The sequence below is a fragment of the Haliotis asinina genome, chromosome 3, assembly GCF_037392515.1.
Source record: "Haliotis asinina isolate JCU_RB_2024 chromosome 3, JCU_Hal_asi_v2, whole genome shotgun sequence".
Taxonomy (NCBI): Eukaryota; Metazoa; Mollusca; class Gastropoda; order Lepetellida; family Haliotidae; genus Haliotis; species Haliotis asinina.
Window position 1 is genome coordinate 79,450,436 of NC_090282.1, and position 72,089 is coordinate 79,522,524.

General features: G+C 39.8%; 1 protein-coding gene across 30 annotated transcripts; it reads right to left on the reverse strand.

Moving 5' to 3' along the window:
• Positions 1–1,183: 1,183 nt before the first annotated feature.
• Positions 1,184–46,703, reverse strand: LOC137278536 (transcription factor GATA-4-like). 30 transcript variants are annotated; one of them, XM_067810934.1, is made up of 6 exons: positions 46,266–46,703; positions 17,573–18,620; positions 6,024–6,229; positions 4,427–4,552; positions 4,010–4,112; positions 1,184–2,837 (listed from the first exon to the last, which is right to left on the reverse strand). In XM_067810934.1, exons 2-6 carry the CDS (start codon positions 18,345–18,347, stop codon positions 2,497–2,499), a joined length of 1,551 nt encoding a protein of 516 aa, XP_067667035.1. In that variant the 5' UTR covers positions 18,348–18,620; positions 46,266–46,703; the 3' UTR covers positions 1,184–2,496. The 30 variants fall into 30 exon arrangements, with proteins under 30 accessions (XP_067667035.1, XP_067667056.1, XP_067667048.1 ...); XM_067810955.1 differs by having other exon boundaries at positions 6,039–6,211; positions 46,266–46,672; XM_067810947.1 differs by having other exon boundaries at positions 6,039–6,229; positions 46,266–46,645.
• Between the last annotated feature and the right edge of the window lie 25,386 nt (positions 46,704–72,089).

The following is a 72,089-nucleotide window of genomic DNA, read 5'->3' on the forward strand; positions in this document are numbered from 1 at the left end:
GAAGCACTGTTGAGGGTGGATGAGGAACTACTGACGATGGAGGACGAGGAAGTCCTCATGATGATGGATGAGGAAGTACTGACGAGCGTGTATGAGGAAGTACTGACGAGGGTGGATGAGGAGGTACTGACGAGGGTGAATGAGGAAGTACTGACGAGGGTGGACGAGGACGTCCTCATAAGAGTGGATGATCCAGTCCTCGTGAGGGTGGATGAGGAAGTCCTCATGATGGCGAATGAGGAACAACACAATATGTCCTCGCAAAAAGGTTGGAAGAGGTATTTATAGGGGTAATGAGGGTTCACTGGTGTGGTGTATACACAGCACCGATGGATGAGGTACTACTGCAGATAAGGCCAAACAGCCACCGGTATGTATGGCCTGTGGCTACATTGGCTTATACGTACGAGGACTAGGGGTGGGGTGAGGAGATTCTTCACACGTAAATATACCTCTAATACTCTTTACATACTTTATTTCGTTAAAACGCTAACAACTGTCCATATCAGGCTGACGTGATTGTACAACTGCAGTTAATGTGACATTAACTAACATCTCAGCCTCATACACACCGTCAATCTCAGTCTCCATAACGTCTGGGATAAACTCAACCAACCTGACAATTCCGATATGTCTCTCAGGCATGTTCTCGTATTGCCTATTATTGAATATTTCAACACTTACACAAAGCTTTCCCTAAAGCGCTACATACATGTACAAAAATGTTTGAACTAGTAAGACAAATATTGTTTGTATTCATTTGGCAGATCCAAGGGAGTCGGGGGTGAGAGTGGCGGTGTTTTCACATCCCCTTTCAAAATTCCTGGATCCGCCAATGCATACTTTATATTTCCCATCCCGAATTTATACAACATGCAAGCCATGTTTTCGTGTACGCCTGATAGGTTCCAAAATTGTTTTATATAGATAGTATACAGTTCTTGAGCAACAATTTTACCTTACAATGTGTAAGCTCGTACGTTTACAATGGTAGCTACGTCCCTGAAGAAGATTAAGCCAGGCGAAACATTGCTTGAGAGGCCTCAAGGAGATGTAAAACACCTTGTAGTGTAAACGGTAGGGGAATTGGACTGTGAAACATGCAATGCAGTGGCATAATGCGACGTATGTACATCTGCCATTTTGCTATAAATCAAAGGGCAACAATTGACTCAAACACAGATTTCGGAAACCACAACGGTTTATTTTATGGGTGAAATGTACATATATAGCAGATGTGTTACTCGTGAACTCAATAAATATATGATGACGATCGCAAAATATACATGATCGTTTGTCTGCTGCAACAACGGCCACGAGATGGAGGGATATGGCAGTAATACTGTCTCGCTTATACCAGTTTCCGCTGTCTGATGCTCCAAAGCACGTGCGAAACCCGGATGCAGTTTAAGAGTATTCGCAACAACGGCATGGAACTGTAGTTTACCGTCGCCATCTTTGTAGCATTATGCGATGGGTCAACAAAAACCCATATTTACGATAAACATGGCAATTCATGACTACAATGCACTGGATGATTAACATAGTTTACCCTTTTGAAAACGACACTGTGATGGCGGACGTATAAAAGCGTGTTTGTGGTATGGAAGCCCGTCTTGAATAATACAACGAAACAGGCACAAGTGGTTGACGTCTGAGAACATTGGTTTAACATATCTGTGAATATTTGATTGACACTCTGTTTCGTCACAACCAAGACCTACATGGCAAATAACACGTGGCGTAGTAAGGCACTGGTCAGGGCATAATTACACTGGATGATGATTGGCACATATTTTCAAATGATTGCAAACAAACAAATATCAAAAGAAGAGCACTAATAAATCAACTAACGATTAAAAGATAAAAGTCAGTGACAAAATAAGTTTGATTGGCACAAATGACCTATTGGATGTGGCTCGGAACAATCTATACAAATCACAGATGTACATATTTGGCCGTTGAGACCAGCAACACGATTCTATTTGCGACTAGAGGATTGACTAGACTAGATCCAATAACAAACAAAAGCACTAGCTACAAAATATGGCATAATATTCAACAATATTCTAAACTTATATTACAATATAGTGATCAGACATCGCCGGCTTGCTTCATAGCGGCGGTTTGAGGTAGTACAAGAAACACAAAATGCTTTCTTCTCATTGCTGGTAATGTCTTTGTGGTAGCCGTGGCAACCGATTCCGTTACCATGGTAACCACACATCAAATACTGATAACATGATACAAATCTTCGTTGAAAACGGTTTGGTATTATCAGTTGTAACAGCAGTAATACTGTATTTCATAGTTGGTGTTCGTGTCAGAATGGCTTGAATTCGGACCCATAAACAGTTGTCCTTCACGAATGAAAGAATGTTGATCGTCTATCGCAACACAGCAAGTAAACTGTTTGGTGGAGCAGCTTTGGGTCTGGCCTGCCGTCCTTTCATACAAACATCACTGGATTAAGGCAAAAACAGATCACCATAGTTTTTAGTTGGCACCGACGGACACAGTATTTAGAGATGCCTCGGACCCGTGTAGATTGAGGGTACTTCCGCCGTGAGGATGACTTGATTCGTTGTCAAGGGAGACGGGGACTGCTTTAGGGGGTGAAGGCGCTACCGTTCCGTAATGACCAGGTGACGTCAGCGAGACGGGGCTGCTGAGAGATGTGTTCGATTCTGACTGACTTGGACTGAGTGACGTGAGAGTACCGTTTGGTACAAGGAGATTTGACATCGATCCATTCATTCCGTTAGGTGGCGTTGGTGAGTGGGTGTTCTGGTTGCCATGCATAGACTGAGCAGAAGGTGAGCTGGCCGGTTTAACATCTGAAAGAAAATCAATAGATTTAGATATGGCAAAAGTCCCAGAATACAATATTGAAACGAAACAATCTTAACAAGGTGGATATTACCAAGTGATTAAACAATATCAGTATATATTTCCATCATTTCCACTTGACAAGCTTCTTCGACTATTATGGGTGTGAAAATTGGTAAACACAAACGTGGAGATATTTTAGGCGTCTCGTCAGTTGGTGATAAACACAGCTGAAGAAGAGACATGAGAATATCTAACTCCCCAGGGGCTTCAGCCAACGCTGGGGATTTTTGTCTTGAAACCAAGTGAACACATCGCTACGGGATCTCTAAATATTTACACCTAACCTTTCACGGCTGTTGCCTCATGATGCCAGGCAAAGATGGCCATCAAAAACGCCACTCGGAAAATCAATTGCAAAGACTTGCTATCCTTTCATAGACTTCAAGGGAGCGAGTACAGCTAAACTGAAACAGCTACTATGAATGTTGCTACTATGTTCTTGCCTTTTTTGTGAAAAAAATAACTTTGAATTTCGAAGTTTTGAAAATTATGAGGTTCTTTCGTCATCGATGCAGCGAATAACATCTTTTTCCATATTGATGTTCCTGTAGGACATCTTCAGAATTTGATTATAACATACAAAAACGTTCCAAAAGTGTGTATTCAAGTCTCAGAAATAAATCATCCTTAAGGAGCACGTGCCAAGTCGATTAACATTGTGATTAAGTAGACGAGTCAGAGTCAAGAAAAGTAAATACACAGAAACAAGAAAAAATGTCCTTTAAAAGAAAATAAATATCACATTCCTGTTCATAAAAAGATCTGTCTTTTCGATTCCGTTTCAGCCAGACACTTCAAAAAAAAGAATGAAAGTAGACGCCTCCCAAAAGCAGACTACAGGTCTCCTTCTCAGCGGGGTTAATGGGGTCAATTTACATGGAGTAACCCACACACAGAGGGTTAAATCCTGGTTTGCTGAGACAATTGCCTATCTCGGGTCACGGGGTAAGTCACTCGGTTGTTTTATTAGAAAGGGGAGGCGACCCTGGGATACATAGGGAGTGCTCATTTCCAACAATAGCATGTCACAACAATGTCAATCATTAGACCATATACAGAGGTGAACTCTAAACATGAAACGATATAGTACATGCATCGTTTTTGGAAGTGAATGTACCTGATGGTTCGGATTTGATGGGTGTTTTTGTCTTGGCAAGGTTCTTGGGTTTTCTTTTCCGGGTTTGAATCCCGTCTTTCTTCATAGCTAGAGGTCTGTTAACCTGGGAAACATATAAATATACATGTATTTAGTCTGTAGAGAGAATGTACAAGCATAGCTTCGGACAACGGGCCACGTACACAACGCGACCTGTATGGGAGTAGTGACTGTTGCGCTAATATCGTTTTTGTTCAAAAAATAAATATAAACGTTAATTATTTATTGTAGAAAAAAAAATATTTCATTTGCGTTCCTTTTAATATCGTTTGGAAACTTTGCTGCCCAAATTAAAAAGCAATGTCCGTCAACTGCAGTGTCAGCTTGCAATGATTACTTTGAAAGTGGAGAGATAAAGCCTAAAGCCGCACTACTTACCCCATGGAGTTTATAATAAAGCCCACAGGCGTTACAGACAGGTTCACCCTCGTTGTTCCGCCTCCACAGCGTTGTTGTAGTAGTGTGGCAATTGGCACATGAGAGGCCCACTCGTCTAGATGCCGACTGGAATGAGAAGGGTAGCTTTAGTGTCTGTTCAAGACTTCTGCATGGAAATCACACGTTTTCCTATCTCTATGTTAAGATATCATTGAATGCAGTTTGACTATTAACCTGGAAAACCCGTTCATTTGTGAGATACGCCATGATTAGATTTATGTATCTATTTGAAATATAAGACAGCTTGTTTAATGAATTTGATGTTTCTGGTGAGGGTGTAGGAGCTGTTCTCTTGACAACAACTTGGGACTCGGAATGGCATTCAATATTTCATTTCATGTTATTGTTTCAGGTTTGTTTCACATAAACATTACAAAAGTTAAGGCTGGTGGCTGTGGGGTTTTGTAACACTAATTGCCACACCCTCTGTCCCCTTTCCCCTGTGACGGAATGAGGAACGTGAACCTCACAAGGATGGAACGAAATACACCCCGCATACACTACACGCTGTGAGCACAAGAGGCGCCACACCAGGGGTCGGTCTGACCTCTGCGAGTGATCTCCCTTTATCATGCCATCTGGTTTATCTCAAAAGACGGATTCTTCTTCATTTAACAGTAATGTCTTCTTTTCGCCGATAGACCCGAGTCATGTTTTGACAATAACCGCTTTGGGATCGGTGTTTCAGGGTCGGACCAAGTGATAGAGAACATACGGAGGGTTGGAAGTGGAGGCTTGTTAGCAAAATATTGAGGATTCCATAGTGGAATTGCGGCTAAATATTTGTAAATGGACAGTTTGAGACGCGAGGCCCATGACGATAGCTTACAAAACCTAAACAAAACGCCGAATTATACCTTGCCATCTGAAAGTGCAAGTTGGCAAAAATAAACTTTGCAAAAGAGTTCTTTTTGTGTGTGCGCGTGAATGAATTTATTGCCTAATTCCACAGAATAAACGCCCAGTGTTTAGAGAGTCCCGCAGGTCCTAAGATGAATGAGCTTGCCAAATTGTGATTTAAATCTCAAGGGTAAAAATAGCCATTATAGATTCGCCTCATGCTGAGTTTACGAAATCTGATCCGAATATTGAAAGCCAAAAAACTAAGATGGCAATAAATAAATAAGACTGCTTCATTTTGTACACCTGTAGAAGGGATTAATTTCCACATCATTAACTTTAGCTATGTCAAAAAGAGGACTCGTGTGTCGGTTCCCACAGCCATCACATGTATGTACATGGCGATGCTTTCCAATCACAGAGTCATTGTTTCAGTTTCACTCTTATCTTAGTGAAATTATGCTTCGGCAACTGAAGAATATGGTAATTACACTAGAAGTTAATCGACTCATATCACTCTACCGCTGGTTACGAATTCCGGAAGAAGTCCACTACCGTTGAAAGTAATTTCATTTAACAAAACTACGCCTACAAAAAGTAGGTTTCCCAGTGATTCTGACATTGTCTTTATGTGATTCAGTTATGACTGTATCTAGGGAATAAGAATAGCGTAAAAACGGTATTTGATCCAACTCACTTCTAATTTACCTACCAGACGGCGCTGGGGTTTAATCAGAGGGCGGTTGATGCCGTTCATTTTATGGTACAGTCCGCATGCATTGCACAGGTAATGGCCTGTTCCATCCCGTCGCCAGAGGGGTGTTGAGATCGCTCCACAATTGACACATTCGCGACCCTCCAGGTCAGCAAAATAGTCCTGGCCATCTGCAAAGGGAAATTCACCTGTTTGAGAAGAAGGGGGTCCCCTTCTGTCATGAACATAGTTGCACACAACATTCAAAGAACGTGATATATAGATACCGACTCGAAAAAGTCAATTTTAATCAAATATCATCCAGGACAAAGAGATTATTATTCCTATATTTTCAGACAGTTTAAAACTTAAAATGGTGTTGATTTGTGTTGGGATTTACGTCACATGGGCATTATTCCAGCCATATTGAGACGAGATTAAGTCCGACTTCATCTAAACCAGCTTGTGAGATGGTAATTCTGCAAATGACGTTTTCAAGACACGGGACAACCACACAGTTGCTCAAGTGTATAATATTTCACACACTTCACATACATACATCTAATGACAAGAAAGCAATCAGGGTAAAACAGATTTGAAATGATGACATTGGAAGACCCGAGTAACCACAGATGCTCTCCCTTTGAGGAAGAGTGACCTTCCTTTTAGCTGACCACATCCTGTTTACGGATTCTTATGGCACACCAACCAATGATTTCTTTCATGTTTATCACGTGATGACAGACAGTGAGGGGTATCGGCAGTGACCTATTTGACCTACATCTTAAACGCCTCTGTCAACATACACTTCGGCCATACGGACAGTGTCCAAAGTAGGTCAGGGCTTTATCTAGGATATCTCAATAACACATTTATAATTGTCACTATCTCTGCCCTGGCATTTGTAGAGGGAGGTGTGTAGACATATCCGATATATTATGGTGAAAAACTTGTTATGCTTGACACTGAATACACAAGTGAGTGGGTTGTTGAGCAGTAAGTGTTCTTGGTCAACTCTCAGCCATGGGTTAGTGAGTGAACACGTTATACACGCCTTCTACAAAATCTCCAAATGCCACCAACAGTGTAAAGTACAGATTGTGCCTTTGTTGGACATTGAACACTGTCTTCGGCAGGACGAGTGAACGCTTTCGCTTAGTCAACTTAAACGTCATTTAGCTATTGAACAGACTCATATAAGCGGCACATACCACAGTTAAACAACGGGGAGCGTTGTCATTATATATGTAAATTAGTGTTTTTTCAGTTTATCCTTATCTGGGTAATTGTCCAAATGAAACTTTTTTCCAAATACGTGAAAGGTCAGTCAGTGCAATACGTATCATCCGTTTTGTACAAAAAACCCATATTTCAAGTCACACAAGAAGCACCTGTAATACTTAATTCTTTGAAGTCTCGATAATGATGATAACCAAAATACATGAATATTCGCGTCTAATATGAAAATATAAATATACTCGAATGAAACGGGAATTACTGATCTTATATGGTCTATCCCATCTTGCAAACGTATGAATTAAAGTGTTAGAACATTACTTGGAGAATTAGTCCTGTAACACCGAGGTACGGCGTACGGCGTGGTTCTCGGGCCTCGTGAAAGTGAGGAACACCAGACAGTGTAGCGGCTCGGAACCAACTGTATACACCAGTTTATTCACGCCCTCTCATTAAACAAGTAACAAAATTTAACGAACGGGCCGCTTAAAGACTTGTCGACAGATATGAAACATGCACATGAAAACTCCCCCTTAAAGAAAGAATGAACCGGAAGTGAACGAAGAGAAGCAGACGACACTTTGCGGTTCTGTGGACGTTCTGCATCTTCTGAAAGAGACGTATCTCCTGACATCAAAGTATTCCAAAATGATTGTTGTGACACAAACCTGCGATTCAGAAACATTCAGAGTCATGCCATAGGATTCGCTGTTTGCAAATGTCTTCTGATAGAAATGGTTACATTGAGATTGAGTTGACACTGGTTTGTATAAACTGTCAGACACTCTTCCAGCTGAGGCACGTTAGCAAACCTGGACGATGTCTAAAACCTATTTTCGCTCTCAACATGACAAGGGAACATTATACATGACACACATTAACGCAAACATACACCATCAGATGAACACCCTGGTCTTTTATTCAGTGGAGATATATGTTTCCGAAATAACCGTTGATTTGCTTCTCTTCAAAAACCTAGTTCTCTATGTTGTATGCTTTCGGACAGGTGTCAAATGACGTGTTTGTAGTGAACACATACTCTGTACCTAAGTGAAGATAATATGGCCGTTCTTGAAAGAACGATTTTTAACAACTTTGTATGCTCTTGAATCTTTGCCAAGGGGACTGTTCTGGTTTATTTAGATGCAGTATTAAAACCTGCAGTGGCTAATTGTAGACGTGTACAGCTAATGATGCAACCAAAATTGCTCGACATAATTTTAACCTATGACCCAAACTCTCTCGTGAACGTCCATCATTATACTCCCAATTAGCGCGTGATAAGCATGAACTCTCGCGATCTCTCGTGCGCGAGACGGCGCCAGAAAACGACATAGGGACACACAGGATTGCCCTCACCACTACAGTTTATGTTTCAAATAATAATTTTCGAGCTGTAGTCTCATTCACCACACATGTCCGTACATGTTGCGGAGGGAGGCATCAGCACTAATGGCGCAAATTACACGTTTATGGCAGGCCAGCCGGGACACAATTCACTCACACAGGCTAAAACCGTAAACTGGAAAGTGTCTGGTCGGGGGATATAATAAATAAGGTTTGTCAGGGTTTGAAGTATGAAAGTAGACGTTGAGCAACTGGCACCCCTACAGGAGGCGAGACCCGTACCCAGATAATGTGCCAGCATAGTGGGAATAATGTGTGAAATTTATAGGAAGTCTCGCGGCATCTCGTGAGAAACAAGAACACAGTGGGATGTGTCAGGTATTATTTATCGTCTCCTTGATGACGTCACACCAGGGTGCATTCTGGGAGGCGTAGTTTAATGTGCCGGGAGACGTAGACGTTTTAATACTTGTGTTTATACAACTGTGTAAATCCATCTCTCATAAGCTGGTGTTTACATAATATAACCGTTATAGTTTCCTGAAGTAATGCAAGTATTTACATAGTTCCATGTCATAATATTGTGGATTTACTTCTTGCTCTGACACATCTGCGATTGATGACCGTTCATGAGAAAATGTTTTACTTTGGAAAAACGTTAAACTCCAATTAAACTGCATTTAAAAGCGAAGTAAAAACTTGCAAGTTCTACAAATATCTAAAGAAAACCACGGTGAAACTTGATGGTTTAGTTCACTTGCTTACACAAATAATGATGACCGACCCCTATGCCTACCACAGAATCAAGCACTGCAACTGTCAAAAAGACATTTTACCCAGGAACTACATCTGTGACACGATTCTAACTTAGTAAGTGTGAGAATAGACCTCAATTCACCAACAGAAACATCCCATTTATACATGGGCACATCGAACCAGATTTTCTGTTCAAACGTGAACACTTATAAAAAGGGGTTACCCACTACATGGTTCTTATAATGAACTTGACACGTGGTTCTTTAAGCTGACTTTGAAATGGTGATCTATTGGTAACTCTGTTTAGGGTGGAGTAGGGTGGAGGGTGTTGTTGGTTATATCGGTCATCACAGATTGCACCGATGTGTTTGCTACAAGCTCGTGCGTGCATGTTCCACGTGTGAAACATGAATATTACAGCGATACAGTTAAAGGCAGTCCTATCCGGATCAATCAGATCGCCCAGGTGAATACATGCTTTATGTCTGCATTACAAACATGCAACTGGAATAGCCCCGTTTCGGGGCTCTGTCAGCACTCGTGAACCTGGATAAGAGATTTCTTGTTAGTTTATTTATCTTCTAAGTTTGTTTTAAATCCTGTGTAAACTCACTCTTTACGCAATCTGTCAGGGATATCGATATTCGATCCGCTGAAACTACAGCGCGTGACGAGAAAGGGTGGAGCAATTATACATAACAGTAAAGCATTTTGCTGTTGCCTATTCGAGAAATCCTTTTGAAAACATGTTAAACTACCGCTTCGTTTGCTTATGAATATGTTGGACTACACTATTCTACTAAAATGTCCAACATTATATGAAGACAACCCTTCCTCATATTGTAAGACGAGACCAGCTCATACCCTTCCCCGCCATGTATCCAAAACCATTTCCCATTATGTATAGCCTTACCCATATACAATACTAACCCACCCGTAAACACCTTCACCACTCGTGGAGATATGGGTTAGAACTGGTCCTCAGCAACCCTTGTACAAATGATATCGCATTCCATTTGCGCAGATGATTGTGGTCAGTTATTGGATTGTCTGTACCCGACTCCAGTATTTACAACCCAGCTTGAGTAGTGCGGCGTTAACCAACAAACATAAACCATTATAGATGCATGTATCTATCAGTATGTATGCCAGTCCACCCTTAGGTACACGATCAAACCATCCTTATATGACTTTGAAATGCAATATTATATTGAGTGTATTCATCGTATATAGTCTAAACAGAGATACCTGAATCTAAATAATATTCAGTATCACCTTGAATGCAGTCCCACTTCTTTCGAGCCAGGCGACCAGTTGTTTCAATAATGTGGATGTCTTTAACACGCGTAATCATTCTAATAATCTCTATCTGTTACACCGGTGCTTCATAAGATTCAAAGAGCCAAACTTTTCCAGTGTTACAGAATTTGTGTAAGACATCGACCCGGTTCTGTGAAGACGGTCTGCCAGAGGAGCCCCCACGCGGCGATCACGCTCAGACTACGCCCAATTAACCCCAATCAACACATGGTTCCCTGCAAAATTTGGAATCAAAATCATCCGTGAAATGAAACCGCAACAGACACCTTAACTTCTTAAATTGGCGCGGTATTTGATCCTGAACGCAACCCAAGTCATCTGTTGAAGCCGCCCCCTGTTGTAGAGGTGGATATGGTGTGGCGCCCGAGACGTGAGCTGGAGCCCCGTCAAGTATTCGTAACTCTCTCTACAGGACCAGTCTACCGACGGACACGAACATATAAAAAACCGCAGTGGGGGCATTTTTAGATTTAAATGCAAAAGCGAATCTCATTTAGCTTCCATTCCGCGGTTATTAGTGAAAAATGTGTAATGTGCCGTAAAGACAAGTGTCGAGTATAGGAAAAGTCATGTACTTGATAGATGTGGGCTTATTAAACATTGTGATGACATGAGGCAAGGGTAGGCATTTCAAGCAATAAAACCATTTATCTATATCTGTCATGCTACTGGCAATAGGTGCAGCTATGGTTCTAGTTGTTCATGTGTTTATGTGCGTGCGTCTGAAAGGCCTCATTCACGTTTTTCTGCATAAATGCGTAGTGAAAGACTATTCATGTATGTATGCGTGTGCCCATGGCGAATACTCATGTATGATACTCATCTCATGTATGTATGTGTTGGTATATGCTTATCACCGCAGATGAATGTATGTATGTATAAAATGAGAGAGAGAGAGAGAGAGAGAGAGAGAGAGAGAGAGAGAGAGAAAGAGAGAGAGATTCGGGTGTAAGGCGGATGAGTCCAGGGAGAGTATGTTGGCTGAGTATTGCTGGAAATGTGTTGGGGGTGAGGGGGGGGGGGTCTGTGTGTGTGGGTCTGTGTGTGTGGGTCTGTGTGTTGGTCTGTGTGTGTGTGTCTGTCTGTGTGTGTGTCTGTGCTTGTTATTCTTACACTCATTTAGGTCATGCAATGTGTAAATGGAATGTTTGGTAAAGATTTGGTTTAAATGCTATATGACAATAACAGCTACATGTGAGAAATGTGTACTTCGAGATGTTCCCAAAATTGTTTCCTAAATCTATTATCGTCAATGAATGTAATCTGACACTAGAGCTACTACAAGTGTCATGTATATTGAGCGATACTTTTGTAGTCCCAATCTTAGGATAAGCCGTATTTGACATCATTTGTCATGAAGATAATATTTGTCAGCTTGGGAAAACAATAAACCTAGGGGTGATGTACGAGACATGTGAATCAAGTCGATTTCGAAATAAGGGTAGGTCGAGACCAGTAATAGCCATTTTCGTGTATGCAATGTAACTCTACGAATCCAAAACAATAAATCCGGCCCTGGAACAATAAATAAGCCCCGTGAGTGGGACCATGTTGACCACAACCGCAGCACGACGTTGTGAGGATATCAATCCGCGATCTATCAGGGAGAAGTTATTGTATGAAAATGTAAGCGCCTGATGGCGGAGACAATAGTTCCTACCCGAGCGCTATTGTAAATGACGCGAGCGAACACACCGGAAAGATATATGTAACGGTATGGCCACGGGTATTTACATACTGGACAGCAGCAATATAAGGAGGACATAATTTACAACAATTATTTCTTCGGGTATCGAACGACGTACGGCCACTTCAGCCTGCGTAGCAACCCTCGATTCGCGTTAGCTTGGCCCTTGTCCCCCTCAAAATGGAAGTCGAGCGCGGGGGCTCTACAAAATATTGACTTATCGTCCTGAACACACAAAGGCAGTAAAAAGTAACGCGGGTAGCTAGTAACGGAGGTATTCTACTCTCATCTGGCCCCTTAATCGGGTGGAAAATGTGACCAAGAGATGTGAGCGGCCGGAGCGAGATCTCGCGAGGTTTGAGAGCTAAGGTCCGTCCCTTATCCCGCTACGTCGCTGGCGTTTTAAATCTTGAAATATTATCCTTGCTAAGATTGAGTTTGTATAACTAATACAGGAGTCGCCGTTATCAGAAAATTGCCGATGACACAAAGATACGCAACACCTCGGAATGATAGAGGCTTGGTGATTGAATGGCGAATTTGAAACATGGGAGTCTCATCCGACCTGTGGGATAAAGGGATTAACAGTTGTGAACCATACAGAGCTTCAGACATACTCCAGATAGGGAAGGCTGTCTTAAAGAATTGCCCCCCATACGTAACTGTGGTTGTTATCGGTATAAACAAGTCTAGTTGACCTAACAAATGCGTGACGCCTGCCTCTCCACAGGGGTTCTTTTTGCTGACTAAAAACACGATCATAGAATAGCACACTACAAAACCATTCATGTTGAATATCACCAAGAACATTCAATATTGCTGACAGTTGCAGGACGTTGCTCCACAGCCGGCGTCGCCATAGCTATTCGTTTTGTGTTGTTTATTGAAAAATTATATAAAAATATTTAAAATCTCATAATATCCGAAGTTTTTACATTAGGTAGATGAAATCCTATTGGTGAATTATTGACTGATTCGAGAACCTAAACGAACTGTCGAGGGTATGTAGAAGTTGAACATGAATAAATGACACGCTTTATGGGTTGCATAAGAAATTGTTTTTTTAAAAAAAACAACAAAAAACAAAAAAAACAACAACAAAAAACAAGATGTCGTGTGTTTATATAAACATCAACTGAAGATCATTGATGTCTTTTGCTTCGGTTACATAGACGTGATATGCTTTTAAAATGTTTTTTCTTTAACATGACTACTTTGCTGTTCAAGTGGGGAGGTTTCCCTATGGTAATTACGTAGGTGATTCAATTCTATGTGTTCGTTGTATTTTGAATAATAGTTGTCAAGGTCACCATTCTGGTCAGTGGAATTCGTGTAGAGACTGAATGTGTAGTACCAACATCATGTTAAAGCCTACAGGTGAAATTAACATTAATCCCCAAGTTTACAGTTAGAGGAAATTCAGCCTTCTTAACAACTAATTAAATCTTTATGCTCAGCAGATGATTGAAAAGCTCGTCGAAATGCTGACCCGTTGTATAACGGACTTAACTGAGGCAGGGACGAGAGTGACCGGAGAAAGCCGAGACGTGATTGTTTATTCTGCTAAGTGACGGTGTAACTGGCCTCGGTAATTGACGTGTCACCCCAAAGCATCGCTGTGTCAATTAGTGACGAAGTGTTAATTACTGTAAACATGCTAAATGAAGACACGCTCGTTCGACATGGTGCTTTGTGGGCTTATCAAATTTATGATCTTTTTACTGTGCTAAACAAACAATTTTATCTTAATTTGTTGTTAAATAAGCTAATGATGGATTTGACACTTTCATAATGGACGTCACCGAGTGGTTTACGAACACTATCTCCAAGAATTCACACACCATGTAGCATTAAAATCTGAGAAATAATAAATGTACTCAAATGTACCCGGTAGTAGAGTTATGTCCCGATACACGAACCCTTTTCTTCGAACTCCTGAACAATAGAGACTTCGTTTCAATTCTCTTTTAACAATGCATAATCCACAACGTGAAATCTCAAATAAATTTTTAATGAAATAATTATTAAACACAGAAATCATTCAATGCCTGATATCCAAGAATACAGAGCAAACTTTATGAATAAAAACTTCTATAACATGATACCAAAATCATTTTATTTCTCCAATTATTTTCACATTGAAACCTCAAATTTCAATACAATTGTGTTACCACCTTACATAACTCCTCCGAAATTCCCCGAATAGTCACGACGTTTAACGACAGCCTTTAAGAGAGTACAGGACTCATAAATAGAGTTATGAAAGTTTTCCCGTTTTGTTTATTTCCATCATCACTGCCGGTTTGAAACTTTGACCCTCAATCCAATACAATAAACTTGTTCATAAACAACCGCCACTTGCTTGATAGAAGTATCGTATTTGAGGATCAGACTTTGAAAGCTACTTGTCCCCCTGTCACTTAATGTCAATGGTTATTGCATAAGAGGGGTAGGAATACATGTCAATATCACACGGCCATGACGATATCACTTATATATACGACCCAGCTACTTCGTAAGGCAATAAAGTTTATGTTTGTGTGCATGACTCGCGTTTTCAAATAACTACAGTTTTCCTACGCTCTACCCGGACTGCCCACAGAAAAAGCGCTTATAAAATCTGTTAATTAGATGAAGGTATGTTTGAAGCAGATTCAGTCGATGTGGTCTTTATGTATACTACATATGTAAACTAACATCTATGTACATGTTCGTAAAATGAATGGTGGATTAAATGTAAATAAATAGTTGCAAATAGTTATATTTTCATCCTCACACGGTTAGGTAGTGATACAGTTGGTTTTACATGCTTGAAGTATGAATAACTATTTTGTCTCGAATTGGCTATGTAAAAGGACCTCGTCCTTTCACGTTTGTGTGGAACGTGTTTGAATACAGCAGAGACAGAAAGGAAGACAACTTAAAGAAGTTTTCCTGGACACTGCTTAAAAATTAAAGCTCCACTGCGTTCTCGATTCAACACTAGAATGTATAATAAGTGCCACCAATAAAGTTAATTTCTGAAACTCAATTTTCTGTAACATACACATCCGTATTTGTTCAACCTGTCCTTTGAGATTAAGCGATTATTTTTACATAGCACCATAAAGAATCCTGCCTATTGGAAAAAATAACTGGGTTTAAGTGTCTGTGACTTTAATGGTGTTATTAATACGCTACAAAATGACCCTCACTTCGTCAGGGGAAACCAAAGAGCTCACATATTGTTTTAATTTTCCGAGTACAATTATTCTTTGTAGCGGCGAGGCGGTGTAGGATTACATGTGAGTATAGGGCAAGACATTTGAGAGTAACGACTCCGATTCTCACCAAGATGGACAAATTTCTCTGAAATTTACACTGGTTTAATTAACACCAGAGAGGGAAATGTATGGGAGAGAGCAAGAGCGTCCAAGGGATACGTTACACAGCGCGTTGGTTCGCTGATGGATTGCGTTTCACGTCAATTATAAACTAAATTGTGCAAGTCTCTAATAACCTGTAAAACTGACCTCAGGACATCAAGGCTATTTACCCCAGCACTAATTAAGTTTGAAATCAAATAGGCTTCACAAAAGACCCATTCACCAAGTGTGCGGTTATATATGCGTAAAAAGAATTCCCCAGTTTGAAATGTAACCAAAATGGAAAGATCCCGTTCATTTAGTTTTCAAAACAACGTCGCAGATATTAGAAGAATGTTTGCGTCGGGTACAGACTTTAAACAATACACTCCTTTGTTCGTTGACCTTTTCAATAACCCAAATCCGAAAATTATAAAATTGGATCGGTTGTTGTGGTTAGCACTCAAAACATATATTATCACACTCATTTGAAAGATGCATCAACGGTCTTGGTATATTTATATCCCTTTGCTCTTTTTTCAAGTAAATGTTAAAAATTCTGGCTTCGAAATAGATATAATATTTTGTCGTTCTACTTCAAGGAACACCCCATAAGGAGATATCCGTGCCGGCCCGTGCTAACGAGTGTGTCGAATGACAAGTAAAATATATACATGCCTGACAGATAAAACTGGTGTCCTGTTTCAATCCAGCTGGTCGCTTTATCTTTCATTTCTAATAATTTACTCAGACTGTGAGTACAGGAGCTTTGCGTTTATCATTTATCATATTTATTGATGTTTAGATAAGATTACTAGTTTCAATAGGGGAAATCAATGTTACCTTTCGCTATTGTTTTGAATACAATTATTTACTCACTAGTGGTATTAAACCTGGAGAAAAGATGCAACGATGTGTAAATCGTTAACATTAGTGAGGAATTATGAATTGCATTGAACCTGTGAAACCTTACAAGAAAACAATATCATTTTAATTGCGACATAAATCTTACTTTGGGGGCAAAAAGTCGCCTCGACATGTGCAATAAATCCAACTGTTTCTCTTTATAATGTTGCGCTTTCTCTCTACGGTGTAGTGAATATTTCTGAAATATTCTGTAATCACAGACCAAAGCCGACTTGATATTGGCGACATTTCGCCCCACGAGATATTTACTTCGGTTCAAAATCACCCATGGGGGCTCTAGATCCTTCTTTGATTGGAAATGCAGCTGACTTTGCGAAACAAACGAGATTGGCTTTCAATTGAGGTTAAAGGGTCTTGAAAACTGTGCCTAAAGACGTTCAACGAAATCCAAACTTTTTGCGTTGCTATGAAGACATTATTGTTGAGCGTTTTCGTAACGGAAGACATTGTAACAAGCCTTAAATAGAATTTGAAAAGCCCAACTGACAGCTGCAATGTTTAGATTTTGTTCTGAAAAACATAAGGATTTGAACAAATGTCGAGAAACGTTTGATGACTAACGCGGCGAAATTCCATAATGGACCGCGGATCCGACGATTTTTTCTGATTAAAATACGTACATGGTAATTAATACTCAAAATATTTCACTTAACCTGTATATGACCTATTTTCATTCTAATATCCGTTTGAAATCATATTATAAGCCAAATCATTACGAGATTTTAAACATAAATACGGAAATAGGATTCACATGATCGGTACCTACTCGCACTAAAAAGTGATTTCACATATGTACACCTTAAACGGATAGGTGCAGTAAAGTCACAATAATATTAGGGGAAACTACTTCACGACGTCCACCAAATAAGGATTTTAATTTAATAATGTAATTTAACTAATAGGAATAAATAAAATTGACTAACCGTAGAACTCACCGGGTCCAACTCGTCTAAATCCTTGCTGCAGTGCCATGTTGTTGAACGTATTCCACGGAGACAACTCGGGGCTCATGTAGGTGGGGTAGGGATTCAGGCCGCTGGGTCGGGAAAGTGGGGTGCCGAAGCTACTGTCTGTCCTCCCCGTGGGGGTAGAGATAGGTGAATTGGCTGATGGACTGAAGGCAAATCTCGGCGACACCTGGGGATGTGTATTGGCAGTGCTATATGCCATACTGTCAGCCTGCATACCCCACATGGCGGGGGAACTGGGGGAGGTGGCTACCTGTCCCGACCCGTTACTGTACCCCATGGGTGGTAGGACTGCCCGGGTGGTGGGGACATACACGGGGCTGGTGCTGGACTGGAGGTAGGAGTTGGGTGGGTTTTCGTGGGGGTAAGGCGGCGCCGACGAAGGCATGGCCATCGAGTGCATGGAGTTCTGGAACATGGCTGCTTGTTGACGACTGACGACGTTGGGGTCGTGAGATGTGACACTGGTCGTCCCCGGGGCGGGACGGTCGAGGTAGTTGAAGAATACTTCTACGTCTTCACTAGGAAGAAGGGGCCCACCGGATCCTTGGTAACTGCCGAGGGTGAGGCCAGGCTGCATACCCCGGACACCGAGGGTTCCTTGAGCCGGGCTGTGGGGGGTCGGGGGAGAGATGCCGGAGGGGTGACGAGCCTCGGTGCTTTCTACAGGAGAATGTTCTTGTGGTTCTTGCTTGACCGATGGGTAGGAGGGGGGTACCCAGGGAGACTCAATCTGTGCCATGTAACTCCATGCGCGTGTCCCGGGGGCAGGGGAGGAATTCAAGGAAGACAGTTCGTCACACTAGCTCCACGGCGAGTCAACAAATGTTCACCTCGATGATATCACGACAAATGTGGCGCTCAAATCCAAACAGTCATAAACAACTTGAGTGTACCTGATAAACCTTGAGCGAACCGTGCAGCGAACAACTGATGCCTAGAGTCACCGCACCCACAGTATATACCCAAGGAGATGAGATGAGTAGGTGTAAAAGCACTGTCTTCACAGGGTTACCTGTAATTAAAAGAAAAGCGGTAAACATCAAAGAAAAAACAAACAGATGAACAACAATGTTTTCATAACTTCCGTCTTAGGACGAATGAAGACAGTAAGGTAAACAATAATCGCAATAAAAACAGTCAAAGAGGCTTCATCACCAGCTCAGGCGGTGTGTGTCCTACCATTTGCAACATCAAAGAACAATGACGGTCTATGATTGGTACTTGATCGTACTTGACCATTGAAACACAGCATTAATTACCAAACACACACTGGTTAACACAGCCGTAAAACACACTGACAGTGAATCTAGAGTGGTGCTCCGTTTTAATCCTGATCTACCGAAATGATCCGGACATCCTACAAGCAAGGAAAACACCCTTGCCAGTCATACGGGTGTAGAAAGGGGGATCTGGTAGATCTCCATCCTTGTTCCGGTATATCCACACTGCACAGCAACACAAACGCTCCACCTGTGAGCACGTCCAAACACGAGGATAGCGCACACGAAACAAAAGTCCCATCAGAACTTCTTCCGAAATATTTTGAAATGTTATCCACAAGCCAAATAAATTACGGAGTAACAATAACATATTGAGGGAGCGGGTCTCAACTGGCGCTACACGGAAAAGCGAGCATTTTCATACCCACCTCCTATTATCTGTAGCAAAACACTGTAACTTATTGCGATAATACACCGATATGATAAGCTGGATGTAAAATGAAATCCCGACTAGCGGCTTGGCTGAGTACTGGTTCGCGTATCTCTGGGTGGAGATACCGACGTTAAACAACACGCTGGTAATTAACTAGTCCCTGATAATGACCCAGCCTCTCCTTGAAGAGACCTGCCCCTTTCGCCGACAAACTTTATAACTAGATTTCAATAACAGATTTTTCTCTCCTCACCAATTTTTTTATCGTCTTCCTTCGTCAAGGTTCGTTTGCATCCTCTGCAAGTTTTGTTAACAATCGCATCACAGCCTAGTTCAACGTTCGTCTCTATTCCTCTTCGTCATTAAACCTTCAAAATATTTGCCAAAAGAACGGACTGTTCCATTTCATCAGTAGGGGCGTTGAATATAGATGCGTAACAGGATGATTCCAAATACAACTTCAAGTTAAAATATCAGTAACAGATTGAAGTATTTGGAACTAACAGATGCAAACAGGAATTGATAAGTGAACTTTGTACAAGGATTGATATATAAATGTCGACCACACTCCCGCCCATGCCCCTTATCGAGAAAGTAGGCCGGTCCATATGAAATACCGCCTCTGATTTGGCGTTCGTATTATCAGATAGCCCAACCCCTAACGCCAGTCAAACGCCAGTACCAGGCTTGGTGGTATGAGACGACGGTACAAGCACAACACACACACTGGTACCATAGTGTTTCACGTAAAGCACCTGCTGAACGTTTTCATTCCTAAATTTCAAGAATGAAAGATATCAATAATATTTAGACTACACATTAATCGTGACTTGGAATGTCTTAGAAAATAGACACATATCTAAGACGTTTAAAAGAAAGATTAGCTTTGACTATTCCTTCTGGTCTATGAAACGTATTCTAACTGACATGCACACAAAATATGAACAGTTATTAATTGCCATCTTAGTAAACATACCGTAGGCTAGATCGGCTTGAACTTGATGGATGACAATGAAATCCGCCAGTCAGCTGAAAATAGCATGTTCGTGGTATGTTTTCCATTCTTTATACACTAGCATTCCCTGGGTGTTTACCGAAATGGTCGCCATTCAAAACATCAAGCTGTTCCACGTCGTATGATTATGATTTTAGAACATGCACATTGGGTCATATATATTCTCCGAATTAAATAATCTAGTTTCTGATTACGTTATTGATACTGACTAGGATTTATCCCACCTTTAACGCTAGGACTATAATCCTAAATATATTTATTCAAAATGTCACTTAAAAAGAACCGCATACAAATCTTTTCGTAAATAGTAAATAGTAAATAGTAAATAGTAAATAGTAAATAGTAAATAGTAAATAGTAAATTTGAAACACTGGTGCCTACACACACGCTTTGTCACATTTGTGCATGAAAACGACAGAGAATGTTCCACAGCCAAAATAAATATCGGCTTAAAGTGGAGACGAGTGAACAGTTCCGAATGCATCACAATTATGGGATCGTCATCCAGAGTTCGTCAGTTCTATTGTGCAATCATCAGGATTTAGATTATATAAAAATGTTAACATATGTGCAGCGCTGTAGTTGAGTTCATGTGGTAGAAATGGCGTGAAGATGAATATATTGGAATAAAGAATATGCAATAATCCAGTTTCATTTTTGTGTACAATCTTGAAGGTTGGAACTACATTTTGGAATAAGGTAACCACGCTTCAGTGGAACTTATTTTCCACATTCCCCGACTTTGAAATTTTAAAGTTGTGACACTGATACCGCACATGCTGTCCATCCTCCCCAGGTGTTGTGTGTCATTTCCGTGTACAAGTAAATACGGGAAACCTTTTTATTTATTCAGTTAGAAACAAATTCAAGAAAAAGCCATCAGCTGTGTCATACACAATTAGCTTTATCAACGGATGTGCTTAAATTCATGCTTTTAAATATAATTTGATAAACCTTTCGAGACTAAAGAATAACACTGAGCCCAGATTAACAATGTTATTGTTTCACAATCATCTAGCCAAATGGTTGAAGAAAAAAAAACATTTTAAAAAATTGCATATTTGTCGAAATGTTTTCTTTTTGCTTTCTTGCTGTGCCTGTTTTGTAGATCCAGGCATTCGTCAAAATATACAAAGTTCAAAATGAGATAAAAAATCAATTTGTGCACGTGCATATTACAAGCGCGTGGGTCGGAGATAAACGGCGCAAGCACGACGTTTACAAATATTATGATGTATGTGCTATAACATTGATGCAATATTTGTGACGTTGTCAGATGCAGTGCCTGATGCAACGAGAGGCAGGAAGCGGGTCTCATTAACATCCCCGATAACGCAGATACGAACCGTAGAATACAGATCCAAAGCGATTCTTCGACATTATATTCACAACTGCCTTCACGCATGTAAATATTTGAGCCGGCTTGTCGACTAATGTCGACATCTTTAATTGCGAGTGGAAACTAATGCTGCGCGCGCATGTTAAAATTGCGGGTCGTGTGTTTGTAAGATATCTTTCTGTTGTAGGTGGTAGGAAAATAAACTATCATCTCCTTGTGCCATTAAACGATATACATTTTCTGGTTTGTTGAAGATTATAACGACAGATAATTTTATCAGATAATTGTGTTAAAATTTCCCTATAAACATCCGGACTGTTTTTGTGTGCTTATTTCACAAGCTTTAATTTTTATAGTTTACAGTAAATCAAATGAATAGATGTGTAGCGTTAATACCGAAAATTATGCTTATGCATGCATGATATGACAATATTGTATTGTGTAGTTATATGTCACATTCATATATTCTATGGACATATCATAAGTCCTCTTGCATCAACTGCTTACTTCCTCATAACCACAACATTGTGCATGCAGCACGGAGGATACTGCTTTTTTCTATCTACCATTGCTGCAGCGGTCTCGGATTCAGTGGCAGTTACCAATATGGGTGGATCCAGAAGTGGGTGCGCACCCTACCCAACCCTTTTTCGTCCTGAAGGTTTATTGAATAACCATTGAAACTCTAGTGAAAACGGGTGAAATTAAACTGTGCACCTTTTCTGAAAAAAAAGCTGCATTCTCCCTTTCAACATGTTCCTATACCGAAGTCGTAAAGTGCACACCTGGCACTAAGGTATCAAGTTAAAACCATTGCAATCAGTACGCACAGATTACTATACTAACCCAGCCGTCATGCAAGTATATGACAAAAATGTTGAAATACGTCCTCATACGTTTTCTTTTGATTTCAGCATGGCCAGTATGACATAACTGGTAGACTGAGATTTTTCTGCACCTCCGATCAGAGTTCAGCACCTTTGAATTCCTGACACTTAGTAGATTGCATACAACAGATGCAGCGATAAATCGCTTCCAGGCATTAAGTCATTTGGCTGGATTTTATCCTGAACAAAGTAAACTGGATTGTAAAGAACAGAAACATGAATTGCCACTTTTCCATAAACAAAATCAATCAGATATATAAATGTCCAAACAAATTTAGTACGTTACAAAGATAAATATTACATCGAAACAACGGCATAAACATGGTGTTGCGGGTGACAGCAGGGACAAGTGTATAATGACCCATACTGTCCACTCCCGGGTGCCAGGGCAAGATGGGAAATAGGATGTCTATTGCCACCACCCAGGGTTATAGTCTAACGGCGGTCTCTGGGTGATAGGAGAAAGGTCTTGGTCCCTGGAGACTATCACGGGGCAGAGATATGACGCCGTTTCCATTCTCGGACTATCAAATATTGTGATCAGGATTGAAATAAGTCATGTCGCGAGTGGTCAAATCGCTCCACTTGACCCAAGCCGAGGAACAATGGCCGCGAGGAGAGGAGATTTATAGTGCTGACCACCAACTAAGAAAGCAAACCACCCTCGTCCAGCCCACGCCAGGGGTTGTAAATCAGTTGTCTCCTCAAGATCCCTAGTGCTGGTGGAGGTGATGGCTCCGACGCGACAGATCTGATGGTGAACCGTCATCCTGGTCTTTCTGAACCGCTACCCTACCCAGAATGTTTTGGCGTTAGGAGATCATTAATAGACATGGGCTAATAACACGAAGCTAGTCTGAATATGAGCAAAAGCATTAAATGTTAATCATCTGAAACCTTTCGTTGAGATGACTACCGAAGCAGCAGCATACTCAAAAGGGCGGTTGGGTAGTCTTGTGGTCAAAGCGTTCAACCGTCACATCGAAGATACGTGTTCGATTTCCCACATGGACACATTGTGCGAAGCCCATTTGAGGTGCCTTCGGCGTTGATGTTGCTGGAATGTTGATAAAAGCGGCGAAAAACTATACTCACTCATCCAAACACAATTATTTCATCACACCAGTCCTCCATGTTGTAAGGCCTCCTAAGCACCTTGTAGGATATGGCAATTACACTCATCCATGTTGGTCGCTAAAAGCAGTATACTGAAACTCCTAGATACATATTGGACCCATCACCATAAAAGACTTGCAGGAACATTCATCACCATAAGGGCACAATGTGGTTATAGAATACAACAAGTTGTTATATATGTTTCTTTCTGTGAGTTTCAGATTTTTATTTATTACTAAAATGTCTGCAAACTACTTTGTGGGAATTCCTTCCATTACCGTGGCGGCATTTATGACTGTGAGCATACCAGGGGTACACGACTCTCATTCCACGAGCGGTGGTCCGTCATCAGTTAGGGTCGGCAGACTGAAAGAGACAGTCATTGTCGCTCGGCCAGTGACATACAGACTCTGGACCTAGTTCAGCCAATGGGATTAGGAGCTTAACATCACTATTCCACACACCTCTTTATACTGCGCTTTTAAAGAAATCCGAAATATTTCGAAAAGAAGGATTGTATTTTCATCACATTTCTGAATTTGTAAAAATAACGCATCGAAACCGATGTGTACTTAGGCAAACTATTATGTACAGGATTCTGTAAAACCATATTTTACATTGAGGAAAAAAGACATGCATGTCTTCCCCTTCATTCGTAAAGGTAAAACAATATTTGCTTGTACTACCCCGTATCGATTTTTGAGGAAGGGTGGGTGGTTGCACAGTCTTGAGAAATGGGGCGGGGGGTTGTATTGGGGGGGGGGGGGGGGGGGTTGCACACATCATTTTCACGGGAGTTTCAATGGTTATTTAATACACTTTCGGGACAAAAAAAAGAATGGGGTAGGGGTAGGGGGTGCGCATCCCTGCAACCCCTTCCCCGTCCCTGGATCTGCCTATGCATGGCAATGTACATGGTATACTTGAAATGCCCCGTATACGCTGATATGAATGGCGTTTGTTTCTGTCCAAAGACACAATTTGGGTCAGACATTGTAATTATTGCAACATTAGTTATATTTTGACCCTCCCACCTTCCTATACGACCGCAATTCTGTGTGACCACTCATGAAAGGTCGGGGAGTGGGGAATATCCCAGTAGTCACCTCCGTGTTGTTATGTATATTACTGCTTTTAAGCAGATCTCTAAACATCAAGCCATTCCGAAAACCTAGCAACGGGGTTTTATCTAAAAAGCCCATTTTTAGGTGAGGAGAAGCATTATTCTGAAAGTCTGTCAGATAAAACCTTCAGGTTGCTAATGTCTAACAGTCAAATGCTGACCCCCTTGCGTTTGGACCTAATGGAGGGCGAGACGCCAGGGTGTGAGGCAGGGAGGGGTGTGTCGGCCATGTAGTCATGGGCGACGAGGGTGGTAGGAAATGAGTATTGAGAACCGCTCCGAAACAAAGCTGATAAAGGTAATTTGTTTGAATGACATGGTGTAATCATAAATTTGCTCAAAGTCAGATATGTGTAAGTGGTTTTTGTTGTTTCTTTGAAGCGTTTCATTGACATAATTTCGTTGGACCAAAGATAGTTCCTTTCAGTATTGCTGGTCGTCTGCATAGATTTGCGCACTAAGTTGTGTCGCATGTTGCATCTTGTATATGGACACCCGTGTGATACCAAAATACATACAAGCTGATTTAACACGGGCTGGTCTTTTGTGAATTTATTTATGTGCTAGTTACCCCTGTTATTTATTTAGGTATGTACAACGATATGGATGCACTGCTTTTTTTGTACACGGAAGAGACAACAGACAAGCGATTTACATCCCAAATGTCACGCATACCATCTTCATCAGCTCATATTCCTTGTATTCCTTTAGGCCCAGGAACCTTTATAGCAAGAAGCAGCGAACACAAAGAGTTTTCGCCGTTTTGCATTTCATGATATGAAAGTCAATAACCGAACACAGTCGTAGGTCAAATAGGAATCTGTGTTTATCAGCTCCACCATCAATTTTATTTCTCAGGTAATAAATGTATTGTTTGAATACGTTATGTAGAAGGCAAATTAACCTCTTTATTGTATATTGTCGCCGGGGTTGATTGTTTTAGGGTCGACAGTGTTTATTTAGTTCTTCAAATGTGTTAAAGTGTCATTTAGTGAAGCTTTGTTCTACAATACACAGCAGTTTATAGTCTCTTAATCATGCTGTCACGTATGTCGCAGTAAAATGGTTATATAGTGGGAAATAATGCAATATAAATAGGGATATAAAGTGCAGTAGTGTAATAGTAAATTGATATTATCAGATGATATAAACGAGTTATGGAAATAAGTAATTTGTCTGAAGTGAAACACATGTTTTCCTCAGTAGCAATATTTTACAATATGCCACGCAGACCAACCTGGCAAATGAACTGAGCAGTATTGGTTAGACAATCGTATTGTGCATGTTATGGTTGTATTTTAAAACTATGTTTTACTCTTTTTATTTCATAAATTGTGTATATATTTTAGTAGTCTCATTGGCCTAAATGGCCGGATAATACAATGGGCTGCTGAATCATATTTGTTTCATTTTGTGTTGTATACTGTGACTGTGAAATAAAGAAAAGCATTAATCGTCGTCATCATCATCATCATCACCATCATCATCATCACCACCACCATAACCACAACCACCACCATCACAACCACCATCAACATCAACAATTAAATTATTTAAGGTCGTGGTTATGGTGTTCTCATTATACCCAGTGTACCCAGGCTACGGGAACTTGTACACTTTTGTATACACTATTTCCCCACTTTGTCTTATCACGTATGTACTAATACATTACTGACGCACACACATCTTATCAGGGATGAATCTTCATCGTCATCACCAGGTGAAACAGGCAGACTTACTAACCTATATATCTATACATATAAATGACGCTTATCTCCACACTTCATTGATAACGATGAAACATTCCACTTAGGCTTCGGCACAAATGCAATACAAACTATTCTGTCTACTATATGATCATCTACATCGTCCTAAACCTTAAACGGGCGATAATATTTTATTGACGTGCATTTTTCGAATAGCAGCATTAGCAATGTGAGAAATTCTGGTATTGTTATAAACTTCAAAGGAACAAGTGGTATTTGTCCTTGATTCGGGATGGGTGTTTTTCGTATCAATACGTCATTACATCCGCAATGTAAACTGTACGATCATTGTTGCGGTACAATATCGAAATAATTGGAACCTGTTTGAATACTCTTGCCAATTAACCGAAACCACAGATTCGAAAAATGCGCTAAATTAAATCTTTTCCTCTTTGGTGATTTCAACGGAATGGAATAATTTCTTCCCCATCTGTTTTTTGTGGCCGAGGGTGGTTCTTAACTCTGCCCGTAATAATGTCTGCCCCATGGTGCACCACACGTGCCCAAGCACTACCACACACAGCGCACGTGCTACCCCGACCCACGTTCTGCCTCGTTGCTGCCTCCCCCACCCCTGTGCCGTTATATATGGCGGCCTACACCCCTAAATGTGCCGCTATGGTCAAACGACAACGCTTTTTTTCTAAGCCTCAACGGCAAGTCTGCCGCAGAAATGCACATTCCTTCACATACGGGGCACTGACAAAGGGGGAAATGGAGGGTCTGGAGAATTTAACGCGTGCTCTCCACCTTTGATACAAAAGTCCTCACGACATGCATCATAGCTGTCGGGATAAACACTTGGATGACAATCATCATCATCATCATCATCATCATCATGCCTTGAGATAAACCATAGCGACTTATACCATAAAGTTGAGAAACGCGTATTAATACAATAGAAACATCGAGCTTGTTCATGTTTAAATTATTGAAAATCATACTGTGAGTTTAAAGTTCACATATTTTGCTACCACCAATCACTGGGTATTATGATCAACAGGGAGTGCAAAGTAAACTGAATTTACTATGCACAGATACAAATTCCGGATATTGTAAGAAAGTACCGTTTTTGATGAACAAACTACCAAACCACAACTAAATGCTGGTACCAGAGATATATCCCAAACACGCTGATACTTTAGGAATAAGTAAATGAGCAAAGCGTTCGGTTTAATCACCCAAAAATATAAACAATACAAGCACTATACACACCATTTATGCAACAAATGACTTGTTAGAATATTCATGTGAATACTTATTTTCGACAACGCACGTTCAGAAGGGGTAACATGACAATAACGCCATTGTCTGAGATCACTGTTTCTCATTTCGTTTGTCCTAACGTTTTTATTACGTCTTCAAAACCACTTGAAGTAAACCCTCTTATCTTGAAAGTAACTGCTGGTTTGATCGCATAATACATTGTGTCAATTTACCGAGAAGCCGCCTAGTGTTTAGTTCAAACTATTGACGACCTTTACGCGTAAAGACCTGAATGTCGATTGCGGAGTAATATATCAAACGCAAACTTTTTCACCCGGCGGAAGGCTACAAATCAAGGTTGGTCAGCTCAGTCAAATCTGACACAAACTGGGAGAGATAAGATAAGAAAATAAACAAAGTAATCGTGGATGGGAAACAATGGTGGATGCAAACAACGAGTTTCTCAGGAAGTGTTTCATATTCAGTCCCAGCGGTTTGAGAACAATCTCGCGACAATACATGGGTTTAACAACTGAATGCTGTTACGCAACGTTTTATGGGTAAAACAACCGAATGGTGTTTGCAGTGTGGCTATTATCAAGATTAAGGAGTAGGGGTTAAAGATTAATTACAGCTCAAACAATCATGATGATTTGTTAGAGCGCAGTGTTATTAGGGAATTAGGACGAACACTCTCCAAGGAATTACTACTACTAATGAATATGACAATAGTGACGATGATCATGATGATAACAATGACGGCATATATGATGATGATGATGATGACGATGATGATGACGCTTTTTCAAGGAGAAATCTCCATACTTTTGCAATATTAAATAACATTAGGCAATACTGCAATAATTAATAATATTCATACCTGTGCGCGTTTTTGGTTTTATACTGCCGATGTATGTCAATATTATCGAGTAAGACTACCCCGGCGAGAGGTGGTGCCTGTAATATGTTCCTGAATACGCTTTGATACTGGAACATGCACCGAGTTCCACATTATTACCACAATTTATCACATGGTATCCGGTTTGCAGGTTTTACACAGAAAATAAGGAGGTGTTATCAAAAGACTGATCAGTAATACCCTTGTTTCACATCGGATAGATGGTCGGATAGATGTCCATATATAACTCCATTCAAACTATACCAGATTCCTAATTCATTCCAGCGACCCAACCTCCTCTCATCATTCTAACCATTATAAACGAAATTACGCAATTCCGTATCAGATCGCCGATCCATAAATTGTTGTACACCTAGTAGCAACTTTTGTTCCACCTGGCAACGTAGTGTTTCAGTATTCGCACATTCTGTGTAACCAAACATACGTTATCGCGGCGCTAAAGTCAAGGGATCAGTTATATAATTCCAAGATAATGTCTCAAACACGACGTACCCTGAACGGAAACACATACTGGATCTACTGGACTAAATCTTGACACGAAGGAATTTGGGAAATATGACGTTATCTCGAGTATAGATCGTACATATATACGGCATTATATGGATTATGGTATAAATGATACGTTTACCCGATGGTGTGCATATCCTTCAACATCGAACAAATATATTTTCCACGTAATTTCTGTCATTCCAAATAAATCATAAATGATTAATTCGCCCCTAGGAATATGTTGCCAAGGCATATATGAAACTTTCTACGCATTTCCGATATAAAAAGAGCCCCGGTACCTAAGTAGCCCAAAGCTTAAGATAATGAATGTTTTTTAAAATGTATTTGCCAGCTCACCGCTTTTGCAACATTACTTTTATATCAATAACATTTATTCCGATTTTCTTGTAAAAACATGATTACTAAAGTCTGAAGCTGACTTTTCAGTACTGCCCTTCTATTGTCATAAGTATTTAATGTTTTTATGTATAATTCTACGTCATAAATTAATACAAAACCTAGGTTAACTAAAAATATGATTCATTTACCTCATATCTCCGATGCGAATAGATGGATCAGGAACGTAGGTTAAAACTTTGAATAATGATTAAAACGAATATAACAATATGCACATTTAGACTTTGTGTGCTATACTTGTATATCTACAGAAAGTGTATGTGTAAAAAGGTAATGACAGACAACAAAAAAAGCTTGTCGCATAGCATTGCTGGTGTTGGTGTCGGCGGAGTTCTGGTCGTGTGTTCATTGACAGTAAGACACTCTCACTCTATCTAAACTAGCCCTACTCCATTGAGTGAAATTGTTTCATATCAGCGAGAGCTGGACTGAAGGGTCTAATACAGACCATTTATCATATCAATTAGATAGGAAATCATTGATATAATATTAATTCAAGATTACGTCCACGAACCTCCCGCCACCCCCGTAAAAGGAATGCTTACGCTGATGAGTGAAATATACTGTTGCCTTTTGACTTCTGTTGATAATTTATCTACGGAAAATATTTTATAATCACGGTAGCTAAACAGTCACACACTCATAAAAAGCCTGAGCAGACATGTCAAAACTATCGTGAATCAGGGATCTGTTCCCTAGGAACGCATCCTGTATATCTGTAATCTTGTCTAAATACATGTACTCATGTTCTATCCGATAGTTGATCACTTCCACGAACAGAGAACGACAAAAAATCTGAACATTTCGAGAAAATGATTATGAAACTGAACTGCACAGCAAACAATAACAAAAAATTTCATTTCAGGAAGGAATCCCAAACATCCTGATACTTAATAAGAACATATCAAATCTAAAAATGACTACTCTGAGTAAACTTCTATTTAAGCTTAAATTCAATAATCATGTCCCACCCACTTGCATGATAAATTTAGCATCTGCACCAAAACATCGCATGGTAAGAATAAGTTGAAATCCTCAAACTATGACTTCTTTGATAGGTACGATCTTCGAATTCCGTGAGCTCTGTATTTTAGGTCTTCCATTGAATTAACCTTCTAAACTAACGCAAAGAGGAAGGTGGTTTGTCTACACACCAATTTCTGACTTAAGATAACAAACTGTAATAATCATAGGCCTGTGATTTAGTACTGTGGCATATTTAGCCACAGTAATGGTACTGACAATTTATTGCTTGTACGTACATCACTCACTGATTATGGAACAGTGGAACTTCATTTATTGTCACGGGCGTTTTTTGCGATATCATGTGAGTAAGCTTAATGAAAATAAGCAAATACCAAGAGATAATTGATGTATATGAATGTAAATAAAATATTAAAATATAACGTAGCTTCGTTATGGAGTTGCATTTGCACGGGATCAAATGTGTAAATGCAGTATTGGAGGAAGCCAATTAATGTGTCACAGTATTTGGTCAATAATTTATCTTGAAGTCCGAAACCATTGTGACGGAGTTGAGATGAAATACTTTCAGCTTCCGTCTCAAGCAGGACGTCTTCTGAATCACGAACACCACTTTGATGTACGTGCGTTCACACAACAGAACATGGTTGCAGATAAACCTTCAGCCTGCTACAAGTCGGCATGGACGTTAGTGTCGCTCGCGTTGTCCAAGCAAGTGTCACTCCAACGAGGAACAGCAGTGTTATCATCGGAGTGAGATAACCTCACGTCAACCTAATCCCCGTTATCAGGGTGTTATCTACCCCGAGTGTCCCCCAGCTCCGAGACAGACTGATACAGGTATGCTGAGGTATCTGGACAGAGAAAAGGAGGGGTATACGTGCCCTTTCATGAGTTGACTGTCACTCAAAAACATGATGTCATCGACTATATCAGGAATAGAATATTAAATGGACATAAGAATCACATCGGTTATCAAGCGTGAATACACTATGACATACAGACCTACAAGATAAAGTGATGGTTAAAGATGCTAGCCTGTGAATCTTCTTCGACCAATGTCTTTCTATTCCAACGATAACTGAGTTTGGAAGACATACATACATACAGGTATACAGAGATAGTAGATGTATATTGTATACAGTATAGTATAGATTCACTAGCGACTGTTGACAAGGGCGTTACATACAAACGTAGTCACAGTGTCAGTCAGACTATACCTTTAATAAGGTGACAATCGCCTTGTTTGCGCCTATTTACAAAAGGGATATATCTCAACAAATAGTATTATGCTTTGCTTTTCTTTCGATGTAGACCCAGCGCGAGAATCGTTTTCAAACATGAATTAGTTCTATATATTATTGTGAGATCTAACTTATTGCACGATAAAATATTTGTTCAAATTCATCAAAACCGTTTCTAATCTGAGGTTGTTTCGAAGCCATGGAATTCTTTGATTCTAGACAAGCAACAGTTTTGAAGTAAAAACTAAACAAGAATCTTGAGCCCGTGACCATTTATCCATTTTATCATTCGACGACTGCATTCAAGCCGGGTGACAGATGGACCCGAGAGAAGATGGCCACCCAAATCTGGAAACATCTTTAAACTTTCTTCTGGTACAGTGACATGTACAATGTCAAGATTAATGCAGAACAACCGTTAGTAGCAGGCAGTCACTGCATCAGAATCTTGTTGTTATCGCTGGCCGATAACGCAGGAGGAAGGCGCACTTCAGACCTCTATCTTTCATAGATAAAGTCGGGGGAAGGGACAGACAGGGGGATGAGGAGGAAGAAAAAGCCGTTGACATCAGTTTAATTTTGATTTTGGTCTCAAAGGTTGTAGAAGTCCGAAATGCGGCTGAAGATTTGAGATAACAAATGATAGTTAAAGGTGGGAAGACCATCTAATAAAGTAAAGGATGGGGATGCGGTTGAATGTTTGTCATTTGGGGACGATGGGTCGGTGCTGAAGGGGAAGGTGGGCATCGATTGGTTGGGGTGGGGCTTTATAACTTTGGAGGGAGAGGGTCGGGTTCAAGGCACTGGGTGGGAGTTCAGGGAACTTCGTTGAAAGGGGATGGCAATACAGTGTATGGGGGTAGGTGGATAGATGGTAGCAAAGGTGTCAGGGTTCGAATATGAGGAGATGGCAATGGGTCCGGGGCATCAACGAGAGGTTGGTGAGCGGTGTCAATGTTATAGGTCTTCTTAGTGACGGTGGCAAAAGGTATCGGTGGAATCGGGCCAGTCTTAGGGGCTGGCGATGGCGTCGGGCTTCACTATGTATGTGTTTGAATGAGACTGCGCGCAAATTTGGTTGAAGGGTCTGGAGGTTCGGGGAAGTTCGGGGAAGTTCGGAGTTTTGGCTGACAGAATACCAAGTAGGAGCATGACATGTTCTTGCTTAGCAAGCAGCGACAGTTTAAGCGCGTGTTTTATAGGCTTAGATCGACAGGTGCTGCGGGGTTTAATTAGGTCTGGAGGAGCACAGGGTGGAAATATTTGATGACACCTTTGATTTATAAAGTTTATTGAGCCATTAAACGAAAGGATTGGGAAGAATGCCACTCGGGAGATGAACGCAGCTGATATACGAAGAGTGATGAAAGTTGTGGATGTGCGTCATAAGACATGGAACACGTGTACGTTGTTCTTTTCAGTTCCACCACACCGCATTACCTTACACACAGTAACACGAATAGGTTTCCACGAATGGACCAGATCTGTAGGACAATGATGACCTTACACACAGTAACATAAATAGGTTTCCACGAATGGACCAGATCTGTAGGACAATGATGACCTTACACACAGTAACATAAATAGGTTTCCACGAATGGACCAGATCTGTAGGACAATGATGACCTTACACACAGTAACATAAATAGGTTTCCACGAATGGACCAGATCTGTAGGACAATGATGACCTTACACACAGTAACATGAATAGGTTTCCACGAATGGACCAGATCTGTAGGACAATGATGACCGTACACACAGTAACATGAATAGGTTTCCACGAATGGACCAGATCTGTAGGACAATGATGACCGTACACACAGTAACATGAATAGGTTTACACGAATGGACCAGATCTGTAGGACAATGATGACCTTACACACAGTAACATAAATAGGTTTCCACGAATGGACCAGATCTGTAGGACAATGATGACCTTACACACAGTAACATGAATAGGTTTCCACGAATGGACCAGATCTGTAGGACAATGATGACCTTACACAGAGTAACATAAATAGGTTTCCACGAATGGACCAGATCTGTAGGACAATGATGACCTTACACACAGTAACATAAATAGGTTTCCACGAATGGACCAGATCTGTAGGATAATGATGACCGTACACACAGTAACATAAATAGGTTTACACGAATGGACCAGATCTGTAGGACAATGATGACCTTACACACAGTAACATGAATAGGTTTACACGAATGGACCAGATCTGTAGGACAATGATGACCGTACACATATATAGAGTATAGGCTGTACTGGTAACCTTTGTATCCAGACACAACTAAATATTGCTTTAGAACAAGTGAGTTTGTTAAACGCCGCCTGGGACAGTTCTAGAGCATATCTGCAGGTCTCTAACGTTTATCCCTTCTAGTAGACAGACAGAAATCGTTTATTAAAGTGTCGTAAGTTAAGAATAAAGTATGAATTCATGGTTGTAGCAGTAGTACGAAAACAGACATTATTGGCATTATCAGACACTATCATAAAATCACAGATATAATTGACGTCTAAAATACAAGGTGAAAAACAATCAGGGATTCGAACCCGCAACCATAGCAGAGCAATGAAGGTTAAAACAGGCTCATCTGGTGTGGGGTGTCGGAAACACATGCTTGGCGTGTTCTGCTAAATGAAGATTATGCGCCTAGATTTCATTATAGCATGTCTATGAAGATATAGACCCTTGTAACGATTGATTACACAAGAGCCTCAAAACATAGGAACGAATGGCTAGCATGGCTGTAACGTGAATCACTGAAATCCACTACTGAACCATGGGTTTCACTTTAGATGCCTTTATTTACGATGTAAGGTAAACAGATATGTACACTGTCGGCCCGGTAGTTTTGGCAGCAAGGGAAGTACCTCCGCCCAGCGTGAAGGCACACGGGGAGCGGTTATTGTTACATTTAGTACCACGCTTCAGGGGAGAGGTTATTACATTTTCCGGTCACTTGAAGTCGTGCTATGCTGGGCTTGAAGTCGAGTGGGCTCTGAGGGGGGTGATTTATGCTGGGTAGACTGTAGGTCTGGGCCAAGGATCTTTGTGAAAATAATATCTTAGACATTACAGGTATGAATATGATAAACATTTCCCTCTTTAGTGATAGATAAGGAAACAAGAGAAATATCCACAACCAAAATAGATGCGGGTAGATGCTCCCCTCTATGACCGTTACATCCCCGCTACTGGTTAGCACTTATGTAACGGGTGCTTACTAATGATCACCTTGAAAGACTTACCTCTTGATACATGACGATGATGATGATGATGATGATGATGATGATGACGGCTTTGTCTTGTCAAATTCACCATGAGGGATCAGTGTATATGAAGACATGTTCAAGCTTTCATTAAGTGATTCTCCCACATCAAATAACAAATTAAGAACCTACAGACAAGTCATCAATAAATCTTAAGAATTTTCTATTTCACTGTAAAACAAAGCTCGCTGGTCACTTGTTTCAAAACTACGTCCAAGTAATCATAAGCTCAATAGTGGAAGATATACCAAACCTGCAACCCCACAAGAACGTCGTATCTATGGAACGTGCAATGTCTTGATGAACAACTATATAATAGCCTATACTAAGTACAGGAAAGAAAGGCAGTCACTCCTACAAACATTGCTTTTTTTATAATCAAACATTTGCTACACTTTCAAGGAAAGAACAATTTTTAACATTTTTTTTCAAACAGAAATCGCGACACTATTTCCAAAATATGTCATGATATTTACAATTTTATAAGAACTCTATGTAATATTGTTTCCATGTGATTATACTGCATTTGATAAAGTGTTTAATGTACATCATTTATGTGTCTATATTTCTACATGTTTGTAAATCCTGTGTTCATATTCGTAGTTTATACAATTCTGCTACTGTTTCTTGATGGAATGCTATGCAATAAATATCTTATTTTATCTTATCAAAGTGCACCAACGGAAGTGTTTGTAAACTCATATGCCAGAGCATTCATGTATCAATTCTTGAATATGGAATACACTTATGAGTGTATATGAGCATATTCTATGTCCACGTTCACATTTTCGTCAGGATTATAATAACACGTCTACAGGTACAACGTCTTGTGATCAATAATGTAAAAACGTTCAGCAAAAAGTATATGTTATCTTGAACTGAATCGTTAAAAAGACATTTTCCGCCAGTCGTGCCCATCATTCCAGTGCATTATACTTGTAACATTAAACACGTTTAAAAATCAAACGCAAAGCTTTATGATTTTAAACGCATAGAACGTGGAACTGAGGGTCGTGTTTCAACCAATGATTTTAATGTTTGATATGTGTCTTCCGTTGTCTGCAGTTACACAGGAAACATACAGCGGCAAAAGCAATCCCTGCCGACTCCCATATCCTACAACACTCCTCAATAACGAGCGGATGGCAAGCGTTAAGGTAAATGCCAAGTTCTGGACAGCTATTGTGAGCAGGACAGTAACACTGAACAGAACCCTGGATGACGTCACATCAGCGTGATTTTCTTCATCTGTCGTCAGTTCCCAGCGAGCGGTCAGTTGTTTCTCATGCCTGAGTTGCACGTTTTGTGACGTCATGACGTAATGATGGTATCCTGGCCAGCACGAGCGACATGATACCCCTTTGCGCTCGGCCAAACGGCGGCAATTTAAGGCCGAGTGAACCCGTGCAAGACCCCTCTCATCTTATCGTACTCATTTCTCTTAATTAACTAACATCAGATAATTAAACTGACGTCGACTGTCGACTGTTTACATAATAGGTCCACGGCAGGTGCGACGAAGCGAGATCCTATGAGAGTTTTGTCGCCCAATTACGGTGTGAGTGATAGTAATAGCGTTATCAGAGTCTTCGATCCCCTGGGGTGATGGTGCCTGCCCCAGGGTGCGGACAAAGGGCAAGGGAGTTCTTCAAAAGTTGGAACTGAGAACATTAAAAGAAGCTAATTCTTCATGGGTATGTTGCATGAATGCATGGAAAGAAATAAAAGTGAACCAAATCCCTTGCCGATAGTTTGAGGAAAATTCAGACTGGGAGTTCCCATGGTACATCAAATTCGCTGCTTTGAGGTTTTGAGAAAGACAAATTGATGTTTAATAGTCTTCAGAATAACCTGTAATACCTCTCAGACGTTTTGTTGGGACCATTGCTGACAAACACGGTGAACAAAGTGGCCCTCATTCACCATTTGTAGGACTATGATCGTTGTGGTAATAAGCTTAAGCAGTTATGTTGATTTACTTTACAACTGCATGGGTTACATGAGGGATCTGTAGTGGAATACGGAATTAACGGACATTTTCCATGGACCAATTACTCTGGTCATGAATTTTTGGATATCGATGTATTTAGCTTATGCTCAAAGTATTTTAAATTTTTATGTCCAGCTTTCTTCACAGGAGTTACGCATGTCGTTTAGTTTATGAGGTGTCTCCACAACGATGCATTACTTACGAAACACCCTAAATGATTATGTGCTTTCAGAGTAGCGTTTTCGTTTCAATGGTTGATGCTACTTTATGTCAACAGTAATATGTGATGAGCTCAAAAAATGAAAAACACTCAGAAAGTGCCAATACACTGCTGGAGAACAGAAAGTATACACCTGAAAAGTAAACACGGGTCTGCTTACCCGTGCTGTGAACCAGCTTAGTCTGATCATGAAAATACCCGTTCTGTTCACTACACCACCATCGAATAAACACATCCAGCTTATTTCCATCTTAGTCTGTATCCAACATGTATGTACCCTTTTTTCGCTCATCAATGTACTTGGACACTCTCAGCGCGACTCAGTTGGAATGATGGGAATATTTGGAGAATAATGTCCCGATGTACCCGTTCATCGTTACTAACCAGACCCACTACACCAAGGCAAAAATAATTAATGTTTAACCCTAGGAATACCATGTGAACGCATACAGTACGGATGTCAAGTGGAAGGTACCACTCCAAACATTAGACATGCTACATCCACGACTTATCTGGCGTTCCTACAATATAAATGCGCCAACGCTAACTCCCTCAAATCCACAGGCTATAGCGGCATTACAAGATGATCCTCCCACTGAAAGGGCACATGATTATGAAGGGTAAATTGTTATAGAAAACCCGCAAATTATTCCGGCAAGTTGGAATTGAGGAGAGGTAATATAGGCAGTATACCAGAAATGAGGGTAACTTTACTCTGCTAATATGACCTTCCCTACCAACGAAATTATCTTAATCTAGGCATTGAGAAGGCGTGAAAGGTTCCCAATGGCGAGATCCCACCAAGAATGACCCCCAACGAACCTGGTTAGAAACTGGGAAAAGCGTATGATGCTAGGATGGCAAATATTCAAGCCTGATCCGCAATGCAGTGTCAAATAGCTTAATAAGCTAATCGTTGCGAGCCAATTTCCGTGCCAAAGTTTTGCAGTTAACCTGTACGAAGCTAAACAAGACGACAATGCTAATCATCATTCTGTACCATAGTTTCGTACGCAGTGACCAACTGTTCCCCTCGGCTCACTGCGAGGGGTAGGGGCATACATGCTCGTCATTAAAATTTACAGGATGGTGAGTGGAAATATAACGTTACTCCGCCGTGTCCAAGTGTAAATTGCGCAACTACTTGTGTTTTTATTCGCATTTACTTTCTTGCTCATATTTACTCGCAGATTATTCATAAGGACCACTGTATCACCGTTATATTTGATGAACATATCTTGGTTATCACCACAAATATAAACCAACATCTAGTCGCTGAAATGAACATATTTGACTGTAAACCGTGCCTAAATTGGAATAATTTGAATTGACAAAGAGGCACCCAAAAACGTTCTTCATTTTCTGTAACTGTGGAAATCTAGAGTTGCCACATATCTGGACTTGCATGGGTTTTCTTGGATATGTTTGATTCATGGTCGGTACGACAGAATGACACGGGTACAGCTTTTTCAAAATATTATGGAAATTTTGTCACAATGAATGTGGAAATCATTGCTCAACAGTACAAAGCCACTGGTGGAATAATTTGGTTATACATGTAGTTATCTTATAGGTTGTGTACACCCTCACATATAACATTTTTCATAAGTTTACATGCCTGTACTGCTTAATAGGGGTCATCGTATGATGGTTGAAGAGAAGATGCACCACTGCTCAGGAGGAATAAAGTCTGCGAATTTTGGAATCAGTGCGATATTATCTCTAGATGTATTCATACATTCCGATTATCGGTCCTCGAAGATATTTAAAATCGGCGAGACGTATTCAAAGATCCTTCGTAGTTACAAAAGGAGCAGTTCTTAACGCTATAAATTAACCAAATTAGTATGAAGTGTGAATGTACACAGTTCCCACGTTTTAGCGCCTGTAAATAGTGACATTATACAAAGGTGGTATACAATATACATGTTCCCACGAAACTAAGGAGTTAGTAATTCGCTTAACTTCTTGAAACCTCTGGGAGGGGGTCTCCTCCCGCCGTGAGTGCAGGAGAACGCTGGTCCCCCTCCAACCTGTCTTGTGTCAGATAGTTAATTTACACATTCGGTCTACTCTGACACTTCACAAACAAGTGCACAGAATGTTCAAAATTGTCTCTCTCTTAAACACACTCGCAGACACCTCTTCAGCCTCGGAGGAACGAAATGGTTCAGACTCTCCAACGTCGGGAGGTACAAATGTCTCTTTGTAGAATGCTGGGAAGGTCTAAGTGTGTCTGTCTCGGTGAGGGAGGGTAGACAGTTTGGTCTGTGTGAGAACAACCTCCATCACAGCGCGGCGTTATGCTGCCACAATAACACGCTGACATCCACCTGATAAATTTAGAATTTCCCAACTTAACAATCGCCGAAGGGAAACAGTTTTAATTTGGTTGGCTTACGTTGTGTAAATACTGCACAGTGATACAACGGCGGATTATATTTCGTTAATTAGTATTTTGACGAAGCCAGTTTGCTGACGTCAAAGCGCAAGAAACTAGATGCACATTGTGACTGTAACCGACATTATAACTTATGAATCTTAATGAGCGAGTCGTTTTCAGATGAAACATTTCCATAATTTTTTTATTCAACAGTACCCTCTTTCAGCATAAATATAATACGACAAAAAACCTGTGAAAAAACTTTATTAATTAAATATCGCTCATAAATATGTGTATGTTTGACACTGCTGCCCCTCATAACTATAAAACCTTGATGAATGAAACACAAGACTCATCTGTTTTCAAGGAGTGAGGGAGAGCTTGTTTTTACAAAAACAAGGGACATAACTTTGACCTAATCCTTCTCATTGTCGAGCCTTTTTCTTACAGTCCTTGGGCTTATTGTCGGTGTTACGTCCGACACCTCCCGCTTAGGTGTTAGGTCGGACGCCTCTCGCTCAGGTGTTAGGTCGGACGCCTCTCCTCAGGTATGTAATGTCACTAACATTAGTTACTAAAATAATTTGGCTAGACATGGCAAAGCAAAGGGAAGTCCCGCACTACGACTGTGGAATATTTTCATTGTTGTATTCTAATTCTATACGCTGGTATAGAGTATCATCAACTAACCTAGAGACTGCATAATGGAAAAGAGAAGAGCTGTAGAATAAAGACATTGGAAAAAAAAGAAATATTTTGTGATTTATGAAACCATGGCTCACAAAACACTTTAATGATCAAGTGTCCATCTAATACAGGTTCACTCTCAACGAAACCAGTGCCATGAGTGTTTGACACCGGATGGTCAATGCGCAAAACAAAACTGACACCAATTTACCCTAATGGACTGGTGACACAACAAGTTTATAAACATTATACAATTGTATATTTGTGTTAAAATAAAAGCGTTACGCTGAAATAAGACTTTCCTGGAATTGGCCAAATAATCAGCTAAATGATCCCCTGCAAAGAAGCGAGTTACGAAGATTGTCGCAGTACATGACGTGGTCATCAAACCCTTACAACCGAATTAGTTAACCAAACTGTCTCTTATACACGTGGCTTCCATTTATTTTCACGCTTCCCCCGTCAGTTCGTTATCATGGTTAATTACTGGACCATCGCTGGGCGCTCACGGTGTGTCGGTGAAACACCAACCGATCAGGTTCTTGCGTTACTTTACGTCATCGTCGACGTTATCTGATGACAACAAAGAGATCTGCGGAACGTTAAAGCTGGGGTATTTAAAACTTTCTGTATCGTTTTGATCAAGATCTGCAGCCTCTAAATGAATCCGAATGTCTCACCTATCAAGCATTTAACTAATGCATAGAAAGAATTTCGCTCACATAACGGTTAAAGAGCCATAATTCCTGACGCGGACACAAAATTCTAAAGCTAGGGATTTTAACCATACGTCACCGGTGGCGATAATATAGCTCCTAACTATTAGTTGTAACTAAATATAAGAACACCCCTTACATGCATTTCCGTGTTATTTCTTCAGTGACGGAGGCGAGTACTGGCATGTACCCTTGACGAATCTCTGTACGAAATTTTGGTTCTTATAAACAATTTACGTGTAAGCAATATAATTCGGTTACTTTCCCCGCTCTTGTGCTCTTCGGGTAGAAATGTCAAGGGTGGAACTGTTAAAATAGTTTCATATGTCAGGTAATGTCAAAGTATCAATCTGTTCAAACCGAACCAAACTTGGACTCCATGTATGCTTATATTCATCATTCTTCTACACAAGTCAGGTGACATGTATGCTCCCTGTATCTTTGTGATAACATGGAGTAGCTTTGTGATGCGGTGTTGTGCTGATACAAGTGCCTCGTAGGAGTGTTTGGGTGACCCTGACATTTCTAAGCCAGTCGTGAGAAAACGTGAAATGTTGTGATTCTCATTGAGAAATTGTGACCAAACAGCTTTTGGATCATTATGCGGGTGTATACTCGCGTATTACTAACCCAGTTAAATCGGGATGTTTGGCAATCCAGTACACGTTATGGGGGATGGTAATTCAAGTCATGAGGTCACTCACTGTACAAACCATTTACAAAGAAGGGGATATTCTATTTTGCGAGCATACCACTAGTCAATGCCAATGCATATGAGATTTATGTAAATGTAATTTACATATCATACAGATGAAACATTTCCAAAGGAATGGAATAAATTGTCACATGTTCCCGCAATATCTCTTCATCATCTGTTTCCTCCTTGACTTTCTCATTTGTATTTTATCAGTCTTGTAAATATAAAATCATCTAATTTTTAATGGTATATTTCCAATATCTTGAATATTGTTATCCAAAAAATGCAACTGAGCAATATTCTTAAGCATAATAGTAAGTACATTACTGACTGGTCATGAGATTATTCTGGTAGTGAATTCTGTTTGTCCTTATACTGTGAAAGCTTTCCATATGAAAGTGGAACAACACATATTCAAATGTCAGTCGCTGATCACAGATGAACACAGTAAGATCTTAGCAATCTATTGTATCTGTCCGGAAATTTCATAATTCAGTTTAAACAGCAAGTATGAAACTTGTAAAATATATTGTAATCTTTCAGTTCGTCTCTCAACTAATATAGTAAAACTAGCATTAAAATTGTGTTTTGATAAACAATCTTTTCCAAGTTCTAGAAGGAAACCATTGGTTATAAGGGAATTTTCAAATATCTTAATTAATGAAAATAGCATAGACTGCGGCAAGTCAGAAGTGGATGGTAGTGGAATGGGGGATGCCTGTCTTATTACAAGGCCGTCAGAGAGACCAAGGTTTCATATGATGTGTAAGAGTCATTCAAATGTATCAATATGGTTCATTGAGAGGCTTGAGATATCATATTTGATATCAGCATACTTAAGCATAAATGAGATGACTCTGTTGATACACTCTTCCTCGCTGTATGATGTTTTTATGCAGGATGAACAGTTTGTATATGAAGGGAAAATATAACATTTCATGGGGAAGGTTTACCGACCGAGTTTGTACAAACGTTGCTGAAACTATTCTTTTACGTGACAGATGGCGGGACTGATGATAGGAACACGTCGTAACTACATCCAGCATCGCTTTTGCTAACCTTTCACGTATTTTATTCCTTATGCCATTTCACTGACTGATGTGTTTTATACTGAAGTCGTTGCGCTATCGCAAACGTCACTGAGGTGTAGGTTTTCGTCCCCTAAACTCTCGGCGAATAGCGGCAGTGTGGCCAATTTGTAAAATCGGCGTCGGTAGAAATGTCTTACTGTGTCTATTTTTCAAATTTTATGAAAATGTTACTATTGGAGCTAGTGTAGTCATAACATTACGCGTTTACGAACACATGACGCCTAAAAACACTGTGATGTGAAGGAGAGGAAGTTTGTTTCCATTTCCCTTGGCAATAGATCGCTCGTTTCTTTACTGACAACTTATATGTCTGAACGGCGGATATATTTTTCCCCGATGCATATTTGCTCTACTTATGACTTTTTTATGGTACATAAAAAGGAGGAATTAACTACAATTTTGTCGGTACGACGTTGTTGCGATAGTTGCGTGGCGCTTACGCGTTCTCGTTAACAGAGCTGAACCAACCTGTGATGACATCTTTATGCACACTACTTCTATAAATGTGAGCATTACTTCGCTCTGTACGTCTTCTTCATTCACTACATCGAACTCATCAAAAAGTCCTGCTTCATTCGCCTGCCATGCACCTGTCATGGGGATCACGTGACTGTTTTAAGTGTAGCAGACGACAGTTTGAAGCATGAGAGATGCACGAGCGAGATCAAAGAGCCAACGCTGCATGGAGCCGAAATGTCTTCTGGGAAGGCAAATGTATACCAGCGAAGCTATAAACACTCACGATGTGGCAAAGACGAGGTTACTGTCGAAATTACTTAGGCTGGTTTTGTAAAACATCTCTCCGCTGACACGCTCGCCATGCACCCGGAAGTGTTGAACTAGGAGAACATATTGCCCAATTCTCAAACCACTCATTCCTGCCAAAACCTCTCACGGGATTTTAACGAGAAGTGTTCACGCGCTGCGCGAGATGTTGCGATGAGCCTGCGGCTAAACAGAAATAAATATTTCTCGTCACAAATTATGACACGTCGTAGGTAAAGTAAATATTGACAATATGTGGCACGATATTACAGCGCGAGTTGCAGACGGTCCGCCTGCTCATAGCAAACCCATGGCCAAGTCAGGCTCGAGGTAAGATAATCGTCCTGCGTACGGACAATGTTTTGACTGATTTAATTCCTTGAAATGTTGAGACTTCTCCCCTTTGCCCTTCGCAATCTCGACTGAAATCAGATCCAAGAGAGGGCCGCGGTCAGACATGATAACTCGATATAAGTCGTTCGACGAATATTAGCAACCCCAGCAGGTTGTTATAAAGAATTAGCCCCACGTATTTATATCCTTGAGACAAAGAAAACGATCCTCAATCATTTAGCAGTAAAGATTCTAATCAAAGGTGCTTAATCTAAAGAACATGTTGTATTTTGTCAAGGAATGCACATATGTTTGCAATTACTGAAGCTGTTTTGTGGTTCTCTATTATTAACAATTCTGAAACAGAAACATAAATCACTACCCATAGAAAATGACGTTTTCCAAATTGAATTGTACATCTACTGAACTGTAAAGGAAAACCTTATTAACGTCAAAGAATCCCCGCTACGAAAGAGACTTTATTCTTCCCATGCCCATTGTAACAGGAACAAGAACGGCGTTCTCGTCATAGCATCATGATCATTTGTAATCGTGAGAAATAAAATTGTCCTTACATTATCTGTCCTTTAATGACCGATTATATTCCGATTATACTACTCGAACAATGACAAAATCATCTTGTTTCACAGAGTACAATTGTACGTTAATGTATAATATGTTGAAATGAGATATGAACACTCATAGTATACCACCTGTCCGCGAATTCACGTATACATGTACTGAATATATACAAGAAGTTAAATATTTATACAATAACACATACATACATATAATCAATGAAATTACTTTTTTGAAGGGGAGGGTCGAGCTCACTGATATATTACATACCATGAAGTTATAACTGCATTACTACTTTTTTATGTCAAATGTCAAACGTGCATGGTGGTGGCATACAAACATCAAACGTTTTCATTAAACTACCGTAGGTTACATTTTGGTTCACGCGATAAACACCTTGAGATATATATCTAACTGTTGTTTATTTATGAACATAAACTGTTTCCCAGCGTCGACTGGCGACACGTCATTATGGTGTTATGACGTTAAGCATGACATTATTAACACCGACTCGTAACATAAATGCGATCCATTTACAAACTACCTCAAGGGGGAGAGGGGGGTCGGGCTGGGATCAGGGGTTCGGGCATAGGGGTTGGATTAAGTGCGAAAGGTGAGGGAGAGGGGTCGGGCGATAGTGTGTGTGTATGTGTGTGTGTGTTTGTGCTGTGTGTTTGTGTTGTGTGTGTGTGTGTTGTGTTGTGTGTGTGTGTGTGTGTGTTGTGGGGTTGGGAAATGTATGGATGACGGCAACTGCATGTCCTAAGGAGGACGGAGAACTGCTTTGGGTTGATGAGCAATGAAGGATTGAAAAAGGATTAAGGATGAGGGGAATATGTGATAGGAATGTATCATGTTGGTTCAAGCCTACAGTATCGCCTATGCTTCATTAACAATGGATTTATCGAGGTTCGGTTTAGTTTAACTTTAACTTTAACTTTCTGTGTGAGAAAGCAAACTTAATTCATGCAAAACATGTCGAATAATTCATTCAAGAGGTTTGTAATTCAGCATAATCTTTGAAATATTACAAATCATAATCACTAGTATACACACAAAGCACTTTACTCAACATATAAGTCAGGATCAGTGGACACATTATTACCAAACAAACAGACGTAATAAAGCACGGGAATATGTGAGAATATGCGGAGTAATTAACACAAGTAGATGCTTATATTCCCCTCAGATGTCTGTCGGCGGTGAAACAAGCCCGGAGTAAATACACGAGCATATAATTAGTTGATGTAACGTAGGCTGACCTGCTACTGCATGTGTGTTTCCATCCTTCACATGGGCTTACGACATCATCAATTTCCTATCCATCACTAGTATCCATAATATAGACTGTAAAGTCAAACGTATCAACAGCGCACTGTCAAAAGCTAGCGTAAAGAAAACACTTTGCTAACAACCTGAATGGCATACGAACAGGTTGAAAATGCTGGACGTATCACAATCACGTTAGTGAACAGATACTGATTATCATTATCGGATAAATTATCTGTGAGAAAGATAATTACTCATGACAAAACCCATTTTGATAAGTGCGAGAATATGGCAACGTAACTTAAAAAATAAATAATTTACCGATTTCCCATTTCCTTTATATGCGCTGTGCCGGCGCCCTGGACACTTGTTATAAGAGCAATACTTTTAAATCGGAAATAATTAAACAGACTTACTTTCACCGACACTACAGATTCAGGAAAGGTTACTTGAGGGAGGGAAAGGAGTTTTAAAAAATCTTACCTGAAATGTGTCGTCTGCTCCTGTGGTTCCACGTGTTGTGACCAATAGTCGTCTGCTGTTGTCGTCTGGTTGTAACGTCTAACGATAACCAAATTGTAGCACTTCTAGATAAATTCTTAAACACGTTCAAGCTTGACGTTATACATATCTCTTCACACTGATAGTAATTTCTAGTGAGAAGCCAACCATACACATAAGCCCTCACAATATCAGAAAGTTACGATAATCAAATCTACAACTTTCGATAAAAGTCAATTTCAGATAAATATAATCTTCAACTGTGTCGTCTGCTCGTGCCTAGCAGATGTCGCCTGCTTCCAAGACCGTCTCTCGTGCACTTGTTTGTGTTGCGGAATGACACCCGATTGGAACCTGTTTACATCTATCATACACGTGCGTAAGAGCTCATTAATTTCCGTCGAGTGCCTCGTTTTCGTTCTGGAGCCTATCGGCTGAGTTCCTTAATTTATGCCGATCAAGCGGCATACTGGCGCCGAAACTGTCACACAAACGCCTAGCCCCGCCCTCTGCCGGCGAGAAACAGCGCTGAGCGTAGAGAAGAGGGAGGGGCGATCTGCAAAACTAGTGATAGCATCAGAGAGTTAAAGTTGAAGCTTTCAGTGAAAAAATAGTGTACGGATAAAACTAAAATTGGAATGTTGAATATCCCACTGGGCTTCGCTATCGGGAAATTGGTATGGTTGAATTTATCTTAATATAACAGGACAGGTATGGGTGTGTTAAACCCCTCACTTATGGCATTAAACAAGCTAATGCCTAACTGGACGGGACACAATTTTCTCAAATTTTAAGAAACACTTTATCGCCAACGTTTGTTTTATTGCTGCAAGTGTATCAATAGGACCACTTTAGCGCATCTATAAAATATTGTGTAAGTAAACGTGGGAAAGGTTCATTCTGAAATCAGTCGTGTTATAAAGATTATAGAAAATGGTAAAACTTACATAATACAGACATTCTTCAAATATGTGTCAGTAAGTTTAATTATTGCTACTTTCTATACCAGATTTATGTGACATAAAAGTATGTTTTAGATTATTCCGTTTCCACTCCAGAAAACGTTGTTTGTTTAGAAAAGTGAAACGTATTAATTTGGTATATTTACTTTCTATTTTCAAGTAAATAACAGTCAATTTATCATATGGCTACATGCTATGTACATGTGTTTTGTATGTACACATATGTTGTATGTTTTATGTCAGAGATTTGATTTATGTCTATCTTTTGAACAGTATCGTTGATATAGATCCATTTTCAATAGAGAAAATCTTTGAATAAGGCTGGCCATTTCCATTAGTATGCAGTGGCAACTAGCGGTATGATCGACGAGGGTAGCAAACCACTTTCATAATAACAACGCAACCACACACAAAAGCTAAATGAAACATAATTTACATGAAACAGAAAAGAACCCCAATACACCCCACGCTATAGGCTATAGGTAATACTTCACTGAATGAATCCTTCATTCCAAAAGCTATAGGTAATACTTCACTGAATGTATCCTTCAGTCTATGAGTCCCAAAGTGACATTTTATGCTACAATGAATTAATACTTCAATCCAAAAGGTATAGGCAATATTTAAATGAATTAATCCTTCAGTCCAAATGTCAAAGGTAATATTTCGTTGAAGTAATTCCTCAGTCCAAAAGGTATAGGTAAAATTTCACCGAAATAATCCTTCAGTCCAAATGTCATAAGTAATATTTAATTGAATAAATCTCTCCGTCTAAAAGGTATAGGCAAAATTTCATTTAATTAATCCTTCATGTGAATGTCATAGGTAATATTTCTTTGACTTAATCTCCCCGGCTAAAAGCTATAGGTAATATTTCATTGAATTAATCCTTCAGTCCAGATGTCATGGGTAATGTTTCACTGAAGTAATCCCTCAGTCCAAAAGTCATAGGCAATATTTCACTAATGAATCCTTCAGTCCAAATGGTACAGGTAAATTACACTAAATTAATCCCTCAGTGCAAACTTCCTAGGTTATTCGTCAGTGCATTGATCATTCAGTCCAAACGGCACAGGGAAACTTCCATAGGTTAATACAAACTTTCAAGAAACCTCGATTAATGTGGTCTAAGAAATCATGTCACCTAATTATTCTTCATATCAGTATATGGAAGAGCACAACGAAAAGGCGGGGCTTTCTTATTGTCGTTGTTAAGATATACGAAGCTTATTATTTATCTGTTTTTAAACATATTTTATGTTTCTCAATTTGTTTCAATGTTTTCAGTTTTACCAAAGCCTATTAACCAATACTTGTTCGATAGCGCAGTAATGCAAGCATGCGGCTGTGTCACTGAAATAAAGGTCCTGTGTAGAATAAATAACATGCCACAAAAAGCATTTCCATATTCAAAAGCAACTAAGGGTGGAGTCAGACTCCAAGTATATCACAAACATGTTTTTTATGAATCATTATTAAATAGTAATAATACGATAATGGCACAGACATGTGTATAGGTTCCTCCAAAGACACGATGATCTATCATACCCATTCTAAACGTATGCCACATACAGTGATTTACATCTGGAATCCAAGATATATCCTGATGTATAACTAATATGTTAAACAACAGGATGTGGCGCATTTCAGAATCCACACGTTTCTTAACCATACAATTCGCTTAAGATATGCACACTGTCTTCAATACCTATTTAATAATCCGCACACCGAACCTAACTTTGAAAACATATTTCCATCACTCAGGGGGTTTTATGTTCCGTAAGGTATACAAATCACAACTATTTTAACACGTGTATTATTTGAAAGTCGTTGTGGTTGGTCTTCATATCAAATAGCAAATAGTAAACAGAAAGTATAAAAAACTCAGTTTATTCCCATATCAGTGGCACAAGTACACGTCTTAATTAAGACTGAACTGCCATCACTCGTCTCTTCTCTCAGTTCACAGGGTGCTCAGTGGCCCTCTATTACTACGTGTTCACGGGGCTACCCCTCAATGTATACACAGTGCACAGGCCACACATGTCAATGGCAAAACAATTGCCAGCGACATCTGGATTTAGCTTGGAAACAGGTGAAATACAGCAAACAGCAACGGTGCCTTTGCCCTGATGGTAAAACCCCTTCCCCCACACTTGTTACTGAGGGTAATGATGCGGGGAGGGTATTTGAGATGCGCCCTGGAGGTTGAGGGGTCACAGCTTTACATGAAAAACATAGCTTTTTACTTCCCAGTTCAGGATCCCGCAGTAGTAATGAGAGACTACGATGTAGTTGTCAACGTCGGTGTTCTTAGCCGTCAGGTCTATGTGGAGGAGGGCGTTCACGTAGCTGGTAGACCTTGACGCGAGTGGCGGAAGTTTCTATAAGTCAGACGTATGCAAATGCATGCAGTGTCGTTTCACTTATCATTAGTCATGTTTAAGTGGTATTCAGACAAACGTTACGCTGTCTTTATTGTGAATGATGGGTTTGACGAAAGCAATAACGCTGTTTCCATACTCCTAGGAATAGTCTGGAAACTGCGGACTCCACTGTACGTTTCCGACTGTATCATATTGTATGAATTTCTCAGGTTGTATGGGCTGTACGATTTGTCATGGGCTGCACCTGATAGTTTGCGAATACTCTTACATATATTCTGTAGCACATGCTGTAGACTAACGCCCAGTCTCTGAATGTATCAAATTGAGATGGTAACAAATAATTCCATTTTATTTGGAAAGAACCCCCAGTGAGATGGCAAATCCTGCACCTGGGGAAGTTTGCACTTACTAATTAAAGGCTTTGGCATTGCAGAAAGGCCTTGGTGGAAAGAACAGTTTTGTGGTTCAAGGACTGTGACACAAACTAAAGTATATTCTTGCCCATGGTGCTTGGAATGTAGGGGAAGCCAATGCGGAACAGTCTGCAATATCAATATGCATAAAAGCTACACATGCATGTCAGTGATTGCATAGGTCTATCCTTGTGATTTAAGTCACCGAATGATCGATGTCTAACAGACGGCTTAATTATTGCTGAGTGAGGCGTTAGACACACAAGCAAACACAACAAACCTAGCAGAAAGGCATTTCCGTCAAGGGGAGATCCTATTCCGACAATATCACGTGTTGGTAAATTCCAATCAAATAGTGAACGCTGATGACGTCAGGTATTTATGAATATGTACGCGTATCATCACCCATGGTGGGACCCGTGACAGCATGTAGAACAGTCCTCTTTTCATACATCATACATGTTGTGAAACTAAATAACACACCATCTCCTAGCCTGTCATACAGACCCTGAAACTAACCTTCTCCAATCTCTGTAGGAATTAACATAATTCCACCCCAGACGTTTTGGCGAACATTTGTATCGTTTTCTATTCCAAAGTTTAGTATGTTCTAGGCTCCTGTGCGTGTACTTGGTTCATTGTCAATGTCCTCTGTACCTTACTCGTTTCGGAAGAAGCTTAGACCATCTTTTTCAACTTTTTATAAATGTTGTAATGAGGATTCCTAATGAATGTAGCTCAGTGAAACGATACTCCAATACAACATTGTATGTAGACTACGGGCAAAGAACATATATTTACTAAAACTATGGGCGTGTTTGTACACTGTTGTTCACAAAACCAGCCAAAGAATGCATTAGTTGATCCAGGTCTGTCTGGGCAATTGACCACTGATCCCTACGACTGAAGTAGCCATTCTGACCAGTGGTCACTGGCGGGTCGGTCATGCTTCATTTCCTGAGATAAAACCACTGCCAAGCCGATTTCACGTTAAAAGCCATTCCCTTTGCTTTCTGAACAAACTGATAATTCCTTAAATCCACACATCGTTAGTTCTTTAAATCGGGTCACGAACTTGCACGTGCCAGTGTTTACCCTATAAAAAGGAACACACTAAATGTATATCAGTATTGTCTGGCAAACCAGCATGCTGGTGATCGTTTTTTCAAAGGTCTTTGGAGATGGTGAAGTGTTGAGATTTACATGTGTGGAAATGTTTAGATATTTGGAAAGGCATTTGGTGTCTGGTTACCCTCATTCAACGGGGATTATAATGCGGTCTCCATCATTAAAGAAGAATAAAACTTTGCAAATAAACTGTTATTCAAACTAAGGGAACAGCTTGGGTGTCGATAGCCCCAAAGCGGTTGTTAATCAGCACGATTGTTTCAGCGTTCAGTGGACACATATTTACTTTTTATATCAACGGAATGTATATATCATGTGAGAAAGTGTTAAACAGTCGTCACTGGCTTTGACACGTGTCATTGTATGTAACATCTACAATTCTTTTAGATATACTACTCAAAAGACGTTAAAGAAGATGACAGCTTACACAATACTTCGGTTTCACCGAACTCAAAAGGACCATTGATTTAAAATAGACATAAATAATCTTGTAATACTTATTGCGAATAAAACCTCATAGTGATATGCTAAAAACACTGATGTTCTTTATCTTCTTCGAGGCAAGTGTTTAAAAGGTTAGACAGCATCGAAATATCCATTTCATATTTTAGCACAACCCTCAGTGACGCTGTTAGTTGCCGTTACCCCAGTAAGACTTACCGGACCATAAAGTTTCACCATTCCGTATCGCTGTAACTACCCTCTGTGTGTCGGGGATGACAAGACAAAGGAACGTTTAAGTTGATATCATTTATTGTGCAAAACACATTGGGGTAGAGTACACTTAGCAAAAGCACTAATTAGCACGTTCATAAATAAAACTATATCGGAACGCGATTTTAAACAAATTTATAAACCATTCTTTTAAATAGAAATCGCAATAAATACAAAACTTGTCTTTATCATAATCAATTACAAAAGAAATTATTAATTTAGATTACTTTGAAAAATGTATCTATTTTCTTCATGGCATTTCTCCCATTAATCATCTCTTAAAGACGGAATAGTTTGGGAGAGTGATATATCAGCACCGTCGCCAAAACAACATAATTGACATTCCAGTCGATTTAGACAAGAAGCAAGAATTTCATTATAGGCTGTCTATCACGGCACCTTTGTCTGTGTACGCCCTCCCCTTCATTCGTCCCTCATTACCCCATAGCCCCACCGTGTGTCCCCCTCCAGCTGCATGCAGACGCCCCTCGTAAGTCTGTCCTAACCCAATTAGAGGAACGCTGAAGATGAATAAAACGCATCTAATGGCGAGTAACTTAGTCTCGCTTGTAAGACCAGCAACATTGACGTTCACCTGTTGGTTCTGTTGGGATAATTAGCCGGTCCCCAGGGAGCGTGGAACGGAAGGGAATCTCGACATTCCGGCAGTGTGTGATGTTGTACAGCGTTACTGTTGCACTATGCAGTGGGTAGGTGGGGCCTCATTGGCCGTGGAGTCGAGAACATATTTCATAGATGAAGGAAGACGGTCGTGGAGCAGTTCCTTACAATACTTATCTTAGTTTTAATTAAAACCCTTGAAATATCTGTTACATCATCAGTATGTGCTGATACCTGTGTTCGTGCTCTGAAAGGGGAGTCTATGACATTGTCCATGTTGTGAGTACGAAAGGAGCTGCTAAAATTGTTATTTAGCTCAAATTAATGAGGGATACATACATCAATTCCATACTGTCTATATATCATTATCGGGCTACTTATCCCGTACAGACTATAATCATAAGAAAACTCTGAACCATCTCAGTTCTATTATTACAACAATATCAATGGACCTGCATGAGTTTCTGATTAACTATTAAATAGATAATTATCAAACAAAGTCGAAAGAGTGGAAGCTTTCTGCAACGATCCAGAACAAGCACCAGTTCACAAACCAAACCACAAGTCAGGCCATGTTCACACATGCAGAATTTGTTTACTGGAGAATATGACCATGAACACGAAAATAACACCTGAATAAAATGTGTGTCCTAAGTTTATTTAGATTGTATTGTACAAAACACAAACCAAGAAACATATGGTGAAAAAGTGAGGAATTGATTCTGACACTTGTGTCGTCGAGGCGAAATATTTAGAAGTGTCCTCCGACATATTAAGGCCTCGGATGATCTAATTTTGGAAGAGCCATGTAACTATCGTTGAAACATAGTCGGACAATATCAAATGTTGTGCAAAGTGGATATCAGAAGATAAAAGATTAATATACGAAGGGAAAGTGTTCATTAGAAAGTGGACACCTTCTCAAGAGTCACACAGAATTGGTGGTGTTTTGTCAACTAATGTTTATGCGTGTATCAAAATATCAATAAACATGATGTTTGGCGAATCTTGAAATTGATTACGAAAAGTTTGTATTTTGGGACACCATGCAAAAAGATGTTTATTGTCTTGTCCTGTGCGTGGCCAGAGCTAGGACCACATCACACTGACCTAGGGTAGCTATGAACTAGTAGTCAGTCTGTGGTTATTAAAATGTTTATATAAGTAACATGATGTTTGGCGAATCTTGAAATTGATTATGAAAAGTTTGTATTTTGGGACACCATGCAAAAAGATGTTTATTGTCTTGTCCTGTGCGTGGCCAGAGCTAGGACCACATCACACTGACCTAGGGTAGCTATGAACTAGTAGTCAGTCTGTGGTTATTAAAATGTTTATATAAGTAGCTAAGGTAAGTTTCATGTAAGGTTTTATATAGAACGTCAGAGGATAGCTCGTCGACATTAGCCCATGAATATGCCTTTTGGCAAGCGGAATAAGATCGCTGACAGTAACTGAATACCTGAAAGTATTCATGGCACCAAGTGGTAATCAGGAGTCGTCCTACCAGTAGCACAAACAAAAAATACAAATAAAGGAACAACAAAGCAACAAAAGACCCATGATTCATACGGCAAGAAGAAAGGTGCATTATTTATACAGGAGCGCAAGATCTTCTTCAAATGTTTCTTTCAACGTTTAAAATATAAGGTATTTCCATCACCACAACCTTTTAATGCGAGGAATCCCGATGCACGAAAGGCCAAGGTTCTCTTTCCCTGCTGGCATGTTATATTTCAGGACAGCTGTTTTTCAGAGAATTGTATTTTTGTCGTCTTTAGTTTCCTGTGATACTTCTATTTCTACAATGTCTTTCAGACGGAAGAGATGGATCATTTGTCAGAACTAGGGTGTATAACAAATCATGTATGTGGTATTTGTCAGAAAAAACACATCAAGATATATTGTCTGGTCGATATTTCTCTAAACAAATTGACAAAAACACTCTCCATTGTCTTAAGAAAAAGTCGCAACATCTTTGATTTTGACCCCGCTCTTGCCTTTTATATTCAAACCACACGGTCTGTCTTTTGTATCATTATTGTATCAGCTCGAGCGCATAATATAACAATTTGTAGATATGCACTAGCTATGATCACAGGCGAGGATGGACCCGTTGGACCCGTGAAGGACTGGGTTGGAATATTGATCTTCAGTAACCGGGTTGGAATATTGATCTTCAGTGACCCATGCTTGTCGGAAGAGGCGACTAAAGGAATCGGGTGGTCAGGCTCGCTGACTTGGTTGACACATGTCATCTGTTTCCAGTTGCGCAGATTGATGCTCATGCTGTTGATCACTGGATTGTCTGGTCCAGACTCGATTATTTACTGACCGACGCCATATAGTCGGAATATTAGAGTGCGGCGTAAGACTAAACTCACTCACTCACAGGCGAGGATCACATGGAACGTGCACGCGTTAAGGAATATCATTCTCTTGCCAATCACTGACCTTCGAGTTCGTGTTTGGCATAGCAGAAACACTGCATATGCATATGCTTGACTGGGATCATTGTTGATGTGGGGTTCATCTCACGTGACTGTAAACATGGCCATGTGAATGGAACATGATAAAAGGATGTTACTGCACATGACGGAAGTAACTCTGTGATAGTAACCTTGATGCCCTCTTGAGGTTTGTATCCGAAAATCTTGAATATGACCGCTCTTGTTAACGTGTTATGACTATAGTTATCAACAGTGAGTGAGTGAGTTCAGATTTAAGTCACATCAGCAATATTTCAGCCATATCGTCTCTAAGTCAAGTTATAAATATATTAAAAATTTCAGATAAATTATAAACTTTTGTCCACGAAGGACAGTAAAACAACTAGATACTTGGGAATATGGGCACTTACAGTACTTTAGCTTCCTGCATTGTCCCTGGCTGGATTTACACCACCCCTTCAGCCGTTAGCAATTTAGACACATCTAGCCATACATTTAAAATTACCTATATATGACGATTGAAAATAGTGGACAGTTTGAATTTAATTGAATGTTTGTGGACTTAAGTTATCAACAGTACAAAGTGAGACAATGTATTGTCATGGTTTCCTCTATGACGAAATACCCTAAACTTTTTAGGGTTTTTTTTTGCGTTTATACATGCCACCTAATATTCTTTGATGATAATTCCATCCAGATATTAAGTCGAATGGAGATTTGAATACATTTTGCTGTGGTTAATGGTATAATATTGCTATTATAAAAATATGATACTAGAAAAATATATTTAGTTTCATGTGCATAGGTAACGCCAGTCTTGGGGTACATGAAGAAATTTCCTTTGGTCTGAAGGGAAAAACAATCGTGAAAATTGATTGAACTGATCACACTCTGTAGACAGAACTTGTTCGCGAAAAGGTCCGACTATATATCATAAGCATATGTTTCCGGATCACTATCACTAAGTGTTGTCGAAACGGTGTCCCCGGCCACCAAAATTCCTTACAATTGTTCACCTAAACCACAACATGAAAACAGAGTAGGGTACAGGTGAGCATACGGAACTGTTTCGGACATGGTGTTCTTTGAAATATTCTTATATAACGCCATGGTTTTAGCAAAGTGAGTGAGTGAGTGAGTTAATATTTAACGTCACATCGGCAGTTTTTAGCAAAGACCCTGCGTGCTGTCATTCTTCTGTGTTGAATGTCGCTTGAACTAAACTGCCGGAAAAAGAGGATAGAGGCATGTTTTATGCTGGCAAATAATGAAATACATATGACTGGTATCAAAGACGATGTTGAATACTGCCTGTCAGGACAAAACCTGTTCTAACACTCCTTTCCAGACGAGATAACATTGCATTGGGATACGACTGTGTACATTTATCCAACCGATCAGGAGTGAGTGAGTGAATGTGGTTTTACGCCGCTTTTAGCAATATTCCAGAAATACTACGGTGGGGGACACTAGAAATGAGCTTCACTCATAGTACCCATGTAGGGAATTGAACCCATGTCTTCGGCGTGACTAGCCAACGCTTTAACCACTAGGCTACCCTGCCGCCCCTACATGATCAGGAGAACATAATGAAGTGAAAATATTAGGTATTCTTGAGTAGTCACTATTCTTTATTTTCTTTTTGCCTCAACGGATTTCAGAATATTAACATTAAAACTGTTGCAAGGGTTTCCGGATTTCAAGTGAACGAGTGAGTAATACTTTGGAATCACACCGTTTTAACACTGTTCCGCAGAGAACCCCTCCTTATTACCCAGACCCGAGGAGTCAATAAATCGTTTTCATGTGCCAGTGCTTTAACAATTTGGTTCTTCAACAATCGTACCACAGCCTGAAGTCATATTCCAACCTGACAAATTATAATACTGAACAGCAAAAGAAACGGAACTCTTGTTTCTTGTTTACATAGAAGACATAAACAGGAACGTTTACTTTTATGAGATTTCACTGTTTCGTAATTGCGTTTCTTTGGTGGTCAGTATACGTGTTATTGGATGTTAAGCAAGACACGGTTTGTACCCATGTTTGTCGGTGCCTAAACACGAAACAAGCATAAAATGGTTATTCGATGTTGATGTGTTTACTACTGTCTTGTAGTCTGGTAATATTTTAACAACCTTTGTATTCATTTTACGAACCCAGTTTCCGAGCGTATATGCCTTCTGTTATGCTTCAGTATGACTGTATCAACACAACCACTTGGACTTTGGATGCATTTACGTTTAACAAGGTGGCACGTGATTTAAAATCAAATATAAAGATATTGAAACGCATGATCCGTGTGCCTCATTTGGTACAGCACAACCCATGCTCTTTTATGTGAAAAAACAAACATTTTTATTGATCCCTCGAACAAATTACACAGAATATATGACAGGTACAGGTTTGAAAACCATTTCCAGCCCTCCTCTGGCATGTGGAGTTAATGTCTGACACTGAAAACATGTCTCGAGTTAATTGCACATGTATCTATCTGGTGATCGCAGTGACACCTGTGTTGACGTCGAGGTACGAGTGGTTCCCAGGCTGAAGACACTAGGCTCAGTGTAGCGCCACTCTCAACATGGGGCTTTGAAAAGAGGATTCAAGGAGGGAACTGAGCGTCTTTGAACTAAGTGAGTTAATTACCCTGTCAGGGCAGGAACGGTGGGAACGTTAGCATTACTGTGTTACGAGTATAGGTCCTGTATTTGAGACTGGCTTTATTTATTACAGTCATATTTTCTACGAGTATAATTTTTAATCTTTTGAATTTATTGAAATATTTAATTATAAGAAAGAAATGCTATAATACATTTGTATTGTGCCTTGTTATGATGCATATACATTTACCCCGAAGGTTACGTCCAACAAAATAATCTACAGAATAAGTATATAGGTGCTATCTTACCTTCATCGCGCATTTAACAGTTAGGTGAAATTGGCTCGTGACGTCCCAAAAACCTCTGGAAGCCGAGATTGACTATACATGTCTAAAATGACTATATGTGTCTAACGGATCCGATTTATAATTCCTATCAACTTGATTTTAACCATACAAACGTTTTTCAATTGTTAACTTTTCACACCTGTAGCTGAACAGGATGCTTAACATGCATGGCATACAACTACGTACTGCATTATCCTTGGCCACACACACGCACTCAAGTTGGAATAAGTGTACGAATCATTGAGAGATACATTAATATCTCTGCTGCATTTACGCATGAAATAAGGTTCTGCTGACCTGGTGCCCATTTATATTGTTTCCTATACATTGTTTTCCCATAACTACAAAACACGATTGACAAAAACCGTGCGCAAAGGTAAGTGATTCAGTTTTGTTGCGATTTCATACTTGCTTCAGTCCAGCTGCTCTGGTATCTTGTAAAGGATGTTTTTATATAGTGGTATCTTACAAATATCCATTACATCCACATGCATATGTACGCATATTTGAATGTGAACCAGGTGTGAGACAATCAAGAATATTCGTGGTTTCACAGTATATCTATGAAGGCACGCTACACCCATTAAACGCCGTCAAAGAAAAATATGGCTATTTCGGAAGCTGTCCTTGACGATGGATTTATCGTTGTTCTATACTTTAAAAAAATTGCGTTAGTATGCGTGTGTATGTACGTGCGTGTATGCGTACGTGTATGTGTTTGTGTAAATATGTGGAATGATTTCCTTCTTGGCAATAAATAAAATATTATATCTACAAACCATCTAATGGTTGGACTACCTCCAGCGTCGAATTTCCCCTCCCCCTTCCACCCCCTCCTACCCACTTATGTAGCCATGTCAACGCCCCCACAAAACATGACGGATGGGGAGCATGAGACAGCTCAAAGTCATTCGTTTCTTGAGATCCATTCAGCGAAATACTTATCTACATAAACATCGTCTCCCACCCTAGGATGTAGCATTTGGTCAATGTCAGAAAGGCAGCCTTATGGCACGCGCCAACTAAGATGGGGAATAAACTTTTATATCTCTTGATAAAATATATCAGAAGAAACTATCAGATAAAAGTCCTCTTACTAGGGACCCCGGAGTTCTTCCATTTGCGTTCGTTTTACTGTGTGCAGGCACAAACCTCTTCCTCCTCCTCGGATCTAAATAAAGATCTTTCATTTTCCCCTTATCGGATCGGTATCTTGATGTTTTTACTAAAACACGAATCGTGGCTGTCTTGGTTATTGCAAATGTTGAAGTGCATTTGATACGAATACAGATGTGATGTTTTTATTTAAACTTAAAATCGTATCATTTTTAGCTTAAAAAATATTATGCAAACCAAGATGGTTCAAACTTTGCTCCTTGAGAGTGAAAAACACGTGCTTTCTGTGAAGGATCAACTGTCCATGCTTATCAAATGTTGATGCCTGAATGTCCTGCTATTATCTGATAAAATGAAACCAAGAGTGCTGTTTTCAGAGGAGGAGATGCTGTCAGTGGATTGAATATTGATGTCTGTACATGAATATTCTCTAATAAAGTACCTTGCACTGTATATGTATATATTTGATGTGATGTGGTGTGGTGTGGTGTGGTGTGGTGTGGTGTGGTGTGGTGTGGTGTGGTGTGGTGTGGTGTGGTGTGATGTGGTGCAATTTGATGGTGTGGTGTTGTTTCTGATGTTGTCAAATGCTGTTCAGTCGTGACTGATGCAGCGTGCAGATTGTCAGAAGAGTTCTTTGCGAAATAGGTTAGCATATTGAGGTTAGGTGTGTGCCTTGATGTTTTATCTGGGGACAGGACAAACTAATGGTTGACAGAGTGACCAACCCCATGTAGTCATATGATGTCAGTTAAGTCATAATCTGCACCGGGTGACGATGATGGTGCAACGCCCTCCGAATCATCCTAGACGGAATGGCAGCCGTGAGGTTGTAGAACTCCCGAGTTCAATTCTCCCCTCGGATATAATGCGTGAGGCCCATTTCTGGTGTCTTCATATAACTTGTACTTCCATAAAACGGCACAAAACACGATTCACTCACGCACTATGACATTTGAACATTTACTCTAAAACTTGAAATCCTTGGTTTTGTTATCGGACAGTGTGTATTTCCGACCATACAAAAATGAATATGTATGTCTAAATAACTCAGGTTATTTATGGATGTCTGCTGTGTATGATACTAGCAACAGCAGCAGCAGCAACATCATTAATAACCAGTATTCGTGTCCATGACTTTATAATTATTATATGAAAGATAAATCTATACTTTTATCTACAAATAATACGTTATGACTTTGTATATTTTGCTTAAGGAACGTTTAGATAAATACTGACAGTTTTGCAGATATTATTTATATTATCTATTGCAAAAACCACTTTAATAAGGCAACGGTAATAAATATCAAATATCCAATAAAATGAAAAACGGTGGCAAATTTATTTAAGTTTTCAACACGGGGTCAGCTGTGACATCAATACCACCCTCGTGACTGTAATGAACGACGCCAATGTGAAGGTCACGAAGGGCAGACAAGTAAAATATACCCCGTCTTGCGACCTTCGTCGTTGCCATATACAGTTCTCTAGTGTTGTAATTTGACAGGAATGCACAAGACAGGACACTTTTTATATACTCAGGGAGAAAAAAACATCTAGAATTAGCCCGTCTGCATACATTCATGGTAATAGTGTCAGACTGGGCGGTTACCTCCCTTTACCCAAGGTCATAGTTGATGGAACGATGTGCTCTACCACAATAAATAACGGGTTGATTCTCGACCCTATGTTGAAAGAGCAAGAGGCTATCATAGAAAAAGCCAAAGCGAGCTGACAGACCCGTTGCCTGCATAGTAAAGAAAAAAACAAGGCAAATGTCTTTATCAGTGAAAACACCCACGATATTTAGGCGGTTTGCTGAACAAGATAACACTGGCCATTTGCAAACATTAGTTGGTATCTTGTAAGACTTCCACTCGCGATTTGAATTGCTGAGATGTGTTAATTAACGGTTTGTAAAGATACACAGCACGACTTGGGTCTTACTTGCTGCGGAAAACGTGTATGTATACAACTGTGCTGTCACACTCTTGGATGTGGCACCAGCTAGACAGGAACCCCATGTGGAAAGAAGGGTCACCAATGAGCTGGAAGAACAGCCAAACGCTTCAAATAACGTGATGGTATTGTCTTACCGCTCCAACACTCGTGGCGATGTAAGTTGTCTCCCTTAGACGGAGCTAATGGGCGGGTTAATTTCAAACACAGGCAGGTGAAAGTAACGATAAATTCTATTGCATTTTATTATGTTACCTCATATGGAGTGTTACATCAGCGGTGGAAGTAACAAAAATATTCATATCGCTTAATTAATTTATAAAATATAACTTTTTTAGCTTAATTATTGTTCTATAGCGTGTCTTTGTCTAAGAGAACCATTACTCATGTATTAGGTAACAATGCAATTACTCAACTATCGTGCGCTCAATGGTGGCACATCAAACTAGGCTGGCGCTTGTCTTTTTTTAATATATTGTTTGGAAAGAAACAGAGAGGTCCATTGAAACTTTAAAGGATCCCTCTGAGGTTGGAGATTCTAAATGAAAGAAAATCGAGACATATATTCATCAACACTTGATTAAAGGCTAAGCTGAGCGGAAAATATGGATCAGAAACAGTGAGACAAATTACCTCCTACAAATTATCCTGTGTATAGAAAAACATTGCAAATGATCGGTCACACCACAATTGATCAATTTGTACATCGTTGTCTGTTTGAACCAGACTATTATAGACACTAATATAACTTTGCAGTTAGACACAAAGATAAATACTTGATATCAACGCATTCGTAAAGTTTGAATTTAATATTCGCCGATTAGAGAGTCAAAATACCATCCTGTCATAGGACCTCACAGGCATGATGTCCATGTGTCTGATGCCAAAGGAAAGGCTTGCAAACATCTGCTCATTGGTGGGCGATAATATTTTAAATACGTGTATGTATTTTGACACATATAAGGCACGTATACTGCATTGTAGATGACACTGTACCTGACAATCAAGACGAGCGCGATCAAGTACTTAGTAGTGACTGTGAAAATTATCTCCAACGATAATGTAAAGAAAATGCGTGAACGGCTTGCTGCGACTGCTGTGCGATGTTACAGGGACATTGTTGACTATTATGTGTAGTTGCTGTCTCCTGTGTAATGTGGTAACATTGTTCTTGCTAATTTTACAAGAATTGACGTGCACGATGTGACTACATGATGGTTTGGCTGGCACAGCCGCCTGCTGTGCATCACGTCCCGGGTGGTTACAGTGTAATGATAGTCTTGCATTCTTGACCTCGGGGTAACAATACAGCTATGGTACTGATGATTAAAGTATAATGCTGAAATATATATGATTACTGTGGGTTACAATTGTGCTATTGCTGGCTACTCTTAAAACAGTGCGGTATTGCAGGCTACTTTTAATACAGTGCGGTATTGCTGAATACTTTAATCATAAGTGTCGTATTGATAACCACTTTGTAACATAAGTGCGGTGGCTACTCTTATCATAGTGCGGTATTGCTGGCTACCTTTAACATAAGTGCGATTTTGCTGGATACTGTAAAGTTAACATAAGTGTCGTATTTCGGGCCACTTTGAAACATAAGTGCGGCATTGCTGGATACTTTTAAAAGTAAGTGCGGTATTGTTGCTACTTTGTAACATAAGTGCAATATTGCTGGTTACTGTGTACAAAACAATTGTGATATTACTATATTACTGTTACTACAATGCGATTTACTTTTCTATTATTGCTAACTATCATCAGAAAGTATCTGTCGTATAATTATTCATTACTAGGGCAATGAGCGCATTCTCTCCGAGGTCATGCATATAGGAAATTGTGGAGAGACCGGCCACAAACGTTTTCACTGCACATAATCAGGTAAATGAAGATTGAAGTCACCAAGGTGGATTAAGACCAAATACACACTCCTCTACGCCTTAATGCACTGGCCGGACTAAACTGAATATGCTCATAATAATAATCCACTGCCTCTGCACCATCATGGACAAGAAGTGCCTTGAAGTGTATCTTCCCGCTGTAATTACAGCTTTATCAAACCGTTCATCAAAACAGTCAGCCAGACATAGGATTTCTTACAAGACTGATAAAACATACAACTTAATCTAGTTCCGCTGCATACGGCCAATAATGTTTATGTTTACACCTTGTGTTATTTCAATACTGCCCAAATCGGATATTCAAATCATCAAAAATAATTATAAAATAACGAACATGTCTTTTAGATAATTCCACACAGGTTAAGAACATATTTCCAAGTTTTACAACATTTCATTTTTTGGTGGTGATAGACGTCTGTCATAGCAGAAAGATCCGGCGCTATCCTATTTCATAAATACAAACCGTGGGATACCGATGAGCGTAAAGACAAGTCACACCCCTGACTGGGCAGATCATCACACTCGCAATGGGTTTCTACAAATCTCCAACATCTACCAAACACTCTTTTGAAGGCGACGGGATCATATTTGTATAAATATTGTGGAAAAATAAAACCTGTGCATCATCTACTGAAACCGATATCAACCGCACAACCCACAAGAGCATGCAAATACGCCAATCCTTATGGGTGTATATGTGATACCATACGTCATATGATTTGGAGACATTTGAATAAATAACAACTTAGTTCACGAGTTTTGTGGGATAAAATGCGTGTTCCTACTCTTTAAATATAGAACTGGAATAAAAATGCTAAGGTTTGTAAAACACAGACCGTGTTTTAAATCTGTCACTTGATAATGGCATTTGCTTAAGTGATAAACGTTATTGGCTATTTATATGTAGCCAGTTTTTCTCCTTAATAAACGTGCCTGAGTGATTTGAGCCTGACGTACGTAATATCATATTAGCTTGGAGCAGGGTATTTCACGCCGTTTACGTTTCTAACGAATGAGTTCACTCGATGTGCAATCTATAGACAAAGGAATTTTGATCCTACTTGAAAGACATATTAATTTTTTAAAAGGACATTTTAGGGTTACAATCTGTCCTGCCTTCTAACACATAAAGGCCTGGTCTATTCAGGGTTAAACACTAAATCTTTGCTACGATGGGTTTAAACTGGCTTCCGTATATCCAAATAAATACTACCATAGATAAATTGCATGGTGTTGACTATTATATAAATTCTACCCCTTTGACGTCTTATCAGTATGTTAGCGAGCTTAGTAAGTAATTCGCTTGATGCAGATATATCACTAGAATGGAGCCATTGTTACTGATGTTTCTCGTTCTATGTTCTGATTGTATTGTTTATTGTTCAGGTGTGTATTTCTCATTGGCCAGGTGTGGTCAGGTGAGTGTGGATAAACAAATGTAAACATATATCGTTTAGAGCGTTGGTCGTTCATTTTCAGGTCTATATTGTAATTGGTAAGGTCTGTGCCATGCTTAATTCAGGCGAATTATTAATTGTTTGTTGACTTGTGTATTGTCCATTACTATCTGATGTATTTTTTATCGTTCAGGTGTGTATTGTTCATTGTCCAATTTGGTTAACTCTCATTATGTTTAGGTGCACGTTCTGCATTGGTTCTTGAATAAGAATAGAGGTAAAGTTGGACCAAGCCAACGTTATAAAGCGGCCAATACTTTGACACGCAAGTGCCAGTACAAAATATAATCACGAGGTAATCACTGTATCTGTAGCTTGTTGATGTTTGTGCATATAGCTTAGGTGTTAATGTGGCATAAACTACGCATTAAACGTCGCCATACATAGGAAACAACATTTCTGCATTGGGAAATCTTCACATGATATAAAGCAAAGCAGCTGCAGTATGTTTCAGCAATGTTCTCTGATCAACGTCAGAAAGTATATGTCAATCAGCAGCAGCAAATGCCAGTGGTGTCTTAATTAGAACTATCAAAATTCCAGCTCATCAATGTTGTAACTGACCGGGCTGGTCCTCTCGGTGTACTAGGACATATTTCCAACTTTCATCACACTCGAACAAGACACCAATATGAATTATGGTGTTAATGGTATCATACCAGATCGACATCCTCATTAGCTATCTTTTTCAGACTATTTCATTGAGTACAATAGATAAAGATAAAATGCAAATTTGCCTAACCTCTGTAGCACTCATGCTGGACTATTAAACTCTCATTACGAACATAGTTTATGAGGAAATCACGTACTGCTCAACCCAAAAGTATGTCATAAAATCGCATCATTGTTTTTATATTGAGTGTTTTTTGTCAAAGGAATTTTGAAAGAGTTTGTTGGTAAGTTTTTAGTGGTCTGCACCCTCACAGCTGTGAGCGCCAACTATTTGCGGCGACTTTGAGTTTTTCCGGTCGGTCGACAGGTGTTCTTAAGTCGGTTTACATGGTGTTGTACATGTCACGGCACGTTTTGCACGCGCTTTCCAGCGCCATCTAACGTCAGCTGCGAACGTCACGCATGCGCGTAGTGAGTAACGTCAGAATGGAGGCGCTTGTACCTCGCACCTGTCGCTGTGGGTCATTACCGATAAACGTTGGAGGAGATAAACTATGATAAAATAAAACTTAGGCAACCTTCATACGCGTGTAACATATAAACTTATAACTGCGTTGCTCTTGTCGGGGCTTTCTATACGTGAAGCACAAATAAATTTGGCATGTTTCGGCTCGCAGAGCGTTCATCACCGAACCCGAGCTGTATTGCCCCAGCGTTATCTAGTTTGAGATATGCCTAAAACGTCGCTGCGCCTCATGTCAGCGGTTGTTTAGTAGATTGCAGTGTAGGGGGTGTCTCTCAAGGATTTCAGTTCATGGACAGCCCTTTTTACACTGATTTTTAAATGCCAGTGGGTAACTGCAAGCATGGGAGGTAGCTCGATTCTATGTTGGGTCATATTTTTTTGTTTAAGAATTTTGTACAATTAAGTCACTTTCAAATCTCATTCCAGATCTTCACAAGTCGGATTTTATCACGTGATCCCCACAATGTGATAAAATCTCGTATAAACTTCAAGAAACTATATCTAGATAATTTTCCATCCCGCCTCGACTTAAATGGGGCCATCCACTCCCGAGCTGTCATGGGGGTTTCGCTCCTGCTGGTTTCAACCCATGAATGCTTTCTCATAAATCACCTCCTACATTTATTTCACATTTTTTGTTGTCGTATAGACGTATAACGATGTAAACAGACCATACTGGAAATTTAGCCTGTTTAGATGAAGCGATTATTCTACAGCTGCCTCGGATAAAAAGTGGTGCATTGCAAGTCACACCAACGCCTATCTCTTCATCAAGTCCCTATCGCGGACAGTGAATGTCAACAATAAAGAGCATTATATAATACTTTCTTTGACGACAACAGAAAGAAAAGGACGCGAATGCAACAATAATGTAATAATTTATCCGATACGATCAAAGTCTTTCCGCAGTGAAATTTCATCTGGAAATCATGAGGTTGGATGTGTTATTAATTACATGGGTTTGATCTATCATTCATTTGGTATTGTGACGCAATGCATGTGCTGACTTCACAGGGGTAGAGGTTCGTCCAATATGTGGTGTAATGCACAATATTGTGAAAGATCTTCATGAAAATCAACATTTCGAGCTATCTAAAATGTGACAAAAGACAAAATTTAATGAAACTGAACAATAATATGTGTCGCTATCATTGGTGAATGTACCTTAAGGACTCCAAGATTTTACTGACCAAATGAGCCGACAATACCTGTTGTTCTCAAGTATATAACAGCCATATGTCAAAAGAAAAGAGACAGCCCATAGAAAAAGAAACAATGTTTAGGCGATGTCAACTAACATATATTAAAGTAACGACAAAGCGAGAATCTTGTTTCGGGATCATAGACACCATGTCAATCCAATGCGCAACACTAAATCCTCGCACTGTGTTCAAGGTGCGTTGACTTTGAGCGAGTATAAACTGCATCACTTAAACAGTGTGTGTGTGTGTGTGTGTACACGTGTGTGTGTGTGTGTGTGTGTGTGTGTGATGCAATGTAACAAATGTTATATTCATGTAAATCGAAAACGCGTGTTTAAGTCGTGTGTGGAGCACAGAGTGGAAGAAAGAACCTGCTGGTGCAAATCGTGTTTGTCCTGCTAAGTCCCGTCCTATACGCAGTGTTTGAGGATGATCATCATGGTTCGAATCGTGTCTGATGAAGTCCTGTATTGTCCACAGTGACGAGGGAAGAACTTGCCGGTCCAAGTCCTGTCACGGTGTCTAAAGTGTCTAAAGAAGAACCCCATAGCGCCAGTCCTACCTGATGCATAGTGAAGAACATAATCATTCACATCTAGATTTATGATCAGTGCCTAAAGAAGAACCCGCAGGCTTAAGTTCTGTCTTGTGCAAAGTGTCCGTGCAAAAGCCTGCTGGTTCAAGTCCTGTCTAGTGCACGGTGTCTGAGGAAGCACATAGTCCTACTTGACGCCCCCAGTGTCCCTCAGAACCAACGTCTTTCCGTGCAGCTGTATTTTACTTGATTTCGCCACATCAAAAGTAAATGCTTTTCTACCAAAATTCAATGCACGGCTTGTCTATCAACATGCAACCAGAACTGTTGTCACTCTATGCTGAAAGCTACAGCTGTCCAGAGGTACACCCTGTCCTCCTGGGTTAGCTCCGTATATGATGACCATTACAAGTAATGTTTTTTTCATCACAGATCCGAAAGAAATTGAAATATGAAACGTTACCACCGTAACCCGTTTCTCAAGCACCTGGTATCATCATTTTAACCTTGAGAGTGACTCGTAAATGTAATTGTGATTCTTCCATTTTTTGTGATTATTTTTTTTTGAGACAGTGTTTTGGATATTAGTGCTCCCAAGATCTTAAAATTTTAATTTACTCTGCGTCAACACAACCATGTTTCCCCAGGGTGCAGGAGCAAGGCTCATTCTGAGAATCATTCACCTGCTCGCCATGCTTTCCTTTACCGTCGACATATTACTGTACATCAAAAACTCGTTTAAAGCGAAAACTTACTCTTCTTTCAAACCAGCTGATTTTCACTCAAGATCGGTGTATAAACCTATAAACATATCAGATAGATATTCTGCTCTGCTGAATCCAATGCTTCGAGCGTAAACCCTCCTCTCGGGGGATATATAGAACGCTGCTCTCTCTCTACATCCCCCCTTGCAAGCTGTAGGGGGCAATGGCTTTGCCAGAAGTTGGTTTATCTGTGGAAATGTTGCATGAAGTTTGCAGATACCTTGTCTATCCAAACACACATCATGACTGCTAAATCCTCTCTGTCTTCAGATAGGTAAAAGTATGAATGAATAGGTAATCTCATCGCTGTGAGCAGAAAGATAATATGAGTTGCTGGGTTCGGAACGGGTCGGTGGAAGCATAATTTCATCCATGTAATGCTAGTTGCTTGTATTGACAACTTTATGACAGATTTAACGTCTTAGTGTCTCGGGCCACCGTTTCTACGATTACTCGTGACCTGTCATGACTTTTTATTATTCACTAAAAGTTTATTTAGTTCCGTTAAATTGCACAGATAGCTAAACATTTTTCTTTCACTGTGTAGAATGATGTGATACATAACGATATCTGACATATTTGTTAGCGATTTACTATCTTTCCTCCATATTTTCGACTTTAGTTTCCTCAGGTCTGACAGTTTGTACTCTACATAACATTGCTATTTTTCAGTAGTTTGACCTTTCAAGAATGTTATATTTCTAATATCTTAGTAATGTTAGAATTTATTTTCTGTCAGTTTCCCATTCAGAACTTTTCATTCGATGACGTTTGAACTGTATTTTCTCACACACGGTGAAACGATGAAATGTTTCAAGCAGGGCAAAGTACACGAACCATACTCCATTTTTCTATATAATCATCTTTGAACGGTTTGAACGAAACAATTACAAAAAAACACACACACATATCTATCTATCTATCTATCTATCTATCTATCTATCTATCTATCTATCTATCTATCTATCTATCTATCTATCCATCTATCTATCTATCTATCTATGTGTGTGTGTGTATAATTGTTCTAAAAAATGAGAATTTATTATGAACTTGCTGCTTTGATGACTCTCAACAAATACTTTATACACGATAGAACGAATATGATTGTATATTGTACATGTTACACACACATGATCAATAGCAGATCTGTGTAATAACGAATACATACTAGATTTTTAAAAAAGTCCTCAGCATTACACTCTGAATGTAATAAAATCTAATCTTTGCTTTTTTCATGGTAATTCATGTTAAAGCTTCATGGAAATTCAAAGAACATCAAAAGAGGATTTGTTCAACATTTTTAATGTCATAACCAAACTGGGTATTTTGACCTTCTAATGTATTTTCCTGCAACCTTCAAGCATCATATGGAATTACCAGCGGTCTTCCCTAATATGTGTAAACATTTGCACACTGCTGTGAAAGTACGATTCTCATCACCAGTCACCTGTTCGATGGGCCGATCCTCAAGGGAGGTAACCCAAACCCTCATGTGTTAAGGTTTGGTTCGTTTTCAACAAACATTGCATGCTAGCTTGCAAACGAACGTTTCAATTTTTTAACTGACACATTTGGCATCGTTTTCATTCAGCATTGCAACATTAAAAGGCTACACATATGTAATAAAAGAAGTTAACAGAACGCGTTTCTTGCCTCTTTTTTTCTAGTAGGTGATAATATTCCATGACAGTGTATCAATTATTAGATATGATACATGCCTTATAGGGACATATGTATGTGACTTAGTGTGCATTTATTAACTTCTTCTTTACGTAAGAAGCATGTTTGACTGAAATGAAATGTACATGTGCCGATATTTGTCAGGCATGATGTAGGGGAGGTATTAGCGTGAGTCGGGGATCCAAGGGACTGCAGCCAACACAAAAGAGATGGTTAACTAAGTGGTGGACTCACTCAACTATTTCATACATTACCACCCTCTGTGATCGTCAAGCTCGTGACAAATATTACTTGATCCAATAATGTATTTGTAACAGAAGGACAATTCCGATTTCACTGATGGTTCTATCACACACATTGTGCCGCAGTTCACAATACTACCAATAAAGTTCCAACCATGACGCATTACGAGAAACGACTAGCACCGTTCCTGCACTGACATACTGCAACTTCCCTTTGCACATTCTATTTTCTAACATATTGCAAGTCTGCACACTCCCTCTATTTTGACATATTACAATTCTACACGCCCTCTATACATACACCCTCTAAGTTTACACACCGTGTATACTGACGTATTTCAAATCTACACATATTACAAGTGTGCACCTTCAGTTTAGACATGTTGCATGTGTACACACCCTCTGTTTTGACTTATTGTAAGTTTAGTCTATACACGCACTCCATACTGACATGTTGCAAGTCTACACATTCTTTGTCCTGACATACTGCAACTTTCCACTACACTCACTCTCTTTGACATATTACATTTTCAACTACATATCCTCAGCCTTGACACGTTGCCAAGGGAACAACAGCAGTTGAGATGACACCTGTGTTTATACCGGATATTCAGGACCGAGGGACGTCTTCAGCGAAATGAGACGGCGCCCTTAAAGCGCCAAACACGTTTCTAAACCTCACGAGAGTTGGCGTTCTGGGCCAGTGTGCACGTGCATGATCGATTCTTCTGTGTGTACTAAAACATCTTGTAGCATGTGTAAATAGAGGAGCGCAGGGAGTATATGTGATTGATGCATCACCTCACACGGGACGCGGAGAAGGTTACATAGGATGGAGTTTGTAGGGTACAGGGGACCAGGCGCATCGTGGCCGAGAAGTCGATTGGTATCAGTGGAATTGAAGACAACACAAATACTTATCGTCTCTTGTCTGTGCATTTGTATCATACAGTTTTTGTAGATACATTCCTGAAATATAGCATGTCAATAAAGAAATTTGTAACTGATAGCATTTGACATTCCGTATGAATTTATTACAGGGATGCCATGAGTGAGTTCGGTTTTAGCGATATTCCACCAATATCACGGCGGGGACACCAGAAAGGGCTTTACTCACTGTAGCTGTTTTGGGTATCGAACTCGGGTATTCGGTGTCACGAGCAAACTCTTTAACCTCTCCTACACGACACCTCTGGTGCATGGCATCCTTAAAAAAATGATGACATAGCATGATATTAAGACTAATTATGTGCTAAGTGATTATTATGTGCTTCCTTTTGGTGCTGACATAAATGGTTCTTGTCAAAGGGTATTTGGCGACAAACTTTGCAGCAACTAGTGATGTGAGAGTAGATTCAATATATTCACCCTTGGGTCTGTTTTATCCGTCAGTTTATGATAGAACGATTACTGCACGCACGGAACATGACGACCAGAAGATCAAATACTATGATGACCGAGACAAACCCACACAAATGAGTTTCCTCGCAGTTTCCTCACATGTGCGGGAACCATCAACTTTATACTGCAACCATTTTCATACCATTACGTCGGATCTGCAGTTTGTTTATTGTGCACTTGTAACACTCTATCGTTTCAAATTTATAGACAGCATAACCTTTTACGATTTTAAAATCTGCGATAGACTAATTAGCTGGTGCAGTCTCGTAGCAAACACACACATGGTGTTTTCTCAAATCGTTTTATCCAGACCTTCTCAAAAATATAATTTATTATCCCAAAATGTAATTGCGGATGCTACATTTCATCTGCACGTTCAATAAACATTTCTGTTTACTCTGTCAAGAATACACGTCTTAGTAACTGATTAATAATGTGTATTTGAGTGTTCTTGTTGCCTTGTGTTTTAAGAGTCAATGTTAGGAACTAATTAGATGAGGGTACATTTTATCAGTTTACTTGTTATCACAAACTAAACTGTTAATGCCTTTTATGCCATCTGGAAACTTGCCTACATGTGTTTCATTATTTAATCGAATTAATACACCATACACAACAAAGCATGAGGTTACATTATCTATGTAACGGACATCTCAAAACAATCAAACCAATGAAATACAATATCTAGTTACCAAATCTCAGACTGGTTTTTCTGGTGTTCCACCTCTTGATGAAGCTGGATTTATTACTACAGCCGTACTCACGCACTTACTGTAGAAC

Coding starts and splice junctions, on each gene's coding strand:
- LOC137278536 (XM_067810929.1), bottom strand. CDS start 18,347: ATGGCACAGATTGAGTCTCCCTGGGTACCCCCCTCCTACCCATCGGTC. Junction 6,230..17,560: donor TGGACCCGGTGAGTTCTACG/GTTAGTCAATTT, acceptor CTTCTCAAACAG/GTGAATTTCCCTTTGCAGAT. Junction 2,838..4,009: donor CATCAAATCCGAACCATCAG/GTACATTCACTT, acceptor ATTTTCTTTCAG/ATGTTAAACCGGCCAGCTCA.